Source organism: Cotesia typhae, unplaced genomic scaffold, assembly GCF_013202065.1.
Source record: "Cotesia typhae breed Kobodo isofemale line unplaced genomic scaffold, CoteBio_Ctyphae contig_36, whole genome shotgun sequence".
NCBI classification, from domain to species: Eukaryota; Metazoa; Arthropoda; class Insecta; order Hymenoptera; family Braconidae; genus Cotesia; species Cotesia typhae.
The window spans coordinates 757,174-815,805 of record NW_027423744.1 but is presented as its reverse complement, the minus strand read 5'-3'; the positions used below and the strand labels follow the sequence as shown (position 1 = coordinate 815,805).

At 30.2% G+C, this 58,632-nt stretch overlaps 5 protein-coding genes across 9 annotated transcripts; 3 read left to right on the top strand and 2 right to left on the bottom strand.

Annotated features, from left to right (window-relative positions):
• The first annotated feature begins 14,421 nt into the window (after positions 1 to 14,421).
• Positions 14,422 to 22,165, top strand: Mtp (microsomal triacylglycerol transfer protein). 4 transcript variants are annotated; one of them, XM_074241731.1, is made up of 6 exons: positions 14,422 to 14,572; positions 17,342 to 17,549; positions 17,652 to 17,675; positions 18,178 to 18,365; positions 19,169 to 19,819; positions 20,013 to 22,164. In XM_074241731.1, exons 2-6 carry the CDS (start codon positions 17,495 to 17,497, stop codon positions 21,738 to 21,740), a joined length of 2,646 nt encoding a protein of 881 aa, XP_074097832.1. In that variant the 5' UTR covers positions 14,422 to 14,572; positions 17,342 to 17,494; the 3' UTR covers positions 21,741 to 22,164. The 4 variants fall into 4 exon arrangements, with proteins under 4 accessions (XP_074097832.1, XP_074097833.1, XP_074097831.1 ...); XM_074241732.1 differs by lacking the exon at positions 17,652 to 17,675; XM_074241730.1 differs by lacking the exon at positions 14,422 to 14,572 and having other exon boundaries at positions 17,542 to 17,675; positions 20,013 to 22,165.
• Positions 22,166 to 22,350: 185 nt separating this feature from the next.
• On the bottom strand, positions 22,351 to 27,889 carry LOC141526666 (uncharacterized). The gene is made up of 2 exons (XM_074241734.1): positions 25,655 to 27,889; positions 22,351 to 24,655 (listed from the first exon to the last, which is right to left on the bottom strand). Exons 1-2 carry the CDS (start codon positions 26,104 to 26,106, stop codon positions 24,076 to 24,078), a joined length of 1,032 nt encoding a protein of 343 aa, XP_074097835.1. The 5' UTR covers positions 26,107 to 27,889; the 3' UTR covers positions 22,351 to 24,075.
• A 160-nt stretch (positions 27,890 to 28,049) lies between these two features.
• On the top strand, positions 28,050 to 42,133 carry LOC141526820 (long-chain-fatty-acid--CoA ligase 1). Of its 2 annotated transcripts, XM_074241927.1 has the most exons (8): positions 28,050 to 29,567; positions 29,695 to 29,840; positions 33,529 to 33,652; positions 35,970 to 36,306; positions 36,379 to 36,847; positions 38,087 to 38,377; positions 40,391 to 40,612; positions 41,422 to 42,133. In XM_074241927.1, coding segments are annotated over exons 1-8 (2,046 nt in total). In that variant the 5' UTR covers positions 28,050 to 29,566; the 3' UTR covers positions 41,878 to 42,133. The 2 variants fall into 2 exon arrangements, with proteins under 2 accessions (XP_074098028.1, XP_074098029.1); XM_074241928.1 differs by lacking the exons at positions 28,050 to 29,567; positions 29,695 to 29,840 and adding an exon at positions 32,613 to 33,269.
• Positions 42,134 to 43,037: 904 nt separating this feature from the next.
• On the bottom strand, positions 43,038 to 46,462 carry Vti1a (Vesicle transport through interaction with t-SNAREs 1a). Its single transcript, XM_074241930.1, has 4 exons — positions 46,020 to 46,462; positions 45,820 to 45,878; positions 43,999 to 44,349; positions 43,038 to 43,917 (listed from the first exon to the last, which is right to left on the bottom strand). Exons 1-4 carry the CDS (start codon positions 46,111 to 46,113, stop codon positions 43,759 to 43,761), a joined length of 663 nt encoding a protein of 220 aa, XP_074098031.1. The 5' UTR covers positions 46,114 to 46,462; the 3' UTR covers positions 43,038 to 43,758.
• Positions 46,463 to 46,654: 192 nt separating this feature from the next.
• Positions 46,655 to 52,005, top strand: Ergic53 (lectin, mannose binding protein ergic53). Its single transcript, XM_074241929.1, has 6 exons — positions 46,655 to 46,949; positions 47,289 to 47,345; positions 48,423 to 48,693; positions 48,783 to 48,882; positions 50,119 to 50,405; positions 51,318 to 52,005. Exons 1-6 carry the CDS (start codon positions 46,781 to 46,783, stop codon positions 51,952 to 51,954), a joined length of 1,521 nt encoding a protein of 506 aa, XP_074098030.1. The 5' UTR covers positions 46,655 to 46,780; the 3' UTR covers positions 51,955 to 52,005.
• Positions 52,006 to 58,632: the final 6,627 nt, after the last annotated feature.

Below are 58,632 nucleotides of genomic sequence, written 5' to 3'. Positions count from 1 at the left end.
TTAATTTCATTTTTCTTTCTTTCATATCAAACTTTGACATTTTCTACAAATATCCTGAAAATTTCAGAATGGTGTTTTTTCGATTTCTATTTTTTTTCAACTGAAAAAAAAAATTTTTTTTCATGTCATGAATGAATTTTTCCTATGTTACCATTGGAAAAATTCTTACGTTAACATTGAAAAAATTTCTATGTCAACATAGGAAAAATCCTATGCAAAAATAGGAAAAATCTCTGTTTTTTTCGCCGTGTATGATTATCCTGGACACAAAATTTTTCTTATTCTCTAAATAATATAGATTAAACTTCAAAAAATTAAATTAATCATAATAATTCAATAAAAAAAAATTGAATTAATTATTAATTAAATTGTTGATAAATTGAATTTTTCGTACCCAAGGATTTATCGAAATTATGACATCAATTGTACAGCTAGTAGTACAGCTAGGTGATTTTTCAATAAATTATAAATCAGCACAAATTTTCAATTCTGTAAACAAACGAAAAATAAAATTATTTTTCAGTGTACTTGACTTTGTATGAAAGAAATATTCTTCAAAAACAAGTAAAATTTCTCTATGAAATTCATAGCATTCAAAATGATACTTAATGGATCTTGAAAACTGATGTTGATTAATTGAAATTAACTAGATGGCAAAATTCATCCAAGATTCCCGAACTTAATTACCTACCACAGATAGTGATTAATACGCCGTCATTTTGCTTTCAGCCTTTTCTCTTTCCTTCTACATTATCTCTTACTCTATTCCTTACTTAATTTTATTCTTGATACCCAAGTGTGCCGTGTTATGTCTTGCGGCCACATTCTCACTTACTCGCCCTTCATGCATCACCCTTCCCAACTAAGGGGCTGACTCGGTGTTTCCTCTCCCTTCGATGATAAAAGGTTTTACGAAATTCATTGTCGGGCAATTTGCATGTCAAAGCTTATATATATTTTACATTGTTGCGGGGGCGGCCCATACCCGAGAAACGGTATTAAGAGAATGCGGTTACGCATTTCCTTACTCTTCCGCGGTATTAATATCAGTATGTTATGCGTCTGATTCTGATGCTGACACTCAAAAGTGTGAAAGTAGTGTAAGTATTTGTACATTAATTCCTGGATCGCTGTCATCGAATTAAAATGCCGGGAAAATGCTCCGTGTAGTACATGAAGAATGTAAATTGATTTTTTATGTAATTTACATAAATTTACTTTACGTTTAATAATACCTTGTATCCTACGTGTTACATAGTGTGTATTAACTAACTACTAATTAGTAATTAGGGAAATTTTGTCGGTTATTTGTGAGAAATACAGTTTTAGATCCAAGGTTATGGATCTAACAGGTTATGGGCCCAGTAGCAAGTCCAAATTTATTTAACGCAATAGATTGATACAAGGGATTCGGAGATAAGAAGTAATGGATGAATTTATCATGGCTTTCTTTCGGGATCAGGGGAAAAGACCGCAATGATTTTCAATTTTTAAACCCACTTCTATTTCCTTGAGTATATTTATTTTATTTATTACTTATTCAATCTGCTTTAGAATAATAAAAAAAAAAAACTTCTTAAGAATATGCCCTAAATTTAAAACTTTTTCTAATTTAGTTCTAATTTATTATCAAAAGTCTATATTTTACTAATTTGTAAAGAAAATGTTTCTTAATTAATAAGAAAATCGATTTTTCTCTCCTAGTAACTTTTCAGCCGTACTAACTTACATCCCGGTCAAATGTTGTTTCAATAATTTTAAGACCAAATTTATTTTATGTTTGTTATCAACTAAAATATTTATTATTACAGTTTTAAGAACAAATTTTTTTATTTAAAATTTTTAAAATTTATCGTCTGCGTTTGATAAAGTTAAATGTGCAAATATTAATTGTGTTAATAAATTAATTATTGTAAGATATGTACTGGAAAAAATTCATTAACAATATTATTGCAAGTAATGAGTATGAAATCGAGATGAGTTTATATTTTTGAAAACGTCAGTATTTAAAAAAAGTACAGTGCTGTTTAACAAAAGTCATTATTTAATAAAGCAAAATTTTATTTATTTATAGTTCACAAGTCACGGCAGTCACTTAGTGACTCCAAGGCTGCTAGTTTTTAATATAAAGAAAAAAATTTGATTAAAAATATTTTGTTTTAGATTTTTTGTACCTAGCCAGGATTCGAACCCAGATCCTCCGATTACATGTTAGGCATTTAATCACTTAAGGGGCATTCCATGCAAAATGGGAAAATGACTAAAATTAAAAAATTTCTTTAATTCATTCTAATTTAGTTCTAATTTATAATTAAAAGTCTATATTTTACTAATTTGTAAAGAAAATTTTTCTTAATCAATAAGAAAATCGATTTTTCTCTCCTAGTAAATTTTCAGGCATACTAACTTATATCCTGGTCAAATGTTGTTTTAATAATTTTAAGAACAAATTTTTTTATGTTCGTTATTAATTAACACCTAAGTTTATCAAGATCGTGTTATCAGCATGCTAAATCCTTTATTTGTGTTTTTTAATTATCCTAAATAATTTATAGTTAAATATGTGAACAATAATGTTTCTAAGGTTGAAATAATATGTATTTTTTAAAAGTTTAGTGGTCGAACTGAAATTGGACTTTAAGTATACCGCGGTAAGAGAGAAGGATTTTTCTTAGTCCCACCAGTCACACTCAGTCAAATGATAATTACGAGAAACTTAAATAGTAATCTAGGTTTTTGATAAAGGGATATTGTTAATTAATTATTCTTCTATATTATAAGATAAATTTTACTGTAGTATAAGTTTCAGTCACATAATAATAAATTATAATTGATGAAATTCCAGAGTCAAATGTCCCACTAGTCACCATGGAATGCCCCCAAAAGTAAAAAAAAATTTGAATAATAAACCTCAAACTACGCTTCATAGATTCTCACATCGACCACTTTCCTGAAAATCTTGGGAATGCAAAAATAATTAATTTAATATATAATAATCATAATTAATAAATTTGTCAAGTGTTTTGAACCTTAATTTGAGTTATTCTAGAGAAGCGAGGATGTATTTACTGCAATTTATAATTAAACAAAACAAGATTGAGCTGAGATTTTCAAAAGGATCCTTCAAAATGATCATCCTAAAGGATTGAAAAAAAAAAAAAAATAAAGATAAAAAATCGAATTTTTAAAAAGTTATAGTGTTTTCAAGCCCATTCAAAATTTCGGAGTGTTTTTAATTTATCCATAATTATTTTTTCTGTTTGAATTTTTTTTTCATTAATGTCAAACATAATTTGCTTTTAAAAAGAAGCTTTTTATCAAATAAATAGACATTGGAAAATAGCAAATTGGAATCGACGCGTCGGAGTAACCGATCTCAGCCCCACGTTGAATTAACAGGATTTCCACGGTTGGTTTAATCCGCCACGGATTCACTCACGAAATCACCATTTGTTGTCCTATTTAGCTTTAAAAAAAAAAAAAAAAATATCAGCAGAGCACTTTTAAAAAATTATCGAAACTGAATAAATTTCTATTAGAATTTTTTTCATATTTCTAGATAAAAAGTAACTAGTGCATTTAGCATCGGGAGTTATTAAGCAATTTACTCGATACCGGTGGGAGGTTATTGAGCGATATACTGTTGCATATGTCCACAAACCCTTCAATTTAACCCTCTATGTTGGCTTTGTCGCTATTTTTCGTCCCTCTTTCTCACTCCCGTTATCACATTCTAGATTTATCCGCTCTAGAGTGTAGAATGCGAAGGAGAGAGCGATAAACATAAAGACAGCAATAGAAATAGGGGAGGAGGAGGAGGAGGAGGAAACGCAACCGAGCGGTCGCCAATTATTCAGCAAATGTTATAATTGGCGCATTCCATTAGGCGTAATGGATCGCACTTAGCGGCCGCCGGTGTGATTGGGAGGGGGAGTGGGGGCCGTTGTGAGAGGCATAGCCGTGGTTCTGGAATAGCTGTAGAGGGAATAGATAGGGGAAAAGGACAGTGAGTAGATAGTGGGTTCAGGTGGGCTGCTTGGCAATAAAGCGTTATACCAATCTCGATTATACTGCTGTAAAAGTGAATAAGGCTCGTTCATTTCACACAATAAATGATTTCAATGTAAATGGAATGGATTAATTTTAATTCATACCGACGATCTTTCACGCTATTTTATTTTCTATCCTCTTTACTACCTTCTAAGTTCTTTTTATATCAAATTGTTTGTTTTTGGTGGCGTTAATTGCCGATTAAATAAAATAAGTGGCTTCGCTTTTTAAGTCAGCTACAATTTTTTTTGATAAATTATAAAGGTAAAAGGTAATTGGTATTATCTCTAATATTGGTGAAGAGTCTTTTGAAGTTTGTTGTTTCAATATGAGCTTCCTGCATCAATATTTTTTTGCTGTGAGAAATATGTTTGAGGGCGATTTTTTGTATTATATGTATTGTGGAGGATTTTAATTGGAATTTTAATTATATTGAGGAAAGTTAGAATTGGACTCGAGAAAAAGGTTTTTTACTTTGAAAGTTCATGTGGGTGCGGGCCCATAACCTGTAGAAAAATCAAATTTAACCCTACTGACTTTAAATAATTAATATTAGTAAAAAAGTACTTGAATTTGGTAACTATAATTGAAAAATAAGGGTACAATGTCCAAAATCAATATGACAAGTGCACGGAAAGAATAAAATTGCACTGAATATCCTCCTAAATTATACTCAGTGTGATCTGTGGTGAAAAAAAATTTCGGATGATGCCAAATATAATCCAGATTATACAAAATTATTTCTGTATTAAAAAAAAATTAAAAAAAAAAATGCACAAATAAAAAAAAATTATTATTACAATTTTCACAAATTTTACAAATTTTCAAAAAAATTTATAAATTAAAAAAGAAAAAAGTTGAATATCACAATTTAAAAAAATATATATAATCTAAGATTCTATTGAGTATAATCCAGATAACAATGAGTATAATCCAGATTATAATGAGTATAATCTAGATTACAATGAGTATAATTCAGATTATAAATAGCATAATCCATATATCACTCAGTATAATCTGGATTATATTTGATATTACTACAATTTTACAAATTTTCAAAAAAATTTATAAATTAAAAAAGAAAAAAGTTGAATATCACAATTATTGAAAAAATTGTATAATCTAAAATTCTACTGAGTATAATTCAAATTATACGGGATATTTTTTCGGATTATATCCAGTGTAATCTGAGGCGGTCTAAACAGAAAAATTACTTGGTCAAATCGGAGATTACACAGAGTATAATACAGAAATAATTTAGTATAATCTGGATTATATTTGGTATCATCCGAAATTCTTTTTCACCACAGATTACACTGAGTATAATTTAAGAGGATATTCAGTGTAATTTTGTTCTTTCTGTGCACTTGTCATTTTGATTTTGAACATTGTACCCTTATTTTTCAATTATTATACCCAAATTCAAGTACTTTTTTACAATTATTAATTATTTAAAGTCAGTAGAGTTAAAACGTTGATTTTTCTACAGGTTATGAGCCCGCACCCACATTAACTTTTAAAGTTGAAAACTTTTTTATTGAGTCCAATTCTAACTTTTCTCAATATAATTAAAATCCTCCACAATACATATAATACAAAAAATCGCGTTATCAATAAGAGGTAATTTTAAAAAAATAACAAATATTGGTGTTAATATGTCAGCATGCTCGGTCCCAATTTGATCCGAAATTAGCCGCTATTACTATGCATGGGCTATCTGGTTGGTGTATCATAATGATGATGATAATGATAATATAGATTAGCTCATATGTGGATTGGGGGCGCTAGGATCTGGCTTATAGCCTGGAGTGCTTTGGGATTCACTATTCATACAAGCGACAATTAGATAGGCATTACTCAGTACATGTATTACACATGTATCCCTATCAAGAAAGGGAGAAGCTGGTAAGCATTCGGTTGAGGACGGGGTTGTAGATAGGGATGGGGATGGTTGCCAGCACGACTGCGTCGTAGTTTCTGGACTGAGGGGCAGAAGAGGTTGACGCCGAAGGGGTGGCTTGAGTCAACCCCTAAGCCAGTGTAAACACGTTTTAATAGAGATTCGCTTGAGCGGATATAATAGTCTTGCGGATGTAGCGGCTCGCCCGTCTTTCTACTCAAATTCTCTATATCTATACATAACACCGGAGCTTTTTGCTCTTCATCATCTTTTTCTTATTCATACACCCGCTAAGGTGACGTGACTAATAATCTACTATAACATTTAACATTTCTGATTGGATTTCTTGTTTGTTTTATGGTGAAAAGGGATCAATGCCACGGAAAGATGTTAAGAAGATTTCTCTTTTGTCCAGCCGAGGGTTTTTTCATTAATTTTAAGGGCCGTTTTATGAATTGTAAAGCATGTTAGAGGATTAATTAATAATGAGAAGCTGTTTTCAGGCTCTAATGGTGTTTCAATGGTTTTTTATGCTGACAGATTCTTAGCTAGGTAATATGTCCCACTGAAAATTGAGTTGAGTCTTACCAAGTCCTAGATTTTATTTGGAAATGATGGACAAAATTTCCCTTCCGTAAAATAAGAAAAATTTTTATTTAATTTTTAACATTGAAATAGAAAAAAATTATTTTTAATTCCTGATGTTTTGTAGAGTAAGATAGAGTAAGATAGAGTAAAGAATTGATCAAGATGTTTTTAATTACTTTTCCAATTACGGCGAGCGGGTTGATTATTAATAGATAATGTTAACTGTTTGAGAATTTAATACTGATTGTTAATAATTTAAATGACAAATCACTGAATATTCTATTAATTAACTTTATTTAAACTGTGAAATATTGATTTTCGATATCCGTGAGGTGATTAATTAACCATTATCGCGGAATAATTTATCTTTACTTTTAATGTAAAAGTAAGAAATCGGAAATGTCAAATTAAGGCGATGCTTTTAAAATTATTCAATACTCGAATTTTAAGAGAGTAAATATTTGATAGAAATTTCATTTTACTAAAATCGCCGTTTGGCCAGAGATTTAAAAATATAAATCTTTTGAATTTTTTAAAATTCATTTTTTTTAAACAAAAATTTGATCTGTTTTAGATAAATAAAAAATTTTTAATAATTCATTTGGTTTAAATTAACCAATAGAGTGTCTTCAGTATTTTGTTGAATTTATTTTCGAAAATTTATTTGGGAAAAAAAATTTTTTAATTTTTAACAGCTTTACAGAAAGAAAGAAAGTCTTGAGTCAAACGTAATTTTTCTTAAATCAAGAAAATCTTAAGAAAGATTAAAAATTTCTTGAATGAAGTTAAAATTTCTTAAACGAAGTTTAATTTTTTTAAGCCAAGAAAATTTCTCCTTGCTCCGAAAAAACTTTGGTCTTCCTTACAATTTTCTTGGTTCAAAAGATTTTTTTTTGGGATGGCTTTTTGGATCAACCCTTTTCCTAATTTTTTCAACAAGAAAGTTACTGTAAATTTTTTCTTTTAAGGAATAAAATTGTTTAAAATGATTTCTTATTACAAAACTTAATTTAAAAAAAAAAAAATTTAGAGTGAAAGTTTTTTAGAAGTTCAACTTTAGATCAACGATTTCAAATTCAGTTTAGTCGGAATAAAAATAGTTAAAATTGTGTATACATACATAATTTTTCTCTTAAAAAATGACTGAGCGTTATGAGGCGTGCACTTTTGGATTTTTCAATTTTTTTTGGATCCACGATATATATAAACAAAAATTCTCCAGAACACCTTCCAAATGAATGCTTTTAACAAAGAAATCCTCCCCTTTTAAAAAAATAACTGTCAGGAGCAAAGATCAATAGCAAAAAAAAAACGATTGCTTCAATAAGCAAACATCAAACATGATAATGAGAACAAGCCCTCATTTCTGTTAATTAGTCATCGCGGAAGCAAATAAATCCATCAGACATTACAAGACAATTCAGATAGAATAGAAGCAATTTATAGAGGAGAGATTTCCGTGATTCGGGAATGCTACAAAATGCTTCCTTAATAGCTTTGTCTGGCCACTTAGGAGCAATTAATAGCAGTAGGTACTTAGGGAAGAATAAAATAGAACGTGAGCAGGAGGAAATGAAGGAAGCAGCATGATAAATCCGCTTTTCTACAACCTACAATGTGTGCTTCTGCAATCGCTGGGGCGTCCTCTTGGGTTGATGGCCAGGGTGTAAGTGCCCGCTCCCCTGGCTCTAGTACTAGAGTACCTTCCAAGAAACTGTGGAGGCTAATATAAATACAGGCTCGCCTCGAATCTTACCATCTTCTCCATTTCCATTGTTATGCTAATTGCTAATGCCCCTTCGCTGATTTTTAAAAATTAATAATTTATGATCATTATCATAATCATCCCTCATAAATATTTCCACTGTCTGGAGTCAATGGTCTTGAAGTCCTGATGAGTCAACAAAAATTTCTGGGTAGAAGATCAAATTCTCTGATAAGTGATTTTTAACGTCTGTTCAGCTGGAATGAAGAGATTATTATCGCAAATAAAGCTAAATAAGCAGAATAGCTAATGATTTAGTGCCAAATTTAACTTTATGTAGAATAAAAAAATTTTCAGCCAAAATTTCAGCAATTTTGCTTGTTTGGCCTTCCTACACGGAAAGAACAAAATTATACTGCATATTCTCCCATATTATACTCAGTAGGGGAGAAGGGGTCGATTGAACCAAAAAAAGTTTAGTAATTTTTTACTATTCGAATTAAAACTAAATAATAATTTTTTTTTTCTTGGAATGGTAGGTTATTATGTCGACTATCATTATCAATGCATAAATTAGACAATAAACAACGTGAATTTTTAAAAATTATTAATTTATCCAAACGCGTCGAATGGTTCAATTGACCCCCGCTCAGGGGCAATTGAATCACTGGTTGGGGTCAATTGAACCAATAATATTTGAAACTCAAACCCGAACTTTTAATAAATAATATATTAATTGTTACTTTCTAATATTAATGTTTCACCGTTTTAATGCACAGACATTATATTAAATAAATTAAAAATCAATTTAAAAATAATTTTCATTATAAATTCAGTTCATCAAATTGTTAGGTTATTTCCCTGAGTTTTTTCACGTAGAGTCAAGATGCGCGCGCATGTCCCATGCTTCTCCGTATGGTTCAATCGTCCCCGGGACTGCTGGTTCAATTGACCCCTTATAATTTTATAACAATTAATAGTAAATAATAAATAAATAAATTATAATATCACTACAAACAAAGTTGAGGATTATAAAGTATAAGTATATACAACGGCTACAATTCAAACTTTATCAATTAATTCAAAAATTGAAATATTATTAAACAATTTGTCACCAGCCGAAAAAAAAGTTTACATGCCTAAAAATAAAAAAATCTCAATTTTTCAAAATTTATTAATCTCAATGATTTCAAATTTTGATCATATCCGAGTTTAACATATTAGAAACTAATTCTAAGAGCATGAAGCGTTTTTTCAATTTTTTCGAATTTTTAATCCGAATGGTTCAATTGATCCCTTTCTTCCCTATTATCTGTGGTGAAAAAAAATTTCAGATAATATCAAAATTAATATATCAAGACTCTTATAAATTGAAAATCCAAATGAAGAATTAGAAATCAGAAAAAATGTGCTTGTTTATGGAATATTAACTCAATTGTAATGGATTAATCGGGACAATTAGAGCATTGTTTGGTGTAGCTCCTCAGGGAGTTTGTTGCGCCATAGAGCAGTCACTCGACAATGTCGACATTGTCAACGCCGCGTGCCGACAAAACAATATTGCCGTGAAGAAACGGGGGATACTGTACACATACAAGGACACGTGCCGTGTGACACCACTCGAGCACCCCTAGCACATGATACTAGTGAGAATAAGAATATTGTCATATTGCCACGTATTATAACTAAATATACTTTTTGTTTCGGGGTAATTTGATCAGAGCCACCTGAGGGCTTACTCTATTTGATTACTATGGATCAGGCGTGATTTTGTGTCAAAAGAATTTTTTAAGGAATTGATCTATTCATAGTTGCTAAGCAAGTGACGTGACTAGTAACCTACAGCATTTGACATTTAGGATTTCTTGATTGTTTTATCGTCAAAAGGGATCAATAACCCGGAAAGATGTTGAGGGATTTAGTAGTCAAAGGCATGGGAAAATTAGTCTTTTTGAGAATTTTTTTTTTTTACAAATTTAATTAATGTATTGTGTTTTAACTTGGCCACCAAAATATCAAGAAAATAAAATTTATTTATCTTTATCGAACCCCTTTTTCTAAGCGCTGCACTAATAAAAGGATTTAGTTCTATTTAATAAGATTTAGTAATAGCTACTAAATAATTTGGTATCAAATTTTTAATTACCAAATATTGAGTAATAGTTACCAAATCATTTATTAAAGCTTATGTGTTTCCAAATAAATATTTAGTAGTATTTAACAAATTATTTATTGATACTCAATAAATCATATATTAGTATTAAAGAAATTAATTTTTTAACCAACTAGATAATCGAACGCGCTTCTATCAAAATGTTCATTATTGATAATTTAACTAATTAATATTTTTACAAATTTTTCTCATTAATATTTAACCGTTGCTATGATTACCATTGTCATAGCAACCGTTGTTATGGTAATAGTTTCCATAGCAACCGTTGCTATGGTAACCGTTTCCATAGTCACCGTTGCTATGGTAATTGTTCCAATACTTGTCACCGTAGCAACGAAAAGCGACAACAATGAAAAGGTCACATCAACTTTTTAATCAAGGATTTTAGTGTATAAATCATAATAATTAAAATCAATAATTTTAAGCAAAAATATAAGATATTATGAAGAAAAAAATCTCATTAAATTATAATTTTTTATTTGAGACATTTATAAAATTGAAAATTTAACAAGGCGCGTAGTAGCCTATCGAATCCGCCCCTTGCTTTCCAAAATGCATTGGACCAGGTTCGAGTCCGGCGTATACCAATGAATATTTTCAATATTTAAGTGTATTATTCTGCTGAGTCCAAAAAGATTAAAACGAGTTCCAATCTCAAAAGTTTACCCCCTACCGTAGTCGCTCGTGACCTTAGTAGTTTATGCAACTTTAAAACAAAAAAAAAAAAAGTTTTTAACATATTAATAATAGATAAATTGAAAAATTGAAACTAAACTCCACTGAGAATGACATATCAGCCATTGGAGAGTATATGTGTTTTCAAAGGTTTGATAAATCTCCCAAAATCGAGCTGAGTAAAATAATGTGAGTGAATAGGTTGTGCATCACATTGGAATTAAAGCATAGCCATCTACCGATAATGTTTACCAAATAAATATTTAGTAACTATTACTAAATATTATTTGGTGGAAACAAATATTTATTTCCATGTAAAAAGGCTTTGCTTATATTAATATAATTAATTTGGAGTAAAAAAATTATTTATTAAACTGTAATAAATAATATTGATGGGTAAGAAAGAAGTTTATTTTATTTTTACTTTGTTCAAAATCAATGACACAAAAATTCTTGTATTTAATTGAAAAGTCCAAAAAATAAATTTAGAAACTTATCCACTGGTGTCTCTGTTAACCAGCGACTATCCTGGATCCGCAACCTTGATGATAAATTACAAGAGGTGGGACATAGCAGTGGTATTTAGTCCCCAGTATCCAGTAGCGAGCTCAATCCAGGAATGGCCGGATGCCGCGATAGCTATTCAAGATGAGGAAGCTGAAGAGCGAACGGGGTGAGGTACTTTAGGTTGAATAATTAAAGCTCTCATTAGAGCGACAAAAGCACCCTGATGGATAGCCGGTCCCCTCAACAGTCGTTCATTTATTCGGTCATTCGTGGGTGTGCCACCCTCGTTAAGATGTTCCCCGTTAAAGATCTGCTCCATGGAGCATCAATATCTCAGTAGGCAAACACCGGAGGAGCTATTTGACTTTCGATTCAATCCGGACGCCTGTGATCGCAATAAAGGATAGTGGAAAACAAAATGAAATAAAGGAAAAGAAAATGGAATAAAAAATCCCGGGTAGAGTTTCACTTGTAGCTTTTGTTTTATTTCAAATGTTCTTTCATTTCTTAAAAGGTTCTCCGATGATAATTAGCGCAATGTACGACGGCATTAATTATTACTCCCGCTAATTACCTGAGGATAAATCGAGCTAGGGTGGACATATCGCCCGTTTCAGTTACTCCTGTTATTTAACTGGTGGAGGGGGGATGCTTGGGCTAGAAGGGGCTGCTAGCGCCATCACTAACAAACAGTTACTACCATTACCGTTATTGCGGCAACAAACGGGTCCAACCTCTTCTCTAACAGCGATAAATATACGAGAGTTACGAATTTAATGGACGGAGAATCACAACTGGTGCTCCTTCCTGAATATATGTCCTTTATTGTTGTTGTTATTTCTATTATTTTGTATTCTAGGAGAAAACTTTACGCTGAATAAAATATTCGACCTAAAAGCGACACCGATTGCTCAGAACGTGATGCTTCATTTTTAATAGCTTTTTTTTACTTTGCCTTGATGATGTTAATGAGCGAATTTTTCCATTAGGTGATTGCCATTACGGTAATAGTGTGCGAACAATTAAGAAGGACTAAAAATCTATAATTATGGTTTTTTGCAAGATTTACTGTAAAAAAATTAAATTAACTAAAATGTCATATTTAATAATAAAAAATTGGCTTAGTTTTCTAATAATAAGTTGATTTTATTTAAAATTCAATTTCAAAGTTTGTTTAAATTTTCCCGCGGTTCGTATTATTTCAGACAAATTGAATGCCCTCTTTCGTCAAGATGCGCAAATCATAAAAAAAGCTCCAATCAAAAACTGCACTATCGGCAGTCAGCCAACAAAGTAATTGATTATAATATAAGCTGTTTTTAAAGAGGTATCACGGCAAGAATCATAATGAACTACCAGCAGAGAAATAATTAGCGCCACTTAATAGTAAATGTTTAAAATTTACTCAAAATCATTGGTTGATACACTAAAATGTAATTTTTTTTTTACAATCTCTCTCAATTTCGGCTGGGTGTGCACTAGGGTGTGCCAAAATGTAACTTCCGTGAAGAACCTTTTAAAATTGGAATTATGAGTTCCGCTTTTAACAGGAGCTGTGTTTAGGCATTTTTCAAGATATTTTGGGGTGAAACGATTTATTTGATTTTCATAGAATTTTTAACAGCAGATTTAGTTGGGCACTTCCGGCCAAAATTTGAAATTTCAGCGGAAATACCCAAAATCCTGTTAAAAAATTTTATGAAAATCAAATAAATCGTCTCACCTCAAAATATCTCAGGAAATGCCCAAACACCGCTCCTGCCAAAAGCGGAACTCAAAATTTTAATTTTAAAAGGTTCTTCATGAAAATTGAATTTTGGCTCAAAATTTGAACTTTTGAACGCTGAGTGGCGTCTGAAAAGATACTCATTTCTAGAGACACTACCACATCGTCGAAACTTAAAATTGTCCAATTTTTTTCATTGTTCTTGAAGAAACTCTCCATCTTATCCCGTTTTCTTTTAGCTTATTCTATATACATTAAGCCACACCGTTAATCATACGGTAAGCATTTTAAAATTAAATAATGCTGGGTATTTTACTATTTTAATGCATTGGTTAATTAGACTGAAATCTGATTGAAAATCCTTTAATTAATAAATTGAAAACAATAAATTTTTTCAAGACCATTAACTTCAAATTCAATTGATTCAAAATAAAAATGTCATCCAATTCTTTCCAAATTTTAAGTCGGCGCTAAATTTAAATTTAAAACACTAGAAAATTTTATCTCAAAATTTAATTTATATATAGACACACGTATCCATGAACAAATGTCATATATTGTCGTCGCTACTTAGATACAATTACTTCCGTCCGCCCGTATGACAAGAAGATCGTTTGATTCAATTCGCTCGGAGATTCGAAACCATCCGGTGCGTCGTGATAACAAATAAAACTTAATAATATTAATAACATTATTAATCAGCAAAGTATCGCGGTGTTTTACGATTGACACTGAAATAATGGCGTTAAAAAATTTATCTCAACGGTAGTCATTGTTTACAAACTGAATAACAAAAACATTTTTTGTTTTTCTCTCGACAAAATCTTATCGTGTGTGTATTTATATATTTAAGTAAATTATTTCATACAATAAACGGAGATAATTCTTAAAATACGTAAACAATAGAGTAAATAAACGTTAAACGTAATTGCAGAATGCTCTGCGATAAGATAGTTTCAGTGTCACAGGTCATAGGGGACTAAACTATAAAGTGATGGTTGAATACTCAGATAAGAAGGTACTAAAGGTCAAGCATTTTATTCTAGTCTCTCAGTTTCCGAGCTCGGATAGGCCGATTATAGTTGTGTCAAACGTCTGTAATAGTGTCTTACGTTTTATGACGTTTGTTCCAAGATCGTCATAATGCTTATTTATTCACTCATTTCATACGTCGTTTGGGATTAATTTAAAGCAGGGTGATAGTGAGTGATTTTGTATAAGTTAATAATTTGTAATTCTATTTTTTAGGTAAGTACAATCTTTAAATCTGTGTTCCAAAAATACTATTTATCAAAAAATCAGTAAGTGTAACATACCTATAAATTACAACTGCTTTCATAAGGATACCTCCATGAATTTCCAACCAATTTTAATAAAATTCGGCTTACCTGTTCTTCAAACGATCACTTTAGACGAGTTCGAAGATGAGGTAAATCAGTAAATAATTGTGGAAACGGTGGTAATTTACAATTATTAAAATTAAAATAACCCAATGACCGTGACTGTTTTTGATGAAACAGCTTTTTAAAAACGCACGTGTTTCAACAAGTTGACTATTAAATATAAAAAGTTATTTGTACAAAAAATTTTTTACTTTTTACATAATTCAGAGAAAGAATTTGCTTTTAAAAGTGATGAAAACATTGTCAGCTTTTTAGTTGTTATTATTATTTATTATGACGGTAGCTGTTGATTTATTTTTGATGTAGGAATTTCGAAAATACAATTTATCAAAAAATCAGTAATTGTAATAAACTTATAACTTATAACTGCTTTCATAAGGATATAACCGTGAATAATAATTTCCAACTAATTTTGATGAAATTCGGCTTACCTATTCTTCGAACGATCGCTTTAGACGAGTTCGAAGATGAGGTAAATCAGTAAATAATTGTGGAAACGGTGGTAATTTACAATTATTAAAATTAAAATAACCCAATTACCGTGACTGTTCTAAAATAACTCTCGAATTAAAAGAGATAGGTCATTTTTAAAAAAGGCACTATTTACCTGATTAAGTAATCTTTATTACAGTCAGGTTAACTTTAACTTAATAATTGTTTTTATTGATTTTATTGAGGCTGTAAGTTATTGCAATAATTTGGATATTGTGTGAAGAAAGTCACAGGGTGTCACTGACTATTCTCATGCTAACTTTGTGTAATTAAAAATACTTTTTTTTCGGACAACTACCTTGATCTAGCTCTGAGATTAACGGTCTGAATAGATTAGTTCAGAAATGGTCAGCGTCTTTTATTTTAAAAAACAAAGAACAATATCAACCGCAGTGTCATCTGGATAATGCCTTCAGAGTTTTCAACAGAAACTCAAGGTGGAACTTGGTGAGCTTTTTTTTCGAGCGATTGCCTTGGACAAGTTCAAAGATAAGCTGATTCGCTTAATTTTTTGGAAACAGTCAGGGTTAGAAAGTTCAAAAATTTCTAAATAAACGAATTTTAGGTTCATTTAATGGAAATAAATTTATTTACTTGTTAAATAAATAAAATAAACACGCTATGATACATCATCACCAAAACTTCCATCAATATAACTGTTCTACTGAACAATTCGTTTTTTAAAAAAGTTATTTTTGTTTACAAAATTACAAAAAATAATCTAGTATTCTTTTTTGACGACCACTAATCAATCATCTTTCTTCCTTATCAGCAAATTAGAACATAAGCTTACTGCCAGTCGATAAATTGAGTTTCTTTGATAACTTCCAACATTCTCCATATTATTACCACCAAAATGTCGTCAATTTACACCCAATAACCTTTTACATCAATTAAAAATAAAACTGACTGCAAATTCCAATTTTTAACTGTTTTTATAAAATTGACGTTTTTTTTTGTCCAAAAAAAAAGTGATTTATTTTGAATTAATAGAATTTTACATTCTATAAGAAATGCCAGTATTAGATTGGGATTTTTCGATCAGTGCAATTTGATATTAGATGCAGTGATCGCAAACTAGTTAAAAAAGTTTTTAAATTCACATTTTTCCGTCAGTATGCATACTAATTGTCGCTAATTTTTTATATACCCTGAAAACCCAGCGCTTCCTTAGAAAATAGTTAACTTTCAGCAGTTGCAGTTAACTTAACATTAAGCTTGCGGTAATTCTTAACTGAATGACAGTTTTAAGCAAATTGATGAAAATCTACGGCCACAATTTGAGTATAAGTCAAAAATTAACCATGTAATGAAATTTTTTTCAACTTTACATTGAAATACTTGTAACGTCCACGTTTTCAAATTTAAATTACTAATTACAGATGTTATTAAAGACGTCAAGAGTGACTTCGTTTTGCAAACTCTTTCCGTCAAGTTAGTTTCAAATTGCGGCAGTAGATTGACGACAAGTTTTAGTTAAGGCGGCTATCAGGGTACTGGCTTACTCATGTTTCATTGACAATAGAGAAGCTATCAATCTGAATTCAGTTTGGAAGCAAATTGATTTTTTTCAGTTAATTTGACATCAAACTGTATTAAATAAGTCAATTTCTTCTCTCGGTAAGTCAGAGTTCTTCAGAAGTGAGATAGAAAAAAACAGTTGAACTACGTATACTTTCCAATATTTTATATTCCATTCTAAACTTCAATTTAATTCATTTTCTCTGAAATCATTCTAGTAGGCCTCTAATTCCACAATCTATTTCACCAAGCATTCGTACATAAGCAAACCAACTTTTTATTGGCCAAGAATACTAATTTCCATCGTAACTTTTTCCAACGTAACTTCTTCCTCATGATTCCTCCATTTAAGTGTAACAAACCCTGGTCAGTTACAAGCGAAACAGGTCTGCCCTACTACACAGAGTTTTTCCGAGTCTACTTTATTCATCAGGTTTCTTCGAGCGACATTCCATTCATTCCGATCAGGTCTTTCGATAATAGACAAAAAATCTATCGATCTCGTTCTTGCGGTCCAGTTCTATACAAAATTAATTTTCGTAAAAATAATTAGTATTAACATATCAAAATTTTGATAAACTATGTTGCGATTTGTGCCTAGAAATCGGTGGGGAATGATTGAGAAAATAACATAACCGAAGGAGGAGGAAAAGTGCATACGTCTTCTAATAATCAGTGGAAAACAGCAACCCAGATCGAGTTAATCGAGTTAAATCCGAAAATCATTGAGCCGCAACTTTGAGAAAGCTCCAAAATGGCCGTCCCAAAACGACGGACCATCCTCTTCTTGATTTGTCTCGTATTTTTCGGTAAGTTTTTATCTTAATGTTCATTATAAATGAATTGTAAATTCCCGCCAACGCGAGGTCTCGCTTTTGCCGGCTCAAGGTCAATTGTTATTTTTTTTGCAGGCTCCAATTGTCAGACAGCTCCAGGTAATTAATATTTTCACTGTGTTAGTATTTATTTAAAAAAAAAATAATAAGTTGGGATAAATTTTGATGGGTCAACGTTCGAATCAATTTCAATTCGTGTCATGGATCAATATGTAATGTATGATAGTACTTTTGAAGCGGTGTTAGTAAGGGTAATAAAAAAAAAGGACCGGATGCTATCAAGCTCACGTATACCCGCACACTGTTAACTGGTTACATGACTAAACATAACTGTATAGTCTTTAAATTCAACAGTCATAGTATTGTGGTGCGTGGTGTGCTGTGGGATCTTCAGTCGTGTGTCGACCTTCGATGGTCATCGTTTTAAATTATTAATTGCGGACGGTAGTATATTTCAAGTATATATTTAAGTAGGAATATTATAAGCAAATGGTGTTTAGACGATTTTGAAATTTAAATTTTGTTTTGTAGACTATTTAGTATTGGCGGGAAAATTTTAATATGAATTTAAAGTGGTGTTTATATTTTTTGGTTACTATAGCGGTTGTAGGAGTCGGAGAAGGATGGAAGCTCGGTAATGGCCTCAAATATCAGCTGACTACTACCATTCTTTCACGTGAGTCAGGAATTAGTACTAAGGATGTCGGTTTTATGTTCTCGGGAAATTTGATCGTTAATGCGATATGGCAAGACCCAAATGATCAAGATAATTGTTTACTGGCTATTGAGGTTTGTATATTGTATTTTGAAACTCTTTGGGGATTTTTCTTTAGTCTTCAAGACGGTGATTTCCTAAAAATAAGTTTTTTTTCAATTTTCTGAAAATTTATAGTCGCAAAAAAAATATTTTCAGTCATCTGAAATTTTATAAAAAATTTTTCATTTTAGTAAATTTTATTTATTTTAAAAACTGATAAACTTAATATTAATTTTCCATATCTTGAAAAAATTTATTTTGATGCAGAAAATTACACAGGATTAAAATAATCAAAAACGACCAAAAATTTTGGTAAAATTCAAATTTTTTTTAAAAATGCCGCCAAAAATTTTGTCAATTTTTGATATTTTTTTTCAACCGTGGGTCATCGCACTGACAATATCTTCTAGTTTAACGAGGATTTTTTTTTTTACGTTTCATCCACGGAGAAGGCCGGAATCACTCCAGCAGTGAAGAACCTTTTTTTTAGCACCGTCGGAGATCGCGTGTAACTCGGAAAATATTCAGTTTTTTTCTCCAAAAATTTTACTGTGTAGTTTCAAAATATGTATAAATATCCTCTTAAAATTTCAAAACAATTGATACAGTAGTTTTTTTTTTTTTTTAATTCCCAAAGTTGTGTCCCTTAAAAAATTATTTACATGAAATAATTTGAAAAAAATTTTATTTAATGAAAGAGCCTATGCATATTTACTAAATATCAATCAAACTTTTAAGATTACTGTTTTTTAAACTGAGGTCATCGGTATAGCTGATAATCCAGTAAAGATACTGTCAATGACGTAACCTTGATATCTAAAACTTATTTTTTCAGTTATCGGAGCCCCAATTGTGGATAAAGTCCCGAAAGGCGCCGGAACCAGAGGGTTTCGTCGAGCACAAATCAAAACTTGATGACGTGTCCCTAAAACCAGTCTACGCTCTTTGGAAGCACGGAGTGATAAAAAAATTGTACGCCGGACAGGATGAAACGCGTTCCTCGTTGAACCTGAAGCGAGGATTGGCGAGCCTGCTCCAGTACCGGGTCCTGGACGGAGATTACTTGGAGCAAGACGCCTCAGGAAAGTGCAATGTAACTTACGAGTCACCGGGCCCGAACTCGGTCAGGAAGACCAAGAAATTTTGCGAGCAGGATCTGAAGGTCAAGAAAGAACACCCCAGCCCCATCATGGGGGTGGACGTTCTGAGCTCAAGAGTCGCGGATTACAAGTTCAATTCCGCGGTCCTGCCGATCGCCGTTGAAGAGTTCGAGCAGCATGAGGTCACGCTGAGAGTCAAGCCTGAAATTGGAGCCACTGTGACTTCGCAGAGGATTCTCAAAGAAGTTGCGGGGAACAATGTGATCAAGAAGGTTAATGCTGCGAGTATCAAAGAAGCGATGGCTCATTTGCAGCCAGGGTTCAGGGAGATTCCAATCGGGTTGGAAGTCGAGGCCGTTTCCTGTCCTGAATCTGGATGCCTCACTGTGAGTATTGTAGCGAAGATGTCTACAGGTTATGGGCCCAGGCTGATTCATAAAAGTAACTTTATTTTGTTTTTCTAAAGAAGATTTTGAAAACCAAAAAGTTACTCTCTTAAACCAGTTTAGGGCTCAATTACTGAAACTAGTTCTTATAAATATCTCAAAGTTTTAATGTTTAACTCCTTCTTCCTTCCAGCTGGAGAAACTGATCGAAGAGAACCGTGAGGCCTTAGAAACTTCATCTGTCGGAACCGTAAGATCCGCGGCAGCCTTCCTAAAACTGATCCCCCTGATCCGCGAAGCCACCGCCGAAGACTTAGTGAAGATTCTGAAGAGTCCCAAGTACTTTACGCTAAAAACCCAGCTGCTAGATGTTCTAGGCTCAGCATCCACCCCCGCAACCCACCAAGCAGCCATGAAGGTCCTGCGGTCCGACGACTCTGACGAGGAAACCGAACGATATCTCTGGGCCCTCTCAGTCTCTCCTCACCCGCACCCGGACGTCATCAAGGCCGTGCTCAAGAAATCCGAGGAGACCCTCCAAAACGACAAGGTCTCTGAAACTTACGCTCTCACCGCTGGAGCAATGGCCCGCCAGCTCAATGATCCTGTCATCACCGAATCAGTTCGCATAAGCCTGGAAGTAGGTTTGGACACCTGCAGCAGCGACGAGTGTCGTCAAAAGTTCCTCCGAGCCCTCAGAAATCTCAGGAGTAAGGATTCTATTCCAGTTCTTCTAGACCTGGCTGTCAACGGAACCAAGTCCACCAGCATCGCAGCCTGGCTGGCGATCAAATCGCTTGGAACCATCACCAGCGACGTAAAAATTGCAGCTACAAGAGCCTTCTACCAAATCGGCCCCAAGAGAGATAGTAGCGTTCGCACAATCGCTGCTGACGTCCTCCTGGAGAACGATCCTGCCATTGAGGACCTTCGTGGGTTCCTGGAGTACCTAAGTCTTCAGGATCAAATGTTCGAAGTCCGCAGGTATCTCAGCCAACGACTGGACCAGTTGGCAGAGAAGACTCCAGAGTTTAACGACAAGCTACAAGCAGCTCTGGACTTGGAAGCCTGGAGGCTCAAGAACTACAACGTCCTGGCACACAAAGGACTGAGTACTGCGTTCACCAGGCCGTTCTTGAAGTCATCCGCCAGCAATGGGTCACTAGTAACCGTCCAGGAAGTCAATTCTGGACTCTTGAAGCGCGGAATCGTTGATGTTGTCATGCAAACTGCAACTGATGAACAAGCTCTGTTTTCCCTGGGGTTGTTTGCCGGCGGGCTTAGTTCCTTTATTTCTTCTAGTGATGAGTCGGAGGAGTACGAACTGGCCACTGCTGGAATGGAACTGGGTTTCCTTGGAGTGGGAATCAGGCCCTTTGTGTTCTTCACCGGACAAAGCGAATTAATGGGCCACGTGTGGTCGGGAACTGCCTCAGACAGGACTCCAGCGTTCCAAGCTATTGCTAACTTGCACAGGCATCGCGAGATGGCAGCTCTAGCTTCGGGATTCGTAGCGGAGATTGAGATAGAAGGAGCAGTGAGCTTTGACCTAGCGGGCCAGATACAACTCAGTTTGTGGTCCAGAACTGCCCAATCGCTGGTAGAAATGGGCGCTGGAATCGCTGTTAGAGGCGGGTCCAAGGTCAGAAGTGAGTTTGTCCAGAGTTCCGCGGAATTCGCGGTTACTGTGGAACCAAAATTGGAACTTTCCACGGATGTTGACTTTTCGGGACCGGTCAGTCTCTGTATGAGGCTGATGCAGCCTGAAACTGCGGTCAAGCAGCAGGTTTACAAGATCGAAAGGATACCTGGGAGCAGACATAAGTTGCGGAAGACCAAGAGGAGTGTTGTGCCATCACCAGCGAGGTCTTATTTACTTAATAGGAAGAATAATGAAATGTGCTCAAAGGTGTTTAGTTAGTGAATTTTTTTATTGTGAGAATGGATAGATTCAACAATTAATTGTGTGTGAGATTGTGAACGAATGTTGATGATGCGTTTTGTTTATTGTTGTCATTTTTTTACTATACAATATATAATGCAATAGATTTAATAATTGATAATTCACAATTTTTTTTATTTATTCATCGCAGGATGTTTATTACTTCCTTTATAATTTTATTGTTTTTTGATTGAAATAATAACGAGGCCACTTTGATGTTATACAATCGGAAGCAGTATATATTGTTTCAATATAATAATTTTTATACAATTTTTCGATCTATTTGATAACATGAGATGTAAATAATACTACTTTGTATTGCTAATACCAATAAGACATAAAAAAAAGGTTTTTTTTACCTTTACAAATATTTTTCAATAAATTTCTCGAAAAAAATTTTATAATATTTAGTCAAGTGTTACAAAAGTTTATAAAATTTCATGACATAACAATTTAATCAAGTCACTTTACCTACATTTCATTTGATGACTTAATAGACGTTCCATCAATTAATTACCCTATCAAAAAAATCTAGGTGAGTTTATATGGAAATTCACATAGGAAAGTATGGATTCCTACAGAAATTTTTTCTTCAAAATGTCATTCTTGTTTTAAATAGTTCAATTCTCTTAACTTAAGAAATTAATTCTTGAATTAACTTGAAGGAACTTGGTTGTTTTCAAATAAGATATATACAACTTCGCCCAAGAATTTCTTTCTCTTGGATTAAGATAGACGGTAACATTGGTTTAAGACGTTACCGACTTGTTCCAAATATGGCGGGACTTTTGAATTAAGATATTATTTTACTTATTTTAAGCATGTAAATTTTAGTATTTTTGCTAATCTCTGTATTAATAAATATTTTTCGGCATATAGAAAAATAAAAATTTTTTTCTGGCTTAAACTTATAACATTATAAATAAAAAAATTTGTTCTTGAATCAATAATCAATAATTCTTGAAATAAAATAAAATCATTTAAAATAATTCTTTATTGAAGAGAATCATTTTTGAATAAAGAATTCACTTGTATCGATCGAAGATAATATAGTCTTGAACCAAGGAAAAATGTTATCGATCGGAGTGATTAGACCTCTCAATCCAAGAAACATGGATTCAAGACAAGAATTTCTTGAAGTAAGACAAGTAGTTCTCTTTAGAATAATTTTCTTGGATCAAAAATATTTTTCTTGAATGAAGATAGTTTTTTTATCAGTGTGTGGGTTTATAGATTCCTATATGGATAATCTACATTGGAAGTATGAATTTCTATAGGAAACCCCATATAACCCCGTGGGCTTATGGATTCTTGAATGATCAAATCCACTTAGGGAGTATGGATTTCTATAGTGAGTTTATGTAAGTGGAATAAACATAAATCTTGTAAGAATGTGACTTAGGCAAGTGAGTAGCGTAAAAGACTGTCAACCATAAGGTACCGGGTTCAAGTCCATCAGACGCAAGTAGTTTTTTCATGGACCGATTGAGCTAAATTTTTTTTTGTTGTTTTAAGAATTTTTAGGAGAAGGTTTGTATGTAAAAAAATTTTTAAAAAATCCTCCCTCAAAGGGGATTGCGGGGGCGTTAACAATGAATAATTTCCGTTTGTAAACTATAGCTTCTATAGCTCCCAAATTTGGTAGAAATCTTCCGTAAGAAATATATAAATAATCTATGAACGAATTTTACGATAGCTCGCTCCACAGGGAGGTTACGGGGGTGGATATTAACAATGAAAATTTTTAACTTTCAAATTTAGATCCTACAGACGGCAAATTTAGGTGGAGTCTTCTATATGTGATGCGGAAATGATCTAAGAGCAGATTTTACAACAACCCACCCCCAATAAGGATTGCGGGTGTGGGTGTTATAGAATATTAAATTTCCATTTTCACACTGTAACTTCTACTACAGACTTGAAATTTGGTAGAAATCTTTTATTTGACGATGAATAATGAAAAATTTATTACTTATGATTTTATTAATTTTAGTTATTGCTCTAGATTAATTATTATTGTATTGAACTTATTGTTCGAACTTGAAAATTAATTGATCATTATAATAAAATAAAAAATTATAACAAAAACTTGAGTCATTTTGACTGAGGCTTAGCGAAGCGGACCGGGTCGCTAGTAAATTCATAATTATTTTTAATTTTTTAAATAAATTTTTTTTGCCTGATTTATATGAGAATCTATGGAGGATCCTATCCTGGATTGCTATACAGGAAACCATATAGGAATCTATTCAAAAACGTCATGTGGAAATCCAGGCTGGTTTTCCATATGGATTTTTTTGGTAGGGTAATTAGTTCATCGGCACCCGCACTCCACAACAACCATATCTTCATACCCATACTGATAAGTAAGCGTTCCACTGGCGTCTAGATAAAGCAGACTAGTGGGTGCCAATCGCGTTGGAACACAGCAGACGCGTCCAACAGGTTTCGAGCCATCCACACCCTGAACCGCTCCCGACACCAGAGCCTGGACAATCGCATGTTTCGTTGGACTGAGATGATCCCCAAAGGGGAACAGACACTTTCCCACACACTGATAAGCGTCGTACCCCGGTGGAGCGACGATCCACTCATCGTAGTTGATCGTCGCGAAATCTACGTAGAGGGGACGTCTTCTGCAGGGGTTTCTCCGCCGACGTCTGTTGTCAGACCACACCACTGGACCTTCGTCTTCTTCTTCCACCGATCGACGCTTTCTTTTCTTGGACGGCTTTGTGTAACTTAGTACCAGAATCGGGCTGTAGCTCTCCATGATCTTCCTCCCGCGAATTCGACCACGGACCAAGAATCTCAGTGATCCTCCTGATGTCATCTTCACTGCATCCGTAACGTTGAATGCTCTCCAGGTTTCTTCTTTTCGTGATCCTCGAAACCTTTAAAGTGGAAAATTATATCTAATCATCAGCGAATTTTATCAGACTACCCTAGTAACTAAAATCGCAGTGCAGAACTTATTATCTTGCTAAGTTGACGACAAATTCGGATTTTTTTATATTACTGAAATGTGCGTATTAGTACAGTGTACATTGAAAAGAAAATATTTTTCCATCCAGAATATAAAATATTTGTGTATCCAATACACGTTTCTTAATGTAAAAAAACTAGTATTTTTCTTTGGTTTACATCATTGAAAAATTGTACTGATTTACAATTTATTGAAAAATTACCTAACTGTAGTACAATGGATATCATAATTTGGATGGATCCTTGGGTACACTGATAGAAAATTTATTTTGACTCAAGAGATATTTTCTTGATCTAAGAATTTATTTTAGAAGACAAATGATTATTTTGCTTTAAGAATTTCTTGTCTTGATTTAGATTTTCTTGGTTCAAGAGCTATATTATCTTCAATCGATACATTTAGTTTGTCAACCAAAATAACATTATCGTTTAAAAAACTTAAAATAATTCATCAAAGTATATTTCAAAAACTAAATAGTCTTTAATTGTTGTACCGAAAAAAAATTATTTCTTGGAAATAAGTAAATTAATGACTCAAAAAAAAGCCATTCTTAACACAAGTCGGCAACATCTTGAATCAATGTTATCGCCTATCTTGAAGCAAGAGACAAAAATTCTTGAAAGAAATATATCTATATCTAGTTTCAAGAGTTCAAATTTTCAAGAAAAAAAGTTTCTTGAATCAAGATTATTTTTCTATCAGTGTACGAAAAAATTTGCTCGAATGGGATTTATTAATTGAAAATTCAATTTTTCAACGATTTAATTAATAATTGATTAAAATTTTTTTTAATTGAATCTTAATTGAATTTCAAACGAATACCAGTTTCTTTACTAAAGAGAAAAAATTAACAAAAAGTTAAAAATTGACGCTAAGAAATTTTGTTCAGACATCAATAATATCTTACCGTGTATCCTCAATGTGATTGTTCAGCATCATCACTCTCAGGATCATCCCTGCAGTGCCCAATAACTCCGCAGCTTCAAGATTTTCTTCAGGATTAGCGGGTGGAAGCCGAAACTCAAGAATTCTTCCCCGAAAAAGTGGAAAATTATCCACCGGCGCAGATACATGAAGAGGTTGAAGAGCTCGCACTATGTCTGCACTAGGTCTTCGGTGGTAAAGCTCTAACATGTATTTAGAAACAGGCCCGCGGAATTTTTTACTGCGAAAGCGCGATGACACGTTGAACCGCGAACTCAAGGGGGGAATTTGTGCCACTGAAATGTCCACTTGGATGGAAGCTTTCGTGACTTTTGCACTGAAGCTACGCTGGTCAAAAACAGGCCAGGACCTCCAGAGGAACAATGCCACGAGCCCGGTGATTGTTACCAACCAACAATGCTTTGTCACTACCATTGGTATTGAATGTTAGTTAATAAATTTTTTGAATTAAGATGTATTTTGTGCTGGTACCAGAGCTAGCTACTAAGAGGAACTGAGTGATCTTCCGACCATTCCAGATTTAACGCTGCCTCTAAATAGAAACCAATTGACCGTGGAATTTTTTCTTATCGGCAAAGTGTTGCCTTTGAAGTGTTCCGGAGCAGATTTTTACTTGGTCCGCTTGAGGATTATTTTATTAATTCAGTATTCAGCTGATGTGATTAAGTGAATTTTGTTAGACTATTTGTCTATTTTATTCTGGTCGATCTATGAAATATTAAGTAACTTTTGAGAAAAGAAAAATTGTCCTGTTATAAGTATAGGACTAGCAATTCGGTCAAAATTCCTTAGGTAAGAAGTGTTCAATGCAAAATCATGATTTCAAATTTTTCAACTTTGCTACACTGATAAAAAAACAATCTTGATTCAAGAAACTTTTTTTCTTCAAAATTTGAACTCTTGAAACTAAATATAGATATACTTTTTCCAAGAATTTTTGTCTCTTGGTTCAAGATAGACGATAACATTGATTCAAGATGTTACCGACTTGTGTTAAGAATGGCTTTTTTTTGAGTCATTACCCTGTAGCCACCTTACCTATAACTTACTGTCAATCTACGTCCGCAATTTGAAGCAAACTTGACGGAAAGAGTTGGCAAAGCGAGCGATTACCTATTAGTTACCTATAACTTACTCTGCAAATAGACGTCAAAACTTGCTGTACAAGTATTTCCTTCAAATTGTAGTAAAGTTGAAAGGAAATTTAACTACAAGTTTGATTGTTAACTTGTATTCAAGTTGCGGCCGTAAATTTCTGTCAATTTGCTTACAACTGTTGTTGAGTGAAGAATTACCGACAACTTGATGTATAACTTAACCGTAACTGCTGGGAGTCAACACTTACTGAGAAAGCGCTGGCTATCAGGGTAATTTACTTATTACCAAGAAATAATTTTTTTTCGGTATAACAATTAAAGACTATTTAGTTTTTGAAATATACTTTGATGAATTATTTTAAGTTTTTTAAACGATAATGTTATTTTGGTTGAAAAACTAAATGTATCGATTGAAGATAATATAGCTGTTAAGCCAAGAAAATCTACACTGAAAAAAAAGTTTAAGTCCTATTGGTATACACTTTTTTAATGAATTGGTATTACGAATATGATAAAAAAATTTAAGTATTATCGCAATACTCTGTTTAAGTGAGTGACTTATATTTTCCATACGATACTATTGCAAGTCTAGAGAGTATAGTAAAAAAAGTTCCCGCGTAAAACTCAGCGCGTATTTCGCTCTTTTTTTCCCCGTGTTTATATACCGTGTTTATACCTTTAACCTAAACATGGTTCTCAAGAGCATTAAAAAAAATTTATATAATTGACATTAAAAATAATAATTTATGGATCCGTGGGTGAAAAATAAATTAACCGAGTGGAATTTGTCATTCTATCATCAAGTGTTTGAAGATATGTAATTTTATGATATTGTAAAATTTAAACACATTGTCAACCGAGGTTAACCTTTATTATAATAAATGTAACATCCTAACATTAATCTTTAATCATTATTTTTTAATAAATAAAATAAAAAAAATAAAATAAATTATTAAAAAATTAAAAAAATTAACATATTTGAGTCACCAGGAACAATTTTGATATTAATTTTTAAAAATTTTTATAAACAAATATCTGACAACTCTTATGAGTTTTTTATAAGTACAAAATTAATATCACATTAAAATTAGCAGTCACTTGATAATTTTTTAATTTTATTTAACAAACAACTTTATTCCAAAAAATTATTTTTTAAAAATTAATATTAATATACCTTGTCCCATATATGTCAATATTCTGTATTTTATATTATAATTATTATTAATTATTTATTAATTTTTAAATAAATTTAATTTTAAAATAAATGGGTTTATTGTCATTTCTTTAATGTATAGCACTATTTATTTACATAACCTTTCTTTTTTTATTCTGTAAATTTATTACTATAAGGATTTGAGTATATTGCTGATATGAGTTTTGCGGTGGCGCTCAAACTCAGTTTAAGTGTATGACTTAAACGAGTTTCAGTGTAGTGCTTAAAAATATTGCGCTGAGACTCAAACGGTGTTTAAGTATATTCGCAATACTAAGTATTTCAATATTACTGAAATTTATAAGTGTGGGACTCATACTTTTTTTTTCAGTGTAAATCAAGCCAAGAAATTCTTAAAGCCAAATAATCATTTGTCTTCCAAAATAAATTCTTAGATCAAGAAAATATCTCTTGAGTCAACATAAATTTTCTATCAGTGTACACACATAAAAACGCTTCACTTATAACGCGCGCAAAAATACATAAACATTCTTCAAATAGTAGAGTAGCCCACATGTCATCGGAAGGTTCTGGGTTCGAATCCCAGTCAAAGCTGTCCGAATTTTTCTCGCATATTCTATAAGTTCTTATTAAGAAGTTTCTTTCCAATTCCTTTCTCAATCCCTTCCTTCTCCAATTATCTTGTTAAATGAATGTTGAAACACTTCACGCAATAATTACCGTAACTTCTCTTCTTTTCCGCTTCACAGCATGATTAAATTCTATATATTTTAAACACATTGATGACACACTTTTTATCGAACACTTCGGTGAAGCTTATTTCGGACATTTAAATCAGGCCGGTTAATTTTTATTTTGAATAAAATTATAAATATTATTTTGTAACGCGCAATAACCTACTAGGTTATCATCCGATGCTTCTTGAAGATCTCTTTATCCTCATAAGTTTAAAGTCCAAGTTGCGCATTTCATATATATGGACCAAGTGCTTCTTCATTACTTTGAGAATCAATTTGAGAATTATTGTTAGTGTTTTAAGCTTCAGAGTTGTGCAATTTTACCGAATGAAAACAGATTAAATAAAATATTGAAAATAATCCTTAATTAGTACAGTAAATACTCAGCAAACATAGAGAAAATTTTTCTTTCAAATAAATCTCTATATTAATTTTTTTTAAAACTGATCAAACTATTTAGTGCCACAATAATTATTTCTTCCGTATTTCATACTGAAGTATAGCTTCTGTCGATAAAGTAGCGGTTTTTTTATCAAGCTTTCCGACTGCCGATAAAGACCGACTCAAGCCTCTAAAATCCTCAATTCCGAAGTGTAGGATACACAGCTAAGGGTGATATGAACCGGAGGGTCAATCATTGATTTCTGACGTCACAGAACCGCAGACGCAGTAGACACCCCAACAATACAACCAGTGCGGTTATCCCTGCAGTCTTTGTAATCAAAATCCAGTGACATGTCGTAGCTTCCGTCTCTTCCCTTCGTTTTTTAACTCTTTGATAACATTAATAACAATAATAATAACAAAAGTACTTTTAGGACTAGTGATAATAAGGATTATTCTAACAATCGAACAAGCGACGTACAAGTAAGTCCATTTTGGATTAATATTATATAGTTTGTGGCATATATTTGTTAGTTAGATTATTTATAGATTAGCGATAATCCATAAGATTATTTTATAATAATAATACTTAATGCTGTTTGTCGAAAAGTGTTTCAGGTTTCTCTAGACAATTATTTGCCGTACATCGGTGGAGCAGGTGCCTTAGTACTGACTGGAGTAGCAGCATACTATGCAACAAAACCGATTCCCGAAACACCACTGATGCCTCTTGATGCTCAATCGAGGCTACTTCCGGTGAGCGATAGATCTGGGAATCACTTGTTTATAGAATTTCATGGTAATTCCATAGTGCGTTTTTAAAAACTGTGTATTACCTCCGGCAAACCCCCTTATCACTGCATCGTGTTTCTGTTTTATGCTAATTTGATACCTGATCTTGGGGTTTATGGTTTGTGACTCACTAAATTTTAAAGAGGTACACAATGAGTAAATTTTTTAAAAAGTTATTTGCATTTTAAATAATTAAAAAACAAATTTTTTTATTTCATTTTTTTATCATCGAAAAAACAAAGTTTTTTTTCCACCCAAAATACAAAATATTTTTATCCAAGTTTTTTTATATCCAATATACGTTTCTTGATGAGTGTAACATTGGGATGAGCTTATATTGACATTTTTAAAGATATAAGCTCATCCTGATGTTACACTCATCGAGACCTTTCATTTGAGTACCCACATCAATTTTTCATATATTTATACATATTACATATATGTATATATGAAAAATATATGAAAATGCATATGGGTACTCAAATGAAAGCTCTTGATAAGAGTAACATCAGGAAGAGCTTATATCTTTAAAAATTTCAATTATTAAGAAAATTCTGTGCAATTTAACAAAAAGTAATTATTTAAAAAAGCAAAATTTTATTTTTTTATAGTTCACAAGTCACAGCAATCACATAGTGACTGCAAGGTTGCTAGTAACTCTTATTCTAGGTCCACGATTAATTTTACATATTACATTAAATTTTTTTTTGCATTGCAAAAAAAATAAAAAAAAATTGTTATAATTTCAATAACATCAAAAATAATGTACTTGTAATTGTTTGAAAAAAAATTAAATCGTTGAATTTTAAAAAATGAAAAATTTTGAAATTTATAAATTGAAATTACATAAAAAATTTTGACTTTAAGTTTGCCAATAAAAATTATTGAAAATTTTTAATAAATAATGACTTTTATTAAAAACAAAAGGCATTATTTAATAAAATAAAATTTTATATATTTATAGTTTACAAGTCACATAGTAATTGCAAGGTTGCTAATTATAATTAATTTGATTTTTTTTAATTTAATTACAATCAAAAAATTAATAATTATTAATATTAATAAACACATAATTTGCAACTGTGTCAAATGATGTTAAATCGTCCATATTTTTATTTTGCTATTTTGTTGAGGAAGAAACCGAGTTTCTTAAAAATTACTATACTTTTTAGTTTCGGAACAAAATTTTGAAATTCTCCATACAAGAATATTGGAGGGAAAAATTTCCTGGGTGGAAAAAGAATTTTTTTCAATGTAGGATTCATAAATATAAATAAAAAAATTTTGAAATCAACAGAAATCAACAGATTAACAGAAATTTTTAAATCTTTTACACTTTTGAAGAAAAAAAAATGAGGCGTCAAATATTCCCTTGTGGAAATAATTCTCTGAAAAAACTCTTGACAAGTCTTTATAACTCTGAATAAGACTTTTCGAAATTCTTCACATCCCTAACTAAGTGAAGGAAAGACTTAATAAGTCTTCAAAACTCTGCAATACTCTTCAAAAGTCAAATTTTCCCTGCAATTTCGGAATTTCTCAAAGAGTTATTAAGACTTGATAAGACTTGTTCAGTTTTACAGGAAAAGAAGAAAATATTTCTTTTCAAAAAATTGCTTATCAGAATTAAATAAAACTATAAAAAGAATTAATGCATGTTTTAAAAAAATTTTTTTAAATAATATTTTCATCACGAAAATACTTTGATGGGCATCGAATCACTCATAGTTGAGCAAGTCAAAACATCAACAGCAAATGAAGTGCACTTGATGTTGGAAACAGATACTACTCAAAGAGTAAATCCAATCGGTATTTAATTTGGACTATCAAATATTAAAGTCAACTTTCTAGGTAGGAAAGAATTTTCTATCCACACGCTATCTGCTGGAATTAATTGATACCTAACATATTTTAGTTTACGAATTTACAGTTAGAATCTTTGAGTGTTCTTAGTTTCTAATAGGTGGCATGTGGTTAGAAAATTCTTTCCTACCTAGAAAGTTGACTTTAATATTTGATAGTCCAAATTAAATACCGATTGGATTTACTCTTTGAGTAATATCTGTTTCCAACAGCAAGTGCACTTCATTTGCTGTTGATGTTTTGACTTGCTCAACTATGAGTGATTCGATGCCCATCAAAGTATTTTCGTGATGAAAATATTATTTAAAAAAATTTTTTAAAACATGCATTAATTCTTTTTTATAGTTTTATTTAATTCTGATACGTAATTTTTTTGAAAAGAAATATTTTCTTCTTTTCCTGTAAAACTGAACAAGTCTTATCAAGTCTTAATAACTCTTTGAGAAATTCCGAAATTGCAGGGAAAATTTGACTTTTGAAGAGTATTGCAGAGTTTTGAAGACTTATTAAGTCTTTCCTTCACTTAGTTAGGGATGTGAAGAATTTCGAAAAGTCTTATTCAGAGTTATAAAGACTTGTCAAGAGTTTTTTCAGAGAATTATTTCCACAAGGGTTGATCTGTTTTGTTCGATTTGATAAAAAAAACTCTGAAATTTTATTGCTAGCAAACAAATAAAAAAATAACGATAAAAATTTTTGAAGAGAATGAAACTCTCTAACAAAAAAAGTCTTCCAAAAATTAACTCAGATTTGAATTAGAGTAAAAAATAAATTTTCCAATTTTTGAAAAATTATTAAAGTGCAAATAATGATTAATTAAAAAAAAAAAAAAAAAAAAAAACTGTCCACTAAACAGTGAATCAAAGATCATCAATCGATGAATTAGACCCCTCGGATCCTTTCCCTAATTCCGGATCTCCTATCGATGACCAATTAACCATGGATCGGCAACAAACCCAAGAAAGTGTGCTTATCAACGTACTGGCTCGGGTCCAACGGCAGTCTGATCCGCAAGCGACTCAGCCTCTGCCTCTACCTCTAGGACTATATTTAAATCTTGCGATATAACTTGTCTTGTTCCTCCTGATCTGACGACGCTCAATCTCGAGCATCGAACATTACGTTAGAATTATAATTTTAAATAGTAACTCCGTGGCATCTTCGTCGATGCAGTAACATTTTTGACGTCGTGACCGTGCTCGTCACGAGTTACCACAACGCATAACATCTATCAATCCAACAGTCAAGTTAACACTTCGCATTGATCACTATTGGATTAAAAATCATGATTGAAGTCTTAATTTTCACGGGATTTCACAGTCTAGCTCTTCGCCGTCGAAGATGCTTGTGATTTTTTGAGCTTCCAACCGTCCAAAAGTTTAACTTTAAGGAAAATAAAAATTATCGTTGACTTTTAGAAGCTTTAATAGTCGAGTTAAAGTTTATAAAGTGAAAATGCCCGTTTGCGGGGGTGTTCTGCCGACAATTCGCGTCCCGATTGACACCAACGATCAATCAGACACGATAAAGGTCTCTTGAATTGTTTTTTTATTTTATTATTTATTTTTGTGATTAGTTTTTACTCATACCAATAGTTAGTTGTAACACAAATGCCTTTCACCAAAATTGGCACTGTGTTTTGTGCTGCAATTGTGTCTTGAGTTTAGTTGTGTGAAATTTTGTTTGGCTTTGCATCATTAGTTTCTGTTGAGCTGTTATGTAACTCAAAAGTTATCCCAAAAGACTCAATCGGCTGTTTATCTATCAAATATTGCTTTTTGTCCAACAGGGAGCTGAATACATTCGTGTGTCTAAGTTCTACAAGGACAGCAAGGAAGGTAAATTCGTCAGCTACATACACGATGATGTGCGCACACTATACGACTCCTTTCGCAGAGGAGCCAAAGAATCTAGTAAGTTTTTTTTTTTTTTTTGGTTTAACTTTTGCATGGTGTGTCAATTTAGCTGGTTATTAATTTTACTTTTTTACCAAAAAATTATTTTTATGTCTAATAATTTGGTTTTAAATATACAAAATTTGAAACTTTGGGTCGAAATTTTTGAGAGATTCAAATTTTTACGCGAAAGAAATTTAGTTGGTTTTTATGTCAAAAAAATCGGTCTTAAATAGGGGAAAAAAAATGAAATTTTGAATTTTTAACTAAAATGTTTTTGGATTAAATTTGGAAAAATGTTTTTCAAATCAAGTTATTCTAATTTTTGGATGAAGAAAAAAATTTAATTGGTTCAAAAGTAAAATTTTGAACAAAAAATTATTCCTATGTTCAAAAATTTACGCTAAAAATAATTTTTCAATGGGATTTTTTGCATGATTCAAAATCATCAATTTCTTCAAAATAATTTTTTTATGGTTCAAAATTATTTTTTGTTTTAAATTAATTTTTTTATAAGTGCAAAAAAATAGGCAGATTTGAAAAAAATTAATAATAAATTACAAGAATTTTTTGATACAACAATTTGGTCAAAAATCAATGTCTAAAAATATCAAAAAAATATTTTAATAATTTTAACATTAAAAAAAATTTATTGATGATATTTTCGAACATTAAATAGACATTATTTGAAAAATTTCAACTGACAGAGAATATATTCATTTTTCACAACAAAAAAAATAGAATTTACAGTTATGAATAGTAATAAGTTTTAGTAATTAAGTCAATATTTATCGGTCTGTTTTTAAAATTTTTAAAGTCTTATCCATAAAAATAATGCAACAAATCGTTAAATTCTAAAACAGATCATTAAAATATCAATTAAAAATACTAAAGGTCTGAATAAATATCATTATTTATTTTTCTTTCCGTGTCCTAAAAATAGACACTCGAAATTAGTGAGCTGTTTTTTTTTTTTTTTTTAATGAATCATTTTTCTTCTTCAAGAAATAAGGAACTAGAAATTTTTTATTTGTTTATTTATATATTAATTTATAATTAAAAAAAAATAAACAAAATCAAACCGAATAATTAGTTTTATAAAAATTTTTTTTATCGAAATATAAATACAAATATTTTTATTTATCTGTCAGCTATTTTCAGTGTTATGATGATTTATTAACTTTTTTATTTTTTTATTTTTTTAACACCTTGTAACCTTGTCGTCAACATTTAATACATTGAAAGTTTATTGAAAAACAAAGTCATTGATCAAAAGCCAAATATAATTTTTAGCAATTATAATATTTGATACCGATTTAATCAATTTTTTTTTTTTTACAAAAAAAATTCTTTTTGCAAAATCAATTCTTTGAAATTTATTTAATTAATAAATAAAAAAATTATTTTTATTTTAATAAAATATTTTTTTAATTTTTAAAAATATTAAAGACCACTAGTAAAATTATTTTTTCAAAATTAGTTAAAAATTTTTTTAAAATTTCACATTTAAAATTTTTAAAAATGTCATTTATTATTATAATAATTTTTTTGGTACTTAGACACTTTTTTGTAAAAATAAAAATAATTAAAATTCATGAAAAAAAAAAAAAAAAAAAAACTAATTATTAACTTACATAGTTTGCACAAAGTAAGAAAAGATAAGAGGTAAATTTTGTAGCGGATGGCACGATACAAAAATTAATGATGCTTTAGCAAAAGTTGGCATACCAGCTAAGATTCAGTGGCCCTGAAGTGCCTTCCGCATCTGCGTGATTTCCAAATAACTAAGTCATTATATTTTGAATAAAAAATAAACTCGAAAATATTTATTGCCGTGTTTATTAAGAAACATATTAAGCGTTCCAAAATAAAATAAAAAATTGTGGTACAAGCCACAGACGAAGGCTTGCTTGATTCTAGCTTGGAAGGATTATTTCAAAAGTTGAAAAATTTTCACTCTGATAAATCTGGAGTGAAGAAAGATTCAAGAGTGAAGCAAAAATCACCATAATGAGCAATTTATCGATTTTTATTCATTTCTTCAATGAAAAAAAAATTTTTTTCTCAAAAATCTTTATTTTTTCAATCAAAGAGATTAATTTTTCAAGAAATTTGAAAAAAAAAAATTTCAATTTTTTTTCAAAAATTTTTTTTTATATTTTTTTCAAATATCCTGAAAAATCAATCTCTTTGGTTAAAAAAATTAACTCGATTTTTTCTGACCGCTGGAACTGCCTTAGTTTGAAATCTCATTTAAAAAATTCACACAAAATTTAAAAATAATTGTTATGGAGAGAATTTATCAAAAAAATTGACTTAATTTTCTTGAATTTAGATAACGGACAGTGCCTTGGATGGAGGGACGGACCAAACAAGCCTTACCAGTGGCTGAACTACAACGAGACGCTACTGCGGGCAAAAAATCTTGGCTCCGGCCTCCTGGCCTATGGGTTGACTCCTGGACCACAAACTCTCGTGGGGCTGTACAGCCAGAACAGTCCAGAATGGATCCTGACCGAACAGGCCTGTTACACGTACTCCCTGGTGGTGGTGCCCCTGTATGACACACTTGGACCTGACGCCTGTGCCTATATCATCAACCAAGCGGAAATTAGTCTAGTCATTTGCGAGGATGATAAAAAGTGCAATCTGCTGCTCGACAAAGCCCCCAGGTCAGCGGAAAAAATAATAAAATTAGTTGTTTATATTTATTGAGATAAATAGCAACTAAAATTTACTTCTAGATGCCTGAGGAAACTTGTGATAGTAAAAGAAACACGTCCAGCGACGATTCAGCGGGCAAAGAACCGCGGAGTGGAGTTACTGCGCTTTGAAGATGTTGAGCGAACAGGAGCGCAGAAAAACTACCCGGAGATTCCGCCGAAGCCAACTGATCTATGCACAATTTGCTATACATCTGGTACCACAGGACACCCGAAAGGCGTCATGTTGAGTCATCAAAATGTGATGGCGGGTGTCTGCGCAGTTTTGCTCCAACTTGGCGATCACAGGCCTACTTCAAAGGATGTAATGATCAGCTTCCTGCCCCTAGCGCACATGCTCGAGAGGTGCTGTGAAAATGGGATGTACATTGTTGGTGGATCTGTTGGATTCTACAGCGGGGATATCAAGCAGCTTCCAGAAGACATGAAAGCTCTAAGACCCACCGTTATGCCTGCCGTTCCTAGGCTGCTCAATCGGCTTTACGACAAGGTGTACATTGTTTCATTTAATTAATAATTATTATTATCATTAATCATTTGTCTTGCCAAAAACAACAAACATGACCTTTTAGATCTGTCATTTATAAATAGAATTCGCGGACACAGAGCAAATGCTTTTTGTCAATGAAATCTGGAAAGTTGAGTCATTTTTGGTGCTCAAAATTTTAGCCTCATTTTTTGAGAACGAATTTTTAGTTTGTTTCTAGGAAATTTGAATTTATGTGCTATGATTTTTTTTTTTAATAATTTTTGGAAGCTGGAGGATTTTGAAAGACATTTTAAAACTATTAGACTATTCAATACAAATTTTCAGAACTTTAAAAAAAAATTATGAATTATTTGGCGAAATTCTTGAGTTGAAAAATAAGCCTAGAAAATTTTTTGGAACAATAAATTAATAGTCAGTTATTTAACATTCAAAAATTTGGAACTATATGATTTTGAAAATTTAAAAAACTTTCTATAATTCCCGATAATTATCTATATTCTTAAAAATCCAAAATTTTATTAAATAATCCATAAAATTTTGATCCAAAAAATACAAAAATCCATAACTTTTTTAAAAGATACAAAAAATGGAAAAAAAAATTTTTTTTTAATTCAAAAATTCATATTTTTAAATAAAAATATCCTTCTAAAAATTTCAGGATCTTTTAAGATCAGTACAAGGTATGATAAAAAAAAAAATTGAGCCAAAATTTCAACGTCGATCGTCATTTTTGACAATTTTCAATAATTCAAAATTTGACAAATTTGGCATTTTTTTCAAAAATTTTTTTACTTTTTTTTCCTCTAGCAGAACTTCGTCATATAATAAAAGAAAACTTCTGACCAAAATTTGTCCAAATCGAAAGGGTTCGATTCCAACTATTTGTCGATTTGTCATGGAATGACCCATCTAGATTCTAGACGATTCAAAAAAAAATTCTGAAAGGAATGATTGGTTCAAAATAATTATATAGATCCAGAAAATTGGGGAAAAAATGAAAAATTAAAAAAAAAAGACCAAAACTTAGAAAAATTGAACCTTTATAGATTCTAGACAGTTAAAAAATTTTTCTTGACCTTTTAATCCTAATTTTTAATAATAGTCTAAATTCTTGACATTTAAAACGGATATAAAAATTGAAATGATAATTTAAAACGACCAAAATTATCTCTAATTCAAAAAAATGCTGAGAAATTATTCTAGACAATTAATGTGAACTTAAATTGTTTAATCGAACAGGTCCAAGCAGAGCTCCAATCATCATTTTTCAAAAGGATGATTTTCAACATGGGCATAAACTCAAAAGAAGCCGAAATAAAGAAGTGTATAATCCGAAGCAACAGTTTCTGGGACAAATTAGTGTTTAAGAAAATTCAAGAGTCGATGGGCGGTAGATTAAGATTAATAGTCGTCGGGTCAGCGCCTCTGGCGGGTAACGTCCTAACTTTTGCACGCTGTGCTCTAGGCTGTCTCATTGTCGAAGGTTATGGACAAACTGAATGTTGCGCTCCGATCACTCTTACCATTCAGGTAACACCTAAACTTATATATCAATTAAATAAATTAAGTGTGATAGGCGAAAAAGAACACGGATTAGAACAAACTAACATTTTAAATATTCAAGATGGCCGAAGGAGCTTTTGCGCAACTTGATCACCTCGAGATTTAGTGGCCTCGTAACTTGTCAGTCGCGCGGTCTAGAGACCACCAATTCATACTTGAGCAATTCAGTGAATGAACTTACCTCAAGCTATAAACGGATTCAATGAAGCTGTTGCTTGTTTCGAATTAGAGGCTATTTTTAATCCGCTGAGAAAGTGAGGTTAGCAGCGGCGTAAGCTTCTCTGTTATTTAATTTGGGAAAAAATGACGCGAGGGATAATTAATTAATTGTTTTTTTTTTTTTTTTTTTTTTTTTTTTTTTTTTTTTTTGAGAAAATTAATTTAAGTTAATAGAGACTTATCTCAATACATTTACATGTCTTAATTAAAGAAAACATTAAATTTAAATATATGAATTATAACTCTTGGATAAAAATAAAAAAATATCCATCTTAGAATTTAATCCTTCGAGATTTTAATTGTTTTCTTATGAGGTACATGTTTATTTAACTCAAGTATTTTTATTTCTTGATCTGAGAAAATTAATTCAAGATAATACCGACTTCTTGTAAGGATAATACATTTTTTCAATCAGGATACTATTTTACTTACTTCAAAAATTTATCTTTACATTTTTTAATTATTAACCAGTGAATTTCTACAACACTCATATAAAATCCAGATTATAAAATTAAATACGTTTTTTCATTTAGAAAAATTTTTGTTTACAAATATTATAGAGATTACATGAAGCTACAATCATACACCGCAGATTATTTTTCTTATATAAAAATAATTTTTCTGTGATAATGTCAGGATCATTTTATTTAATAAACAGTTTTCCAATTATAAAAAACTAGCTATTGTTTAATATTTTGAATATTTTATGACTAAATTATCAACGACAGACACTTTTAGGGTATCTAGTAAATAAAAATCTTCAACTACATTCGTTCGTTGGATAAATCTCTACACCCATCAGTTATTATTTATATTGGATTTTGTTCTAATAAAAATTGTATTTATTTATGCGTTGCAATAATAATTACACGCAAAGACGGTCTTCTGATGTAAAGAATGAAAACTTACAACTAACTGAAAAAAAATGACAAGTGTCATCACCAATAATAAAATTCTTAAGCCAATAAAATCGGCTTTCTTCCTACGAGTTTTTTTAGTTCAAAAATATTTTTTTTAAGTGAAGTAAATTTTTTTTCCACACAAAAAATCAAGATAACACTTATGATGAACAATCATTTTGATTTGAGTAGAAAAATTCTTAAACTAAGAAATTTTACTTGATTCAATAATTTTTCGTCTCGATTCAAGACAATTAAACTCTTCAAAATTATTTTTTTTGGTTCGTGAATTTTTTTCTTGATTTAAGTTAATTTTTTTTTTAATGTAACTTTAACATTATTTCAAATCTTTGAAATAAACTGCAAGGTCAAAATACAACTTTAATTGAGTTTCAAGAGCTATGGTCGATAATTCAAAGGATAAACAAATAAAAGCTTAAAGCCTCGTAATATTCTGTTTATTTTGGCGGAGCATTTCGAGATAATGGAAATATGAGAGGCAGTAAAAATAATAGCAATTTATACTAAACTGCAAATACATTTATTGACTATCAGTCTGTTTATAAAATAAACAATCCGGAATAGTTTAAGTCCGGCATTAAATAACGTTTTGATATTAAACTATTCACAGATCGTAATCTATTTAAATTCATAATATATATTTATAAATACAGACTAGAGAAGCGTGATAGTCAAAAATAGCCAAAGCGTAAATAAAAATAAATATAATTTGTATCACGCGAATGTTTGTTCGTCGGATTTTGTCAGGTGATTTGTTAGAATTAGCAATGTTTATTTTTTTCTTTCGAGTGATTGATTGCTCATATTTATCGCGGATATTATTTGTTGCTATTTATTGCAGGGTGACTACATACCAGAGCACGTGGGACCTCCCGTCGCTTGCTGCTGTGTTAAGCTAGTGGATGTACCTGAAATGGAATATTGGGCGGCTAATAACCAAGGGGAGGTCTGTGTTAAAGGCACTAATGTTTTTTATGGCTACTATAAGAATCCTGAAAAAACCGCGGAGGTTATTGATCAGCAGGGCTGGCATCATACTGGTGATATTGGAATGTGGCTTCCGGTAAAAATTTTTATTTTTGTTTATTTTAAATTTTATTCTACAAGTCATTCGTTTTTTTAAGTAAAAAAAATTTTTTTTGGTCTTTAGAGAATTTTTAAACTTTCTAGAATTTTAAATTTTGGAAAAAAATTTTGGAATGTTTAGATTTTTTTTTTTTAATTAAATACTCATTTAAATTGTTACAAATTTTTTGTTAGATTTAAAAAATTAATTCTAAAAGGTAAAGAGCAAAAAAATTATATACTCGAGAAATTTTTGAGAATTTAGGAAGTATTAAAGTTCTAGAAAGTTTTGAAAATTTTTAATTTTTATTTTTTATAAGATTAAGAGTTGAAAAAATTTAAAAAAATCATGAAAAATAGAATTTTCAGTGGTTTAAAAAATTAAGAGTTCTGGAGGATTTTTTAAAAAGGTTTTAATCTTCTAGAAAAATTCAAAATCACGTAGACGATTAAGAAAGATTCTAGAAATTAATTTTTAAAAATTTTGAAGAATTTTCATAATTTGTAGATGATTTACGAGGTTTTTTAGGGTTCTAGAATGCTTCAGAGTCTTTAGTTAAAAAAATTTACTAATTCTAGAATATTAAAATTATTTATAAATTTTTAAAAGACCTTATAGAATATTTTTAAAAACTTAATAGTTCCTAGAAAATTTATAAATTGTCTAGAACTTATAGAAAATTTTTAACAATTTTATATCAATTTTAATAAATTGAAATTTATGTAGAAAATTGTTCGCATACAGAAAATTGAAATCTTCTAGAATTTTATATGTAATAAATACTGATAAAAAAATTTTTTTTCCAGAATGGCTGCCTAAAAATAATAGATCGTAAAAAACATATCTTTAAGCTGTCTCAAGGAGAATATATAGTCCCGGAAAAAATAGAAAATATTTATATAAGAAGTCAATATGTGCATCAAGTATTCGTCCACGGTGAATCACTAAAATCATGTGTCGTTGCAATAGTGGTACCCGACGTAGACGTCGTAAAATGCTGGGCCCTGGAGAACAAGATACCCGGTACTCTAAGTGTCCTTTGTGCGAATCCGGACGTCAAGAAGTTAATTCACGATGATATGCTCACGTGGGGTCGAGAAGCTGGTTTAAAGTCTTTCGAGCAAGTTAAGGATATTTACCTCCACCCTGACCCCTTTTCGATCCAAAATGGCCTGCTAACACCGACACTAAAAACAAAGCGCCCTCAACTTAAGGCGTATTTTAAACCTCAAATTGAGGATCTCTATCAAAATTTAGACTGATTTCAATAAATTATTAATATTATTAAATAATTAACTTTCTTCTAATCATTAATTGTTATAATATTAATACAAATAATAATATTAAAATTAGTACCGCAGAAGTAAAGAGCTACCGCTGAATAAATCTTGCCTCGAAAAATTATTAATTTTTTTCACCATTTTATTATTAAAAATAAACACTTGCTGCTATTATAATAATAATAATAATAATAATAATAATAATAATAATAATAATAATAATAATAATAATAATAATGAAACTCAAAAATGTTGATAGTAATAAACATAAACATAAACAGTTATTACCCTAGAGCTGGGAAGTTTGCTACGTTGAAATAAAGGCAGAAAAAAATTGTGTGTCGTCCATTTTAATTAACTGTTATTCGGGTGTAAGGTCATATACGGTTCACATAAAGCTACATCAGATTCAAAATTGTTATACATAGTTGATACAGTAACATACAATTCATATGTAGTCATATATACATCACATATGGTTCATATGGTCATGTATAGTCATTAGTCATATATGGTAAGTACGGATCACATATGATCCACATATGTAATTCCCATATGATCATATGTGATTTTATGTCATCATATATGGTTTACATATGATCAGATATGGTTCATATGATTATACATGGTTCATATGATCATATATGGTTTATATGATCAGATATAGTTCATGTGATCATATATAGTTTACATATTGTGATATATGGCTTATATATAGTTATATGTAATTCATATGATCATATATAGTCACATATGATCATCTAAAGACTACATATGATCAATTATGATTCACATATCGTCATATGTGATTTACATGTGATCATATGATCATATATGTCCAATATGACCATATATGGTTTATATATATGATCATATATGGTTGACATATGGTCACATATGATCATCACCAAATCAAATTTAATGATCTACAATATCTTTTTGCTCTTCTTTCAATACAGCAAATTTTGAAAGCTCCAGTGATCACACACTAGTAATAAATAAAATAATCAATAAACAATAAACATTAGTAACTAAAAAAGCAATAAAACTATTAGACTTAAAATAAAATGCTACCAAAAAAAAATATTTATTATTTTACTATTACTATTATAAAATAAAATAAATAAATTTTGAAATAAATGTTATGTATTAATTTGATATTCATTATTTATTTACAAACAATTCATTTATAATTTTCACAATAAATGCTATTTGTTCCGAAAAAAATACTTTTCAGTATATAATGGCAAATTATAAGTTTTAACAACGACAATAAATATATTTATACATATGATATTCATATTAATAGTTCATGTAGATTTATATTTATTTAACTCGGCACTTTCAGAGGCGCTTTGGTATTATCTGTTTTTTCTTTTTTTTTTTTTTTTTATGTCCTATCGATCGCGACCTAGTTTACCCAGACCTACTTTTTCATCTTTTAAATGAACTCATTAAAAATCGGGTAAGATGAACCTCTGCAATAAAGTTAATTAAAGAACTTGTTAATTTAAAAATAGAAAAATTTTCGCATTTAAGAATAAGATTTTCAAAAAATTTTTTTAATAATTTTAATACATAAAAAAATGTATTTTAAATTTAAATTTTTGGCTGTGATATCACAATCGTTAACATTTTTCAATCTAAAAAATAATAATAAATTTTTTTAAGTGCCATAAAAAAAATTTTGAGGTTCATCTTACACGTAATTAATTAATAATAAATAACAAATTTAAAAATTCGAAACTAGAGAATGAAAAAATTAAACTTGTGATTTTAAAATAAAAAATTGTAATTAAAATAATTAAATACTTAAAATAATAAAGATGTAATAAATAAATATAACATTAACAAATAAATAAATTAACTTCTTGAGGTGAAACTAAAATAAATAACAAAGCATGCGACAATAATTAATACTAAAAATACGGCTGCGAGAATGAATCTTTGTTGCAACGCACGAAATATCATTCCTGATAAAATTCTTGATCCTCTTCCTATTTCTGCGTCTGTTTCTCTCAACTATAAGAGAAGAATAATTATTTATAAAATCTTTTTTTATATTTTATTAATCTAATTAATTTAAAAAATTAAAAAACTTGCACGAGATCGGCCTCTTTGAATAGTTTCTCTTTGTTCGCTCAAATCCTTGAGAACCTGCGCGCCGATGTCTTCAGTTTCAAGAATCATGCGGTAGCCATTTTGCAGAGTTCTTCCGGTGCGATCGATGCGCTCCGAAGTGTCGAGAAGCCGCGATTTTTGGTCCTCGGTGACGACTTCATTGTCCCAGTCATCGAGGACGTTCAAATCTACGATTTCCTCCTTGGGCTTTCGGGATAATTTAAATTCTTGGGTTAGTCGTTTCAGTTCTGCGCGGTGACTTTCTACGCGGCTGCGCAGACGGTCTCGTTGAGTTCCGCTTGTTCCGCGAACTTCCAGTTCCATTTGTTCCAACTGGAAATTCAGTTTTTTTAATTTTAATAAAAAATTATAATAAAAAAACAAATTAGAAATATTTTGCAAGTCAAATAATTTGGAAAAAAAATTATTCGGATTTTTTATCATTTTTTTTTGTCCAAAAAAAAAATTTATAATAAATTAATGAAAAATTATATATGATACTGAAATTAGTGGACATTAATGTACCAAAATTCAATTTCCATGGAGGACCTTTTAAAATAAGAATTTGGAGTTCTGCTTTTAACAGGAGCTGTGTTTGAGCACACCCTGAGATATTTTAAGGTGAGACGATTTATTTGATTTTTTGAGAATTTTTAACAGGAGCTTTAGTTGAGCACTTCTGGCTAAATTTTGAAATTTTAGCGAAAATGCTCAAACAAAGCTTCTGTTAAGAAATTCTATGAAAATTAAATAATTCGTCTCTTCTCAAAATGTCTTTGAAAATACCCAAAAATATCCCCAAGACAAAAAATCCCCGACAATTAATCCTAAATAGCCGGAATTTTTAAATAAAACGGAAAGATCAAATTTTAAAGATTTTTAAATTAATATACTACTAGAATTCAAATTTGCGCGCGCATGAATTTCAAGTTTGCATATATTTTTATGCTTTGATATATTTGACCAATCACGTTACGAATAGTTAGCTTACATGATATATTTTCATATTTTTCATCTAAATTATAAAAGTGGATGACTTTTTTATTTTTTTTTTACAAATTATGACAAAAAAAAATTTTTCGATAAATTTTATTTAACTTTTTAATCAAGTTATAAACATGGTTTTTATGTGTGTTTATTCGACATTAGACCAACACATACGCTTGTTACCATGTTGTGCCCTTTTATTATTGTGCTTTTTAATAATTTTTAATAACTATAACGAATTTAAAGGACAACCGTTAAAAGCAGAACTCAAAATTTCAATTTTAAAAGGTCCTCCAAGGAAATTAAATTTCGGCATACCCTAGTGAACATCTTACAATTCTTAGAATTTTTATAACCAATCAATTATTATAAAAAAAAAGGTTTAAAATTTTACAACTATACTCGGAAAAAAGTAAACTAGTTTCCTAAAATTTCTAAGTGCGGAATTTTTTAATTAAATTTTTTTTATTATAATTTAATCGTTATAAAAATCTAAAAAATTTGTAGATGTCTTTTAAATTCAGTATTATAAATTATATTTGTACAGAAAAAAAAACGTCAGATTGTTAATCTTAAATAAATGAAAAAATTTTCACTTACTTTAAAAATACGATAAAAAAATTTTTCAATTATTATTTTTTTATTTACTAAAACATTGACTTTGAAAAATATTTTTAATAACTAAGAAAATTTAAATAAAACTGAAAATAATTTAAATAATTTTTTTTAAATAAAAAAAAAAAAAGCAAACTTGCAAAATTAATGAAGCTAATTCAAAAATTCCCGGCAAAAAACAGCCGATAAGCTAGAGCTCACCAATTCCTGTGCCTCTTCCAATTGTCGATCGACATCCTGAACAAAGGCCCTTTTCTCACCTGAAAAAAAAACACTCAATAAACAAAACCCCTCCTGAACCTTTAAAATTCCCAAATTCTCTCACCCTCTAACATAAAAAAACCCAAAACTGTCTATCAAGCCCCCGAACCCTAAAAATAACCAAAAAAAAAAAAACTTACCTCCACTAACGACATTAATTCTGCCAATTTTAGCCGTAATATCTGCAGTAAGAACCGCGTACTGCTGCTCATAATTATCAATAAGCGTTGCCATTTTCGTGAAAATTTCACAGCACACTAATTTCGCGAACTAAATTAACGTCTGGCATCAGTAGTGTCAACCGTCCTTGCCCTTGTAGTAAACATAAATATCAATATCAACATAAAGTAGTTGGATAAAAAATACTAGCGCACTTTAGCTCGCTTTAGCTGACAGATATTTTCAAACGTCAATAAACTCCGGACTGTTTTACCCTACCGAGGCGCTGCGCTCGCGAGAACACGTGGAGATGACACAACTGAAAAAAGCCAGACGTGTATTTTCGATAAAATCTACCGAGTTTTATAAAATAATAGACTTTTTACCGCAAAACAAAAAATAAGTCTAAATTTTTAGGGATCAAATCCCTTTAAAGTATTTCAGCAGTTTTCGCGACAAGATGGCGCTCTTGCGCGGAGTTAAGACACGTCAGAATCGAGGGACCAATGGGAGCGCAGGAAATATTTAAGAGACCAATAGGAAGGGAACATGTTACGCAGGCGGTGATTTTTCGTAAACCTTGCACTTGTACACTTGTATTTTGAAAGTTTTTGGTGAGTATATCTGCGGTTAAACACATACATGTTTACTTATGTGTGGAATATATTGTATTGTCGTATTTAAGGGACTCGGGGTATAGAAACACAAATATATAGGTATAGGTATTTAATACACATCAAAAATGAAGATGGCTGCGGAGGTGAGGTGGCCAGTGTTGTTTTATTTATTAATTATTGTTAACTATTTGAATGCGAGTGATGTGCATAAAAAATTCGAGTACAAGTACTCTTTCAAGCCGCCTTACTTAGCGCAAAAAGACGGAAGTGTTCCGTTCTGGAATTACGGAGGCAGTAAGTAGTTTTTATTAATTTTCTACATAACCAAAATTATTTTTTACACGGTGGATAAATTATTCCACGCAGACTTCTCGAGATTCTTTCAAAATTTTTTGCGAAAAAAATCCCCGTTTTTTTATGAACCTCCCAGGGTGACTTTTTCCAATTTTGGAGCCGCAGTTTTAAGTAATAATTTTCGGTTTTTTCGTACCGTATGTTGCGGTTTGTTTTCTTGGGAGTTGTTTTTTTATTATTAAAAAAATTTTTTTCGAGTGAAATTTTAGCGAGTTTGAAAATTTATGCCAAAAATTGTTCGGGTTGGTTTTTGGAAAATTCTGATCTATTTTTTTACAGATGTGATTGCCAGCTCGGAAAAAGTCAGGTTAGCGCCGTCACTCAAGAGTCAGAAAGGTATAATCTAAATAAATATATATTTTCTTAATCAGTTTTATTAATTAAGGAGCGGAAGTTTAAAATTGGGTTAGATTTTGATGATAATAAAGTTATTAAATTAAAAGTAAAGAAAATTTTTAAAAATTGCACTTTTAGTATTTCAAAATTTTAGGAATTAATTTTTTTTTAATTAAAAAAAAAAAAATTCTAAAAATTTTTTAATGTCAGCTCACTTAAATTTCGTTAAATTTGGACCGAGAAAAATTATTTGACTGATTTACAGACTCTTTTCTTTTACAATGAAATTCGCAGACAATAATTTTTTAATTTTTATTTTTATTTAAAAATAAACTAAGTATAAAAATTATTTTTATTTTTATAATGAATCAATTATTGTAATAAAAATATTTTTTTAAATTTGCAATTATAATTTTCTAAAATTTCTATTTTTTTTCACTATAATTTAAATGCTAAAATTCTAAATAATTTTTTGTCTGTTAAATTCAGTATTAAATTTTTTAAATAAATTTTTCTTTCCATAATTTAATTATTCAAAAAAATTATAAAAAAATACAAAAAAATTGTTACATAATTTTTGATAAGATTTTAGCTAGTAAATTTGTCAAGAAAAATTAAAACTGAAAAGTTTTCAAAGTTTACATTATTTTAAAAGCGTGAAACAATTTTTTTAAATTAATAAATTACTGTAAAAAAAAAATAAACAATTTTTTAAAATGAAAATTCATTAAAAATATTTCTTTTTTATTAAAAATAAAACAGAAAAATAAATTTCAGGGTCAAAAATTAATGAATAAAATATTTTATATTAATATACAGTGATAATAAAATTGATAAGTGTGAAAATAAAATATTTAACAGAGCAATTAAATATTATGTAAACTCAATTAATAATTAAAATTTTTTAAAGATGAGTAACTCTACATTTTAATTGATAATTTTGTGTTTACTTTAATCATAAAAAAAAAATTATATTTAACTTGCTTGAAATAATAAAAATTCAATGAATAAAGAATTATTTTTAACCAAAAATTTTAATTTATTAAAATTTTATTAATTAATAATTTAAAAAAATAGGAGCAATATGGACCAAGCAGACGGTAGACTTCGATTGGTGGGAAGTAGAATTGAAATTCAACATAAACGGGCGAGGAAGAATCGGAGCTGATGGTCTAGCCTTCTGGTACACCACTCAACCAGGAAGCTTTGATGGTCCTGTATTTGGTAGTTCCGACATGTGGAATGGTCTTGGTATATTCTTCGATTCCTTTGATAATGACAATAAGCACAACAACCCTTACATTATGGCAATTGTTAACGATGGGACCAAAGTTTTTGATCACGCCAAGTGAGTTTATAAAAAAATTTATTTACATTATTATTATTAGTAATTATATATAAAAAAATTATATTCACTAATTATCTACTTGAATTTAGTGATGGAACGACACAAATGTCTGCTGGTTGTCTGAGAGATTTCCGTAATAAATTGTTCCCGACTCAAGCTAAAATTGAGTACTATCAGAACACTCTAACGGTATGTATAACTGCTAAATTATTTAATAATAATATTAATAATAATAATAATAATAATAATAATAATAATAATTTATATTAAAGCTTCGCTGGGCATTTTATAGAATTATATTTTTAGATCTAAATTTTAAATTTAATTAGAGTATTGTTTTGACTTTCACAAATTCCAAATTTCATCGAATCAGCATATACCTTTTATCCATGTAATAATTCCAGCTAATATTCATTGTAACTTTCAATGTGTAATCATTATAATGTTTGCGTGGCTTTTTTTCAAAAATGAATAATAATTGACACGAAGAAAAAAATTTGAAATGAGAATTTGGAGTCTATAGGAGCTATAGCTTGGAAATTAAAAATTTTTAATGTTAACACCCACCTTCGCAAACCCCTGTGAGATGAGCTATCGTAAAATTTGCCCATAGACTTTTTCTACATCTCTTACAGAAGATTCCTACCAAATTTGATGTCGATAGGAGCTATAGTTTAAAAACGGGAATTTTTCATTATTAACGCTCCCGCAATCCTCTTTGGGGTAGAAATATCGTAAAATTCGTTCATAAATTATTTTTTCATCATTTACAGAAAATTCCTACAAAATTTGGAGTCTGTAGGAGTTATAGCTTGAAAATAAAAAATTTTGATTGTTAATACCCACCCCCGCAACCCTCTGTGAGGTGAGATATCGTAAAATTCGTTTATAGATTATTTCTACATCTCTTACAGAAGATTTCTACCAAATTTGGAGTCGATAGGAGCTATAGCTTAAAAACGGGAATTTTTCATTGTTAACGCCCCCGCAACCCCCCTTGTGGGTGGAATTTATTAAAATCCGTTCTTAACTGACCTCTACTTGGCGAAAGGAATATTCCTGCCAAATTTCAAGTCTCTAGGTCTTATAGTTCCAGAGATATCGTGATGAGTGACTATATCTATAGAAAGTCTACTATATATATATAAATAAATAATAATAATAATTTGTATTAACATGAAAAAAAATTGTTGCTTGATCAGGTTATTTATTATAATTATATAATATTTTATATAATTATAATAATATTATATAATTATATATTATATAATTATATTATATACTATTATTATAATTATTATTATTATTGTTTTTGTTTTCATTTAAAAATAAAATTATTATATAGTGACTCAAAAAATCACTATAATTCTTAAAATATTGATTTTATAAAGCGAATATTAACATTATTATTATCTATAAATTTAGCTGCTCTTCCACAACGGAATGACAAGCAGTCCAGACGAATTCGAGCTGTGTTTCCGGGTAGAAAACATTTTCTTGCCCAAGGGAGCTTACTTCGGAGTATCAGCAGCCACTGGAGGGCTTGCTGATGATCACGACGTCATGCATTTCTTGACGACGTCTCTCCATCCACCTGGACAAATCCAGCTTGATCAAACCAGAACTGTGTCCAACGAAGATCAGGCTAAGATCAGCCAAGAGTATCAGGACTATCAGAAGAAATTGGATCAACAAAAAGAAGACTATCGCAAGTAGGTTTTCATTTTTATTTCAAAATATGATTAGTGTATAAATTTTTCCTGATATTTTTTCATAATACTGAAATTAACAGACATCACACATCACAATTCTCCAGACTGTTATAAAAAATTATTAAGAAAAAAATTCTTCAAGTAGAAATTAAAAAAAAATTAATACGAATTTTTTCAGTGAAATTTATTTTTAAATTAAAACCAAAAAATTGTCTTTGATAATTTCAGTATCATAATTAATTTAATAAGAAAATATTGGATTAATTAATTAATTAAATATTTTTCTTACCTTTATTTTGATTTCAGTGAGTAGCAAAAATTATTTATTTAATTTTTCTGATATTTTGTTAACAAGAAACTGCTTTTATCGACGCGCTTATATTTCTAAGCTGCGATCGTTAAAGAGCGGGAAGCGCTAATAAATTTAAAATTTTATTTAAGCACAACTTACATAAATAATTTATTGTAAAAAAAATTCTATAAATTTTTTTAATGTCAGAAGTCTTGAATAATATACTTTAAATTTCAAACTAGATTTTTTTATTAAAAGTCAAATTTTATAAATTGACACTTTTTTTTTTAACTTCAATATTTTAATTTCTAATTTCAATACAAAATTATACAATTCTTAAATTTACAGTCATATAAAATTTCTTATAATTTTTTTAAAGAAAATTAAATAAAAATTCAACTTAAAAATTTTTAAAAATTACTATGATTTTTAAAAAAAAATTTATTTACTTTTCGAATAAAATAAAAAAATTGTTGAATTATTTTAATCAAAACAAAAAAATTTCATTGTGAATTTTGACTAAAATTTTGACCAAAAAATAAGAAATTAAAAACAATTTTTTTGAAAAAATTGAATTTTCAAAAAATTTATTGAATTTAAAAAAATTTTTTTTATTCCAGAGAACACCCCGATGAGCGCCGTGAAAAGGAAGAATTCGACGACTGGTTCGAATCCGACAGTCAGCGCGAGCTTCGTCAAATCTTCACCGGACAGAGCCACATGTTCGAAATTCTGCGCGAGTTGCACAAAAAACTGGACGAGACAATCGGTAAACAAGAGCGCACGCTCTCTCTTATCTCGCAACTGCAGGTCGGCGGCGTCCAGACCGGCGGTGGTGGCCAACCTGTCCAATTGATAGACACGATCCGCAGGCAAGAGGTAGACGCGGTGCTCAGCAACCAGAACATAATCCTGAACACTGCTCGCGAGATAAAATCCTTCGTTGGGGAGGTTAACTCCAAAGCGGAGTCTATTTTGACGAACCAGGCCCGCGGACCTACTGCCCAAGTCCAGCCCATCGGCTACGACTACCAATCCCTGATCTCGGAAATGCGCGACGGACTTAACCAGGTCAAACGCGACATTGCTCAGACCTACAACAAATTGACTGCCGCGCCACCTGCGACCTCTTGTCCCACGGGTAATTGTCTCACCACGACCATGTTCATTGTTTTTGTCGTTATTCAATTGTTCATCCTTCTCGGGTACAGCATGTACCGCGATAGCAAAGAAGCGCAAGCTAAAAAATTCTATTAAAATATTTTTAATAGCCAAATTAATTACTTAATAAAAATTAATTAAAATCAATTTTTAATTTTTTTTTTTTTCAATTGGTTACTTAAAATTGTTCTTTTTTTTTTTATTTAAATTTTATTAGGTTTTTTGTTACGGTTCCAAACGGCCAAAAATGAATTTCAATGGATAATATTTTTGTATTAACATTTCATGATTCTCAAGTCGGCTGACATTTTTAAAAAATTAGTATAAAGTATAAAATATAATAATTATTTGGAAAAATTTTAATGTCGGGTGACTTGAGATTCATTTAAAATTTTTAGAAGTTACGATTCCATGTCAAGGCGTGTATTTATGAATTTATTGTATAAATTTTGGTAGAAAATTTGGTTTAGTTAACATCTACAAGGAATGTAGATTCCGAAAATAATTTTTTTTTTTCGTTTTTATTGACCCATCCTTTTGGAGCAACGGCGCAGCGCGAAAAGCGATACAAACCACTGCAAGAGCTCGGAGTTCGAATCTCGGCGGAGGTATTTTTTTTTTTTTTATTTAATTACTTAATTAGGATAAAACTTTTAAATTTGAGCTCAAATAAAAAATTTTATGACTGAAAAAAATTAACATTTAAAAGTTTTTTATTTTAAACCGAAAAATTGTTGCTGATCAATAGTAACTAAAAAAAGATACTAAATTTAACTACCAAAAATTTTTACAATAAATAAATAAATAAAAAAACAAATCGTCAATAATAAAAAAATAAATCTAATCTCTAAACATTTTAAAGTGTAAATAAATAATTAATTCTTCGGAGTTTTAAAATCATCTCAAAACTCCACTATTCCATACAACATTTATAAATTGAAACAAGATATTTTGAATAAAGAAATATTTAAAAAAATAATTTTGTCAATAATAATAACACGCACAGAATTTAAAAAATGGTTAATTTTACACGGAAATTTCAACTCATTCCTTATTTCCAATATAATGATTAATGATGATTGATAATAATTATTAATATGTAACTTTTTTACTGTCCGCGACTGAGATGTATGTAAATGTTGATTCTGAATAAATATATCATGGGTAAACATTGTATGTAATAGATGTAATCTAACGTAAGATAATAAAAATGATAAATTTTGTATCGTTTATTAATTTTGAATAATTATTTTTATTTTTGTTTGCATTTTAGTAATTATCAATTATATTCATTGGTAAAAATGAATAATTAGTAAAATTAATTCCTTATTGCATTTATAAGAGTTTATAAAAAATTGTATATGTATAAGAATAAATGAATATAAGAAAAAAAGATTTTTTTAATCATTTCTAGGTTGAGATTAAATTTTTCAACTTTTTGCACGCCTTATAAGCGAAGCGGAGGTGCTCTCTTCTCGTCTTACAAAAATCAAGTGATTTTTTGAACTAAATAGTCCACTGAAATGACTCTTATGCGTTGTTCAAAGTAATTTTTGACTGAGATATTTTTTGATAGTGAAATCGAGAATTTTCCGTAGAATTTAATAAAAAAAAAACGCGAAATCTCAATTCGATACGGAAGTTAATTAAAAAAATTAATACAATGAATTTTTTTTTCAAAAATTTTCAATTTTTTTTTGTTTTCAAAAATTTTCAATTTTTTTTTTTCAAAAATTTTTTTTTTTTTTCAAAAATTTACCAAATTACTAATACAGAATGAAGAGAAAAATAAAAATTTTTTTTTTTCATTTTTGATAAAAATCATGACTTTTTCAGAGCGAAATTTTTGCTCCTTAAATTTTTTCAAAAATTTAATCAAGCGAGAAATAAAACGGTTGGCTGGATTAAATTGAAACTTCGTAGAGTATTTGTGAGTATATTGAACAGTAAAACGCACACTTAACATTTGTTGTTTCCGCAATATTTTTGATTGGGCGCTTGATTTTCCAAAAAACCACAAAAAGCCCATTTTTGGTTGCTTTTTCAAATTCATGTAATGATTGAAAAAAAATTTTTTTTTCAAAAATCAATAGCCAATCCTTGTAGAGAATTTATTCAAGTGTTTAAAATCAACCTTAAAATTTCTGTGCAATCATTGGTTGCTGAGATATTGGTAGTCAAAGACAAAACGATCTTTTTCCTTTCAAACACCGATATCTCAGTGAGAAATGCTCGTATTGAGATTTTTAAAAAACCAAATTAAAGCTGAATAACTAAGCTATTCAGTCCATGTAAAGGTTAAATCAAAAAAATATTTTTCACGTCCGTAGATTAAAAAAAAAAACCAAAAAAATTTCGAAAATTTTTTTTTCGGTGGATTTTTTAAGATTACTCGAAAACAATTTTGAAAAAAAATATTTCAAACTCAGATCCAAAAACTAGACGCTTAGAGCTACGATTTGCTTTTTTTTTATTTGCTGTACGACCATTTTTGTATAAATTACAGCTTATTGAAAATCCCCCAAAAATTTGGATTTTTTTCTTGCTCCCTTCATTTTTGTGAGAAGTTTACAGAAATAAAGATAAGGTTGTATTAAAGAAGGTGTATGTCTATTGACAAATAAATTCAATACAGAGCGAATTCACATATGAATACACGCCGGGGTGAAACATCGGCGGCAGAACGCCGTGGGGAGGTGTAACGGATAAAATAGATTTTGATTTAGGACCCGTAGATACAGGAGCGATTTGTCCGAGTGAATAAAACCGATCGGTGGATATGTCCCATAGAAGCAGAAGATGTATGGTGTTTATGTACTGCACGAATGTATGATTAAATTGATTAAAAGACCGTGATATGTTACGCTGCTCGTATTTCATATTGCGTATCGGGAGTAATTTGATAAAGTTAGTCAATCGAGCTAATCGAATTATTTATTTTTCTTTCCGAGTTATTACTTTATAAAGAATTATTTTAATCAACAGAAAGAAAAAAAACTAAAATTAGCAACTTAAAAACAGATCAAATATTTGAGCTACAATTATTGTGTTCTGCAAAATATTATATTGATTAAATTGAGGTAGTTAATTACAAAAAAAAAAAAATCTATACATATATGAGAGATTTTTAGCTATATATAGTGACTCATCACCATCTCCCTGAAACTATAAGGCGTAGAGACTTCAAATTTGCTCGGAATATTACTTTTGCTCGAATGGGATTTACGTAATTAAAAATTCAATTTTTCAACAATTTAATTAATAATTAATTTAATTTTTCTTAATTGAATTGTTACGATCAATTAAATTTTCTTAAATTTAATCTATATTAAGAAAAATAAGAAAAATTTTGTTTCCAGGATAGTCATATAATAAAATCGGTTTTTTTTTCGTGAAATTTAGTATATAAGAGATTTTTAGGTATATAGTGACTCATCACGATATCTCTGGAACTATAAGGCGTAGAGACTTCAAATTTGGTAGGAATATTACTTTTGCTATGTAGAGGTCAGCTAAGAACGGATTTTAAAAAATTCCTTCCTCAAAGGGGTTTGCGGGGGCGTTAACAATGAAAAATTCCAATTTTTTAACTACAGCTCCTATAGACTCCAAATTTGATAGGAATCTTCTGTAAGAGATATAGAAATAGTCTATGAACGAATTTTACGATTGATCACCCCACAGGGGGTTGCGGGGGTGGGTATCAACAATGAAAAATTTTAATTTTCAAACTATAGCTTCTACAGACTCCAAATTTGTTAGGAATTTTCTTTAAGTGATGTAAAAATTATTTATAAACAAATTTTACGATAGCTCACGACACAGGGGGTTGCGGGGGTGGGTGTTAACATTAAAATTTCATTTTCCGAGTTGTAGCTCCTATAAGCTCCAAATTTGGTAAGAATCTTCTGTATGTGATGTATAAATGATTTAATATCGGATTTTATGACAACCTACTCCCAATATGGACTGCGGGGGTGGATGTTAAGAATGAAAATTTAAAATTTCCAAGCTCTAGCTCCTATAGGATCCAAATGATATAGTGATTGCACATTGAAAGCTACAATGAATATTAGCTAGAATTATCACATGGATAAAAGGTACAGGCCTATCCGATGGAATTTAGAATCTAAGCAAATCATTTAAAAAAACAATTCTATAAAATACTCAGCGAAAAGAGTAATCAGATATACAGTAAAAATAATAAATAATAAATATTGAATATCTAGATATTGAAGCTCAGGACGACACAATCGAAAATTGGGCACGCCCAAAAAGAGCGTTGCGAATTAGATGTATGCAGCAATTTATGTATTATGTTATACTGTATGTATTATTATTTATTATTATTATACTCAGAAGCACAGCCGAGGATGTGCAGCCATACGAAGATATTAAAGATATGAGATTTCTATTGGCGTTTGAATTTCATCGAGGGTGGAATGGGCTCGTACTCGATACCAATACAAGATAGAAGATAGAAGATACGATTGTGCTCAGTATAATGTAGTGTGTGTCGCCCCTTTGGTTGGCCTTTGCCAACAATACTCACATCGAATGAATTTTAAATTTACAGAATACATTTCGCGAATAAATCGTTCTTCTTCGAGGATTGATTAATGGGCGGAGGTTCCGAAGATAAATCTGGAAATTAATTTACGATTTACGAAACTTTTGACACGTGCTTGTTGAGCTTGAATTATTTTACTGGTTAATTTTATTGTGAGAAAGGTGAAAAGAAATTTTCTTTATAAATTTCTTTATAAACAAATCGTTTATTGGTATTTAAGAAATTAATTTTTCAACTAATTTTAGCGTATAAGCTAACTTTTTTACTCCAAACAAATCAAAATAATTAAAATAAATAATTTTAAGTAAAAATATAAGGTATTATGAAGAAACGAATCTCATTAAATTATAATTTTTTATTTGAAATATTTCTGAAATTTGAAATTAAAGAATTTTTTAATATGTCAATGATAGCCAAATTGAAAAGCTTAAACTGATATTTAAGGTAGTACCCTCGCCAGAGTCGTTTTCTTAGGATTTTTTAAAATTTTGGCAGATTAATGTTCATATAATTCTGCATCGATTGGCGCAATTTGAAAATTTTTGACCATCTAGTTTTAGAGATATTTAATTTCAAAGTTTGAGTTTTGAACGCTCTTATACATTACGGTATACGGGATATCCAAAAGTTTACCTACAAACATTTTTATATCTCAGAAACTTTTCTTAGGATCTTTTTAAAAAACTAGAGTAACGTTAACTAACAACTAAACAATTTTTTAAAAATAATTTCATTGATAATTACCACACAGTTTCAGATATATTTATTAATAAGTAATGAAAAATTTACCAGACTTTAGCCGAGGAAGGGATACGTTAATAAAGCTATGGCAACAACGCAAGTTTTGTGAGCCGCAAAAAAAGTATGAGACACGCAAGCGCTGAAAAATTTGAAAAATTCAATGTTCGTTAGGTGTAATATTATAGTTATTAATTTTATTTATTTAAAAAAAAAAGAACAATGATTATTTTATGAAAATAAGTATTTTTCTATATTTATTAAAAATTCAAAAAAGTTAACTATTTTAATATAATAATATATATTAATCTTTGATAAGTTATAAAAATAATAGTCAGATGAAATAATAAAAAATCGTAAAATTTGAAATCAGTTAATACATCAACACAAAAGTTTAATTACTGATTTTTCTGCAAAAACAAAACAATACTGTCAATTATTTTTTTTTTTTTTTTTTTCAGACATTGTAATTATATTTCCGAATAAATGTATGTAAATAAATAAATAAACGCATGTATCAAAACAGAGGTTAGTCTACAGCTGGTCCAAAATACTACAGTGTAACCATTACAAAATATATTAACGCTCATGCAGTGTCATCAGACTTTTCAAACGATCAGTTTCTCGTTGGTGATTGGCTAAAATAAGTACATAAACAGCAAAAAGTTTTAGGCTTGTCAATAATTACTCTCAAGTATATGTACCGTACACTCTAACATAAACTTTTGACTACGGAAGTCGCGAGGGTTCTACCTTAAATTTCGAGTACTGTTTGTATGATTCTATTGAAAAATTTTATAACAGATCAATTCTTCATTCAAGATTTTTTTTCTTGGATCAACTTAATTATTTTTTATCATTAACAATGATTAAATCATTGCTCAATATTCAAATAATTATAGGAAGTTATTAACAGACGAAAAATAGAAGAACTAAAAGTTTAGTTACATTTTTAAGGATTATGATCGAACTAATTAATAATTTTTGACCTACATTAAAAAAAATCTTTTCCCTTAAAAATTACAAAAAAATTTGAGAATTTTATCAAGTTACTAAAAGAAGGCAGGCCATCAATGTCTTAAATAACGCACTTGATATTTCGATTCTCAATACAACTGCACACTGTTTATTCTCTTAAAGTCGTTAAATATCGATAAAATCGCCGTCACAATTCAATTGTACAATTACAAAATAATGATAGTGATAACAACGACTAACATATTTAGTTGGATAGTTTCAAATCATTTAACACAGTGATAATTATTTTAACATTAAGTCTGATTGGTTGCTTTAGTATCTCTTCAACTTTATCACAAAAAATTCTAAAATTACAGTACACAATTTTTGTACAGAAATAATGTTTACTGGAATAAAAATCTTAATAGTTATTTGCGCGATTGCCGAATCAATGCAACTTCCGCATGAACCTTATAAAGTAAGTTGTATTCTTTAATTTTGAAAATAAA

Bases quoted from the DNA above. Each gene is read 5' to 3' on its own strand.
- Mtp (XM_074241730.1), top strand. From the start codon at position 17,579: ATGAATTGTAAATTCCCGCCAACGCGAGGTCTCGCTTTTGCCGGCTCA. The intron at 17,676-18,177 runs GTAATTAATATT...TGGTTACTATAG, and splicing joins CAATTGTCAGACAGCTCCAG to CGGTTGTAGGAGTCGGAGAA. The intron at 19,820-20,012 runs GTGAGTATTGTA...TCTTCCTTCCAG, and splicing joins CTGAATCTGGATGCCTCACT to CTGGAGAAACTGATCGAAGA.
- LOC141526666 (XM_074241734.1), bottom strand. From the start codon at position 26,106: ATGGTAGTGACAAAGCATTGTTGGTTGGTAACAATCACCGGGCTCGTG. The intron at 24,656-25,654 runs GTAAGATATTAT...TCCACTTTAAAG, and splicing joins AATCACATTGAGGATACACG to GTTTCGAGGATCACGAAAAG.
- LOC141526820 (XM_074241927.1), top strand. The intron at 36,848-38,086 runs GTGTACATTGTT...TTAATCGAACAG, and splicing joins TCAATCGGCTTTACGACAAG to GTCCAAGCAGAGCTCCAATC. The intron at 38,378-40,390 runs GTAACACCTAAA...TATTTATTGCAG, and splicing joins CGATCACTCTTACCATTCAG to GGTGACTACATACCAGAGCA.
- Vti1a (XM_074241930.1), bottom strand. From the start codon at position 46,113: ATGGCAACGCTTATTGATAATTATGAGCAGCAGTACGCGGTTCTTACT. The intron at 45,879-46,019 runs GTAAGTTTTTTT...TTTTTTTTTCAG, and splicing joins AATTAATGTCGTTAGTGGAG to GTGAGAAAAGGGCCTTTGTT. The intron at 44,350-45,819 runs GTGAGCTCTAGC...CTGAATTTCCAG, and splicing joins TGGAAGAGGCACAGGAATTG to TTGGAACAAATGGAACTGGA.
- Ergic53 (XM_074241929.1), top strand. From the start codon at position 46,781: ATGAAGATGGCTGCGGAGGTGAGGTGGCCAGTGTTGTTTTATTTATTA. The intron at 46,950-47,288 runs GTAAGTAGTTTT...ATTTTTTTACAG, and splicing joins GTTCTGGAATTACGGAGGCA to ATGTGATTGCCAGCTCGGAA. The intron at 48,883-50,118 runs GTATGTATAACT...CTATAAATTTAG, and splicing joins ACTATCAGAACACTCTAACG to CTGCTCTTCCACAACGGAAT.